At 41.1% G+C, this 71,900-nt stretch overlaps 2 protein-coding genes across 2 annotated transcripts in view; both read right to left on the reverse strand.

Moving 5' to 3' along the window:
• The window catches only part of LOC128064378 (myosin-1), a 23,937-nt gene extending 19,906 nt beyond the window's left edge, over positions 1-4,031 (reverse strand). Inside the window, exons 1-5 of the mRNA XM_052657039.1 lie at positions 4,001-4,031; positions 2,064-2,307; positions 1,821-1,964; positions 1,561-1,717; positions 432-459 (exon numbers count right to left, since the gene is read on the reverse strand). Of these exons, the coding sequence (XP_052512999.1) occupies positions 432-459; positions 1,561-1,717; positions 1,821-1,964; positions 2,064-2,267 (533 nt within the window). The 5' untranslated portion in view covers positions 2,268-2,307; positions 4,001-4,031. The remainder of the gene's footprint in view (positions 1-431; positions 460-1,560; positions 1,718-1,820; positions 1,965-2,063; positions 2,308-4,000) is intronic.
• Positions 4,032-6,868: 2,837 nt separating this feature from the next.
• Positions 6,869-31,780, reverse strand: LOC128064379 (myosin-2). Its single transcript, XM_052657040.1, has 39 exons — positions 31,596-31,780; positions 29,919-30,142; positions 29,687-29,830; positions 27,976-28,132; positions 27,192-27,219; positions 27,000-27,108; positions 26,820-26,912; positions 26,356-26,419; positions 26,140-26,238; positions 25,583-25,686; positions 24,478-24,616; positions 23,997-24,115; positions 23,759-23,908; positions 22,279-22,449; positions 21,844-22,153; positions 21,324-21,394; positions 20,409-20,496; positions 20,204-20,321; positions 19,480-19,603; positions 19,255-19,391; positions 17,578-17,833; positions 15,770-16,012; positions 15,482-15,658; positions 15,257-15,402; positions 15,085-15,175; positions 14,609-14,998; positions 13,370-13,496; positions 12,576-12,694; positions 12,246-12,442; positions 11,349-11,532; positions 11,101-11,266; positions 10,877-11,001; positions 10,402-10,710; positions 10,112-10,315; positions 9,471-9,596; positions 9,220-9,390; positions 9,032-9,136; positions 8,817-8,912; positions 6,869-7,153 (listed from the first exon to the last, which is right to left on the reverse strand). Exons 2-39 carry the CDS (start codon positions 30,120-30,122, stop codon positions 7,001-7,003), a joined length of 5,814 nt encoding a protein of 1,937 aa, XP_052513000.1. The 5' UTR covers positions 30,123-30,142; positions 31,596-31,780; the 3' UTR covers positions 6,869-7,000.
• Positions 31,781-71,900: the final 40,120 nt, after the last annotated feature.

The raw sequence follows: 71,900 nt of genomic DNA on the forward strand, positions 1-71,900 counted from the left end.
CTGAAGCAATGCATGCGTTCTTTTGCTTCCTTAGACTAAAGATACTCCCAAGTTAGGTCTTTGAAGGACTAGACATTCCTGCAGTAAGCCTTGAAAATGAACCACTGGTAATATTCACAAAGTGTCCAGCTTTTAGAAGGTATATATGCTTGCTGTCCAGTACTGGGTTCTGGCCATGCGTGGATATAGTGCTTTACATCTAATCCCTGGAAAGCTCTGGGACTTTTAAGGTTGGTCTAGCAAATGATATAATTTGGGACATTGCTATTTTACATTCGCATGCAATCCGAACCCTATAATAAACAATAACAATATTTAGTTCCTGGCTGATTTGCCATTGGTTTAATACGGGGACATGAACTAATTTATTCCTTTGATTAGTCATTTTCCCAGTGAAAATAAAATTGAAGTGTCAGAATAATAATACATACGTGATCAAGATAGACTGATTCTCCCGATCTAGAAGAAAAACAGTGGACAATCAGCTTATCTACCAGTTACTTACACAGAACTTCCTACAGGGGAGCACTGAGGGGATTGAGTGTAAGTGTCATGTCCAGGAGAATTTTTCAGTGTATTATTATAAAGGTACATGTGATGTTGTTATAACTCTCAAGCTGGGGAAGAGAAAAGTTAAAATGTGGTCACATTTTAAACTCCTTGAACTCCGCAGATAGTGTGTCCTGGTTTAAAGGAAAGAGCAATTCTTTCCAGAGGTACAGTTGTTAGTTGTTATCTCTAGGCTCCAATGGCCTGCTCTTCATGGACAAATGCATGTAACTGAGAAATGCACAGTACACTAAGGGTTCGGGCTATATTTCATAGTTCCAAATAGTGTTAATCAGGCCAAGATTGAGATTTAGTTTCCAAATAGATCAATCTCACACAGACACACAAACACACAAGCACACATCTATCTGTCTCAAGATCCCAGACTGCAATGCTAACTCTGATCAGATTTCCCAGAGTAGGCCATTGGGTCAAAGACAGATCAGAGAGGATGCCTTAATCAGAATAAAGTCCTCTGGAGAGGGGCCAGTAACAGCTTCCATTTGAATGCTGTAGTCCCCGAATACCATTTCATTCAGAGAGAGGCTGCTATCTCTGAAATGGGTTCTGATAACTTTAAAGACATAACAACATTTCTTAAACCATCTAATTCAAAATCAACAAGAAACTTGGGTGCTAAAATGATTGAACATATATTTTTCATTTCTCTTCAGATAATACTATTCAGCTCTAACTTAACCTTTTTTGTTACTTGAATATATAAAATGAATCATGTGTTTCTTAGCAAGGAGACTGTAAACAAATTAAACTTAATTGGGTCGAAGCAGCAGTGTGGTCTGGTAAAGTTGTGGAGGTGGAATCAGGAGAACCGAGGGTTTTTTCCCCACTTGACAGTGTGTGCATGCCTGTTCTTTCCTCACTTTTGGTGTGCAACTAGGGGGCTTGCATTTGGATTTGGTTATTTCTATGGGTCTTTTTATGTTTTAGCTTCCCCATTTTGTGATTATAGATGGTGAAATAATTTGTATGAAAAACAGTCAAGGCTCGTACCAGTCAGCATGAACTGATAGGCGTTGTCAGAGATGGAGAAGATGTGGGGCGGGGCCTCCTGGCGCTTTTTGCCCCTGTAGGCCGCCACCACCTCTGCATTGTACACCGGCAGCCACTTGTAGGGGTTGACGGTGACGCAGAAGAGGCCTGAGTAGGTCTGCACCATAAAAAAAGGAATATGATTGTTTCATGAGGACATTAATACTGGTTTTCGAAATGTTAACCGCCTGCATGAACAGGGGCCATGAGAACAAACTCACATAGATCATCCAGGCTGCGTAGCGCTCTTTGAGGTTGTACAGCACGCCGGGCTCGTGCAGGTGGGTCATCATGGCCATGTCCTCGATCTTGTCAAACTTGGGAGGGTTCATGGGGAAGACTTGGTCTTCTTTCACAGTTACTGTCTATCAAGTCAAACAGGAGGAGCCAGGTCAGTAAAGAAGTGTCGGCTCTCCTATCGGGCAGTGGGGCCCCATCGCATCCCCTCCAGACGCTCTACTCACCGCCCCAGCTTCGGTCTTGGCTGTCACCTTCCCCCCTTCCCTGCTCTGCACGGTCGCTTTCACGAAGGACTCCTTAGGGTCTGCCACGAAGACTGAGGTCTTGGCATCAAAAGGCTTATTCTGGGCCTCGATGCGCTCCTTTTCAGACTTTCGGAGGTAAGGAGCAGCCTCCCCAAAAACAGCCATTTCCTGGTCTGAACTCATGGCTGCAGGTTATTGATGGCAGCCCAATCAAAGACCCTGCCTGGCAGAGGAAGAAAACATCTTACAGAAATTCAGAAACTGGATCATTAGATTCATGTTTAAAAAAAACAAACAACAACCAACCTTATTCCTTGACAAGTTGAGCACTAGCATCTTGTTGGGTATGACTACCTCCCTGGCTTGGCTAGAGGTGAAATGTCAGCCTCTGTGTTCTGCACCATTGCTGACAGATACTTAATTTGGCAAGAGACTGTTGCTTCTGGCTCATCTTCTATACGATATTATAATTCCTTTCTCTGTTTCTTTTGCATAAAAGAAAGCCGCCTATCATCAGCTTATATAGACACAATGCTAAGACAACAGCAGGATTTCTCGAGCTCTTTCACCTGTAGTTCTTGTCTCCCAATCAGACTACAGGGGCCTTGGAGACCGGGACTATGTTCCTTTACAGCATCCTTCACACCGCTTAGAACACATGCTGGGTGTGGGTAAGCCCCAGAGTTGGCTTTATAAATTAAAAGATCAATACAACTATGTTGCTAAAGTTATATGAACTATTTAGTGCATGGTGAAAACCTTTTCATTATAGATTTGGAATTTACAAGGACCACCTAATAATAAAGGAAAGCATAAATGTGAGGAGCTTTGTTTTGCATTGTTCAGTTAAAAAGATCCTGTTTTTACATCCACTACTCTTGTTCCTGTGCCATAATTTTGAGAAATCAGCTTCTCCCCCTGTCTTTAGTATTTCTCAAAGCTATTAGTGATTACTTAAGTTTTCTTGCTTTATTGCTAGTATTCTCATAAAAATTTCAGGAAATTTTTTCTTTTCAAAATCTGTCTCTTCTCGCTTTTTCATTAATCCTGTCAATAAGGATCATATATAACCTATTTTATAATTTCTAAAAAGATATTTTATTGAGAAAAACTCAAAGCACTTGAGTAGTCTTCTCAATATTTTTCTATTCAGACCACAGTGGTTTGGATAGCACAATTAAAATCCTTTGTCTAGACTTTCCTGGCAGTGCAGTGGTTGGGACTTTGCCTTCCAGTGCAGGGTATGCAGGTTCGATCCCTGGTTGGGGAACTAAGATGCCAAATGCCTCGGGACCAAAAACCCAAAGCATGAAACCGAAGCAATATTGTAACAAATTCATTAAGACTTTAAAAATGGTCCACAGCAAAACATATCTTTAAAAAATCCTTTGTCCTACTAAAAATGCTCACAATCATTTTTTGTATCATATATATTTTAAATGTTCATTTTACAGAGTGTGAAACAGCATGCAGATTTCAACCACTTTTCCAAGTCAAAGATTCACTTCATTTTATTAATCCAGTAACACTGCATCTCAAGGGTTTTTTATATTATATACAGTGGTAAGAGCTGTAGTATAGGATAGGACATTTATATTTTCTCTGTAAATGAGCGATAATGGTGTGAAATGCTGTGTTGCATATTGTAATTGAATTATTTAAAAGATAATCTGCAGTGCTGGAAATAGAAAAGACAATGTACCTAGAAACTCCTGAAGCATTGTATTTATTGCAAAAGATACTGATTAATGAGAACCAGTTTCTAAATTCTCCCTCTGAGTTTTTCAGGGAAGCATGAACAGCCATGAAATCAAAATGATTTTATTTTGTAGCCCGTTCCCTCAACCACTCTCCAAACCACTGCAGAAGGCTTCCTACACCTTGTAAGGAATGAGAAAAACAAGCCAGTGCCTTACCTTGGAGATGTAACCTTGAAGTGGGTCAGAACTGTAAGAAAAAGAGCAAATGTCCTCTGATTAAATGTGAACAGTTCCCAACAGTAGCAAGAATGATTCTGAATTGAGAAGCAGGAAATGACTGGGAACACCAAAACATCTAATTAAAATTGCTGCGGAGTAAGTTGGTGCTTCGCTGGAAGGGCTCCCAGGGGCAGCAGGAGCCAGGATGTGTGGCATGCATGCGGGCAGCCAGGCATCCCTGCTGGCCCTGCAGCCAGAGCCCTGTCCTCACACACACTTACCTTGAAGCTTTATGAGGAAAGACAAGTCATACTCATCCCCAGGGTACTTTTATAGGGTCAAATATGGAAAACACGTCGCCTCCTCCTCTTTCTTAAATCATATTTGGCAAAACGTGTTTTTGGCAATGAAGGTCTCCAAGCATAATTCCCTTCATATTAAAGATGTTTGGATATAATTAGAAATATTTCCTCTCACATTGGGTTAAGTGTATAAATCAATCTCCTATAAATAAGTTGAGTTGTTGGCAACCTGAAAGTGACTGCCTTTGGAATAATGTAAGGTGTTGTTTCAGAGATAGCTATGAGCTGGATTCCCTGGACTTTGTTGCCTGCCGCTCTTGTATTTCACTGAATCGCCTGTGTGAGTCTTTTCAACTGCCTGCACAATTGCAGATATTATACTAGGGAGGAAAGTTTCTGCTCTTTACCAGAGCATCAGAAAAAGATAGTTTCTCCCAAGAAGCCATGTTTTTTTCTCCCAAATTATTGTACTTTTTCAAGGATGCTTGGAAATTTAATTTTAAAACTTTCTTCATGAAGAGCAGCCAAAGATACACAGCTCCTTTTGTTTCCTTCGGTTAGTCACTTCTGATTCATTGTCAAATCACTTTTGCCAAGCTGGCAAAATAACTTCCCTTCACTTTTATTTTTTAAATGCAAGTTGCTTGTGACTTCTGTTTTCCTCTGTGAAAGTCACCATAGAAAACACTAGAAGACAGGGCATTTCTCTGTCTAAATGTGTAACATCTGTGATTTCTCTATCAGTTATCCATGGTATATATTTCACACTTTGCTTACAAACAATACTGGTACATTATTTTCTATTTTGATTTTTAATTTTAAAAATTTGGCTTATCGTCTCCGTGGTCTTGCATCTCTTATGTCAGCATTGTTTATCCGGGACTGAGACAAAATTTGCTTAATGTACCCTGCTTGGCAACCACTCCTGTATTATTATACTGATATTTTGGTTGATTCAATGCAAAAAGGCTGCCTTATAAAAGCAGATATCTGGAGATACTGTTTGTAACAGTCACATGATTTTATTCCTGTAATGGACTATCTAACCCCTATTCCTTAGTTCACTAATAATGTAACTGAGATTCCAAGAACAGAAGAGAGTTCACAAATGACACAGCAGTGTAGACACTGGGCACCTGATTTGCAGTCCAGTGTGCTTGCTGGTAACTGAGTAGGTTAAAGCCTTCAGGAAGGGTCTTTGGAGATGTAAGTCTGAGAGGGGCTTCCCTAGCCTACCCTTCACCTGCTTTGTAACCACAGGTGCATCATTTTGCCTTTTTACATACTTTATCAGGAAAATGTTGAGTGTTTTCAGAAAGAGAACATTTTAATAATGCTCTCAATAGAATTCTGTGGGAATTTTAAGACAGCCTTTGGACTACTCTGGATAGAGTTTCCAATAAGTAGAAAATAGATGTTGGTTTTGGTCATTACTGCCAAGTTCTGAGGCACGCAAATATTTACAGGTGGTGTGGGAACACAGTGAAATGGGCCAGGGCAGTGAGAAGTGATTCCATACCCTTCCTGAGCCAGTGTGACAGTGTGAATCCAAATTACCTGTGCAATTACTTCCACAGATATGATTTAGTCAATTCTCTCGCAGGGCCAAGACTGATGTGCTTTTTATTCAGATGGGAAATCATCATTTAGTCTTTCCTTTACTTTATGCTGTCCAAGAAGGTTGTATTTTTGGCTATGCATCGCAATTAAATCTGGCTTTAAAAAAATCTTGATTCTCTTGGGAAACTCCTCTAAATAATTCAGGTTGCTACTATATCTAGCTTTTGTACCAAATTCTTATCATTCTGTGGGTTTAATATACATTTGAATAATTTATTTGGGATCATATTTTATTGATACTCGTAATCATTTATTTTGACTCTTTACATAATTATAGGAGGCCATAAAGTCTGGAAACAGGCTAATAAACAGCCTATTGATATTACATAATATAAAGAATAATATTTTGTCTCCAGGCTTTATGGCTTTCATAGAGAGAAAAGTCACATCTCACTGTTTCATATGGTTACCTATTATCCAGCACATATACTATGAATATATTGTGTACTGGTATTAATGATGAAAATCTTTCTGTGCTAATAATACCCATACTTGGAATTCATATTAGCTATGAATTCAAGGAGAATTAGCAGGGAAAATTCATGATATACTTCAAGAGGCACCCCTGTGTGAGAATATAACTAGGGCCATTCCTTGCATAGAAAGTTGCTTCAGCCATGTCTGACTCTTTGCGACTCCATGAACTGTAGCTTGCCAGGCTCCTCTGTCCATGGGATCCTCTAGGCATGAATACTGGAGTGGGTTGCCATTTCTTTCTCCAGGGGATCTTCCCAACTCAGGGACTGAACCCACTTCTCCTGCATTGCAGGAAGATTCTTTACTGCTGAGCCGCCAGGGAAGCCCCAAAGTATGACTATAGACCTAAAATAAAAGCAAGTGCGTAATTACTTCTTAGTGGCAGATCAAATGGGATTGTTTATAGCCTATGATTACTTCAGTTTTGATTTTGCTTCAGGAGAGAAAGAAAAGACCAGGCTAAGGGTACTGCTTATACAGTGCCCTATGCTCTTTATTTCCTTCGCAGTAGGGTAGGATAGATGATAATTACAGAGAAATGACCAAAGACTTCACATTTTGTGCCTCTCTTCAGTCATTCCATAGCATCAGGACACGATCACTCTTCACTGATGATTTTTGTGTGAACCTCCCGGCTCTTCACCCGCAGCTTGTTGACCTGGGACTCAGCAATGTCAGCCCTTTCCTCGGCTTCCTCCAGCTCATGCTGGAGCTTGCGGAATTTAGATAGATTTGTATTGGATTGTTCCTCCTGAGAATAAAAATGGAATTGTAAGGAACGCATACTGAGCATCTTTGTAGACTCTGTAGGCCTAAGGAAAGAAAGGACTTGGCATCTACGAAGTTAGAATACTCAACAGGAGACGTTATTATCCTACCACCTCCTGGACTTTGCTTATCATTGAAATTAAGATTTATCTGGGGCTTTACGTTTCATAAAGAATTGCAGCTCTACTTTTGCAACCAAAACAGGGTAACAAATATGTACCACAAGTAACCAAAACAGGGTAACAAATATGTACCACAAGTAAAGCAAGAAATAATATAAAAGCAGGAAAGAAGGCAAGGGTAAAATCATGCTTGTCAATGCTCGCTGGAAGATGATGACTGTTCGCTTGAGTTAGATATTCTTCATCACTAAGGATGCATTTCTTAATAGCTTCTTTAAGTGGAAATAAATGTTGGATTTTATCATATATTATTTTGGCACATTTCAAAACAATCACTTTTTCCCTCCTACTTTGTATGTAATGATTCTGTTGACAGACTCCTTAATATTAAGTAATCCTTACTTTGTAGGAATTAAATATATTTAATCACTGATGGACAATTCCCTTAATAAAGTACGGGTTTCAGTGACTTAGTAATTTATCTTCACTACAACCATACTCATGAATAAAACTGCCTTTAGTATCTTTCCCCACCCCTGTTCTCTTTTGGACAGGTTTTGGTATGAGGGTTATACGAGCTTCTTAAAATGATTTGGAAAGCTTTTCATCTTTTCCCATGCTCTGAAGTGGCTTACATAGCTCAGGGATTATCTGTTCCTTCAAAATTTGAAAGACCTATCTGGAATGAGTTCATTTTCAGAAGTAATTCTGAAATAACTTATTCAGCCAATTTAATAATTTATATTCTCTTATTTAAGATTTCAACCACCTTGATAGATACATATTTTGCATTTTTAAAAATAATCTTCTTCCTGATATGGTTTGTCCCCTTTCTCATTTGTAATGTTTTGAGTTTTTATTTTCATTCACTTTTTCTTTGATTATATAAGTATATTTATTTTTTATTAATTCCCAAGATATTACTGAGATTAGCTGTTGAAAATAAGATATACTAATTCATTCATTTCTATATTACCTTTAACAGTACCTCTTCATTATTTTACTATGATTTTTAACTTCTTTATTGGACTGTCAGTTTCTTCATTTATTTTTATTTTTGATTCATAATGAAAGCATATAAAGAAATGAATTGTCCTTCAAGGACAGCTCAGACTACATTCTAGGTTTATAAAAGTCTCATCTTCCTTGAAATTCTATTTACAGTTAAAAATTATTCAGTAATTGTGTTTTTATTTCAAGTTAATCCAAACATTTTTTAGGAAAGTCAGTTTTTTAACATTTAAATGCTTGGAAAATTTTGTTTATATTTTCTCATCACTTTACAACTTTATCACACTAGGGCTAGAGAATGTAGACTGTATTATTTCTGCTTTGAGATTTTTTGAGGTTTCTTTGTGGATAGAAGGTTAACTTTAAAAATTAAAAAAAGTACAAATATTTTTAAGAAGTACTTAGTCTCCTACAATGCAGATAGCTTATTTACTACAAGTAAATAGTAAATCTAATTATTTATGAGTTTTTCTTATCAGAGGACTTTCTTCCCTTTGTCTTAAGAGTACTTACAGCCTCCTCAGCTTGTCTCTTGTAAGATTTCACTTTCGCCTGAAGTTTATCTACCAAGTCCTGAAGTCTGAGAATATTTTTCCGATCTTCTTCCGTCTGAAAGATGATAAAAACCCCAGGGTCTTAGTTCAAAAGCACACTACTGTTGGATCATTACATGGGAGCATTTCCCATATATGCAAGGAGTGCTTAGCGGATAGAAACCGCCGCTGCACCTGGTAAGTGAGCTCCTTCACTCTCCTCTCGTGTTTGCGCAGGCCCTTGACAGCTTCCACATTGCGCTTCTGCTCACTCTCTACCTCGCCTTCCAGCTCACGCACCTGCAAGGGAGTAGGTGCTTAAGAACTTTGATCCACTAAGGCACTGGGAATAAATGGAAGTAGATAGATACTGGGAGCCCCACCCTGGCCTCCAGCTTCTGGATCTGCTTCTTCCCGCCCTTCAGGGCCAGCTGCTCAGCCTCGTCCAGACGGTTCTGCAGGTCCTTCACCGTCTGCTCCATGTTCTTCTTCATCCGCTCCAGGTGGGCGCTGGTGTCCTGCTCCTTCTTCAGCTCCTCAGCCATCATGGCTGCCTAATTAGCAGTAAAACAAAACTAGTTGAGACAGCCCATCAAGATTCTAGCTTGAGCACCCAGGGTGGCCCTCTGCTCACATCAGTGATGGCCTTCTTGGCTTTCTCTTCTGCGTTGCGAGCTTCCTGGAGAATGTCCTCCATCTCTCCCTGGATTTGCGTGATGTCTGTCTCTAGCTTCTTCTTGGTGTTTATTAGGCTGGTGTTCTGTTTGAAAGTAAGTTATATGCTCTTTTAATCGTGTTACTAAAGTACTTAGTGGTAGCCACTGTTTGAAAAAAATTTCAGACAAAAATTTGGAAGTCAAATGCCCTTGAATATTATTCTGTTATGTAATACAATTAGAATATTTAGCATCTTCGTACATTTCTTATAATTAGACCAAATATCTCTATAATTTTATAGCTGCCATTTACCAGTGAAACCACTCACAAGGATAAAATTATAACATGTTCAAGTATTTCCTTTACCACAATAAAAATGTCAATATTGATAGCCAGGGTCAGTAAAGATACTAACCCAAAAGAATATGACAAGTCTTAGAATATTTTAAGAAGTTAATAACTAATAATACATGCAAGATGAAATAGTGAAAGATTTCTCAATAATGCAGTGAAAATTTGGTAGAAGTATAAAACCTGACTGTTATATAAAAAATTCAAGTTTATCTTTTCTGTGACCTAGGCATTTACTGAAGGTGAGTTCTTTGTGCTGAGTCTCACCTGGGTGTGCAGGAGCTGGACGCGCTCACTGGCATCCAGGAGCTCCTGCTCTGCGATCTTCCTACTCCTCTCCGTCTGCTCCAGGGTGGCCCGCAGCTCCTCGATCTCAGCCTGCAGCAGGTTGGCTCTGCGCTCCACCATGGCCAGCTGCTCCTTCAGGTCCTCCTGGCCCCGCAGAGCATCATCCAGGTGGATCTGGGTATCCTGTGGAATGAACGATCATTGAGACACCTCGTTCTCAGGGCTGCAGTCACCCACCTGCACTGGGACCATCTCCTGAACCCATTTACCTTGAGGATGGCTTGGGTGTTCCTGTAGTTCTTCAGGGCCTCAGCAGCCATGCGGTTGGCGTGATTCAGCTGGATCTCCATTTCATTGAGGTCTCCTTCCATCTTCTTCTTGAGCCTGATGGCGTCATTCCTGCTCCTGATCTCAGCATCCAGCATGGTCTGCATGGACTCCACAACTCTAATGTGGTTCCTCTTCAGCTGGTCAATTTCCTCATCCTTTTCAGCAATTTTCCTGTCAATTTCAGACTTGACCTGGTTCAGCTCCAGCTGGATACGCAGGATCTTTCCCTCTTCGTGTTCAAGAGATGCCTTAACAACAGTGAGGGATGACATTAGCAGGGAATGGACACATTTGGCAGCTTTTATGCACACCTTTCCTTCCGCTAATTTTGTGCCATTTATTCTTCTGTTGAGTGTATGTGGCTAGTCCTAATTCTTTTCTGAATTTGTTTACAATGTACATTTTGACTCATACCTCTGCTTCCTCTAAAGCAGCCTGAATTTCAGACTTTTCTTGTTCCACTTGCTTCTTTATTTTCTCCAGTTCATGCATACGTTTCCCTCCTTCTGCGATCTGCTCCGTGAGGTCAGAGATCTCCTCTGTTTGGGTGAAAGACGGGAAGAGACTTGATCAGACAGAAAACACAAGAGAAAGATACCTCCAAGGCATGAAAACTATTCAAAGTGAAAGGGACTCACGCTGCAAGTTTTTGTTCTCTCGTTTCAAAGTTTCTAGCTGATCCAAGGACTCCTCATAGGCATTCTTCATCTTGAACAGCTCGGTGCCCAGAGAGCGGGCCTCCTTCTGAGACGCCTCGAGCTCGGCGTGGGTTTCCTCATACTTCTGTTTCCATTCTGCCAGGATCTGAAACACACACCAAAAGAAGTTACCTGGCTGGAAAGGATAGAGGACAGCGGTGGAGGCCAGAGGCTGCTGCAGAATTTACCTTGTCAAAGTTCCTTTGCTTTTTGTCCAGGGCTGCACAGGCAGCATTTGTCCTCTCCACGTCGAGCATGAGGTCCTCAACCTCATTCTGGAGCCTCTGCTTGGTCTTCTCAAGGGAGGCACATTTGGCGTTCACAGCTTCCACGTGCTCCTCAGCAGCCTGCAGACGCTGGGCCAGTTTCTTCCTGGAAGATTACGCATGGTTGTAGAGAGAAGGAAACCAAACCGAGAATTATGAACTGTTACCATGCTGAAAAGTGTGGGGAACTTCATATTAAAAATCTCCTTCATTCAAAAAAATATTGATGAGCTCCTTTTATGAACCAGATGCTGAGTACACAGCAGTGAAGAGGACAGAAAAGGTCCCTGCCTTATGAAGCTTCCAAACAAGTGAGAGAGAGAAACAATAAGCAAGTCAGAAAATGCATAACAACTTCTTGCAGATGTAAAGTGCAGTGAGGGAGGATAAAATGGAGTAAGGGGTGGGCAGCTATTCTTACATATTCAGGGAAGTCCTTTCCGAGGAGTTAATGTTTGAGTCAAGATCTAAAAGAAGTCAGAGAGAGCCAGAGGGAGATCTGGCAGGGGGAGATTGTTCCAGACACAAGAGGGGCTAACAAATTCCTGAAGCATCAATGAGCTTGGTGTGCTTGACAGCCAGCAATAAGGCTGATTATCTGTGTGCTTGTTATTCTTTGTGTTTTAACTACATTTTAGGCTCAGAGGTCGGTGATGGTGTTTGCTTTATTCATGTCCTGTTCTCAGGGGCTGATAATGCCTGGCAGTAGGAGCTAATTAGTGAATGTTTGTGAGTTAATTCACTGAATCTTCAACGGTTCCGTTTCTGTGATTTGATGTTCAACATTCTCTGCACATTCTCTCATATCTGAGCACATACTTGGCCTCCTCCAGCTCCTCCGTGCGCTGGATGGCATCCGTCTCATACTTGGTCCTCCACTGGGCCACCTCACTGTTGGCCTTGGACAGTGCCCTCTGCAGCTCAGCCTTGGATTCCTGCTCCTCCTCGTACTGTTCACGCAGCAGGTCGCAGTCATGGCGGGCTGACTGCAGGCCGTGGGCCAGGGCATTCTTGGCCTGCGAAGAGAGTTATATGTTCATTTTACTGAATACTTAGTGTTTAATTCTTAAGCTTCAAAACCCTGTAAAAGTTGGTATAATGGACTCCAATTAGGGTCAGGTTAGGGGGAAATGAGTCTTATCCAGTTACCTTTATCTCCTCTTCAAGTTGCCTCTTTAATTCCTCAATCTGTTGAGTAAATGCTTGTTTGCCCCTTGATAACTGAGACACCAGAGCTTCCTTCTCGTCTAGCTGACGTGAAAATTCACCTGATAGGCAAATGATATGGCACCACTTGTTAAAGCGAAGAAAAGGTTTTGCAAGCCCATATGAGAAATAAGTTGAAAATCTCAACACCCCCTTTTCAGTTGAGTGCTCGGTGGTTGAATTCTCTATTGACATTGTCATGCTTGATGTCAAATTTCTGATTTTTATGGTGAAAATAACCTAAATGAATAAACACAGCTTAACTTCTCTTTGTCCTCTCCATTACTGATTCTTTCAGGGTTACATTATTGTGCAAAACCTGTTAATAACTGTCAAAGAAGGGAGTTGAACTTTTTAATTCCACATTGGCCCTGTTTCATAAGACTTTTGAGAGACTGGGTTATCCACTGCCCTATGCAGGAATTTGGTTCATTCTGGTTTAGCTAAAAGGAAGCATGATCTAAAACAGAAGCCCTGGACCCATGATGGAAAGACCCTTGACCCCAAGCATCCTCTCCATGCGGCCAAATCCTCAAGGCCTAGTGGAGCAGAGCTTGGCCCAGTCCTATGGAAGTCTTCACCTCAGCATCGTCCCTAAGTAACCTTGCACGTGGGGGAGAGTCTGAGCTGTCCGGTGAATCACGTGTCCTTGGTTGCTGTTATTAGGCTCTCACATATCAGTTGTTTTAGACCACATCATCTCCACTTTTAGGCCTCATGAAGGAGGAGAGAGTTACCAGATTCAGTCTGCAAGCGTCCCCTCTGGGCCGTCAGGTCATTGATCAGCCGCTGCTGCTCTTCCTCCTTGGATTTCAGCTCACTCACTTGGTCCTCCAGAGTTCGGCACATCTTCTCTAGGTTTCCCTGTGAGAGGAAAGTTGGAAGAAGCAAGTGCAGACATTTTAATAACATTTCCCTACAGCTACCGTTTCTTCTAAAATAGAAAAAATTTATTTTGACATATAAAATAAATTCTCTTGTATGTAATATATAGGAATTTTTTCTGTATCTTTTGTAATACGATTGCTGTCCTAAGGTGAAGACACACATTGGGAGTTTTAAAAAGCTAATTGTGAAGCTTCATTTATTATTCTAGGCATTCCTTGTATTATCGCTCTTCACAGATATTTTCTTAAAACAAATTTAGTGTTTGGGCAACCCTGTATCCAGTAAGTCTATCAGCACTATTTTTCCAATAGCATTTGCCCACTTCATGCCTCTGTGTCCCGTTTTGGTAATTCTCACAATATTCAAGCTTTTCTTCATTATTATATTTGTTTCAGTGATCTGTGATCTTTGATGTTGGCACGGTGACTCATTGATGGTTCAGATGATGGTTAGCATTTTTTTTTAGAGCAAGAAAGCATTTTTAAATGAAGGGATGCATGTTTTTTAGGCATAATGCTGTTGCACACTTAATAGACTACAGTATAGTGTAAACATCATTTTTATATGCATTGGGAAACCAGGGAATTTGAGTGACTTGCTTCATTTTGATATTTGCTTCATTGTGGTGGCCTGGAACCAAACCTGCAATATCTCTGAGGTCTGCCCATGATAAAAAAAAATTAAAGATCATGTACTAAAGATTTTGTGAAAAATGTAGTGACATATTTTCAAAAAGCATTTATAAATACTTCACTGCCTACTTATGTACAGTGAAATTGCATGTTGGATAGTTGAGAATTTTGGAGACCTGTGTTCCCCAGTTGGAGTGCTAGAGAACACGGACAGCCTGGTTCACGGTGGATGTTGTCGTATGTTAATAGTGTGGTGGGGTTAATATGCTCAGCTTCTTTGAATTTTAGTTTCTTCTTATGATTGAGTGGAAATAATTTAAGTACTGCTATCTTTCTTGTTTACCTCCTGGATTACTGCAAAGAACAAATCACCTATGTGTAAAGGCCCTATGCAGACTGTGACATGCACATAATGGGTCATTGCTGCTAATAACAGTTTCTCAGACTCTGCAGTACCTTGGCTTTCGAGATTGTTTCCACATTGCTAGCAAGGTCATCTATCTCCATCTTCATCTCGCTCTTCTCTTTCTCCAGCTTCTGCTTGACCCTCTGCAGGTTGTCAAGCTGCTCCCCCAGCTCGGCCACACTGTCCGCGTGCTTCTTGCGAAGAGCGGCCGCCGTGGCCTCGTGCTGCAGGGTGGCCTCCTCCAGGTCCCTGCGCATCTTCTGGAACTCGGCCTCCCGCTTCTTGTTCATCTCAATCTGGGCGGAAGTGGCCCCGCCGGCTTCTTCCAGCCGCTCGCTGATCTCCTCCAGTTCCCGGGAGAGGTCTGAGCGCTGCTTCTCTGCTTTGGCGCGCGAGGCCCGCTCGGCCTCGATCTCCTCCTCCAGCTCCTCGATGCGGGCCTGGAGGTGGGGAGAAGCTTAATGTTAGCTTCTTTATGCTCATAACTGTGGCTCTGTGAGCCAGACTGAGAGAAATAGGAACTTACTTGCAACTCTTTGATCTTCTTCTGCAGTTGAATGCCAAGTGCTTGCTCATCTTCAATCTTGCTTTGCAAATTGCTGATTTCAAACTCCTTCCTTTTTGAAAAGTAGTAATGGATAAGTTGAGTCCATAGTCAATATTGGAAGCAAGTCCATAAATCATCCTTTCATACTTACTTTTTGAGCTTTTCATCAAGTTGTTGTTTTTCATTTTCAATGTCCATTATGGACTCTTGGGCCAACTTGAGATCACCCTCCAGTTTCCTCTTGGCTCTCTCTAGGTCCATGCGAAGTTTCTTTTCTTGCTCCAAGGACCCCTCAAGCTAAATACAAATAATGCTGAGTCAAAAGAATTGCTTAGCTGCCTTTCAAAGAAAATTTCCTTGACAGCCCTAGACTTACGTCATCCACTTGCTGCTCTAGCTTGGTCTTAGCTTTGGTCAGAGTGTTGACTTTGTCCTCTTCTGCCTGCAGGTCATCCAGCGTCTGCTGGTGGGCCTCCTGTAGGGCTTTCTTCTCCTTGGTCAGCTTGGCGATGGTTTCATCCAGACCTGCCATCTCTTCTGTGAGGTTTTTCACCTTAGGAAGTAAAAACACTTTGCATTACATGTTACATTTTGGTGGCTTCTGTTTTTTGCTTGTATTGCCTAGTAATGATAAAAACGTAAACTTTCCTTGTATGTTTCATACCTTGTTCTCTGTGGCGTGTTTCTCCTTCTCAACCTTGGCCAGTGTCAGCTCAAGGTCGTCTATGTCTTTCTTCAGTTCTGAACATTCGTCCTCCAGTTTCCTCTTCTTGGCCGTCAGCTCAGCATTGATCTCTTCCTCATCCTCTGCTCTCTCAGTCACCTCCTTGATCTTAGCCTCCAGCTGGATTTTGGTTTTGATCAGCTGGTCACATCTTTCCTCTGCATCAGCCAAGCCCTCAGCTTCCTTGAGTTGAAAGCAAAATCAAAATTGGGAAGTAAGAATGAAGTATTATACAATGATAACAGTATAAATCTCCCCCATTAATTCTTTGGATTAAACTTTTATGAAGCACCTGCCATGTGTGATTGCCAGATACTCCACATTTTGGGAAAAACAAAATGTATCAGGCATTGTTCTATTCATTTAGAAGAATATATTCTACAGTAGGTTAGAAAGCTTAACCCCAACAAGCTATCATTAATTCAGAAAGCCATTAGTGACATAAAAGATCAGAGAAGTTGTTTCAGATATGATTTAATGAATGGAGTGGCATTTGAGTTGGGCTTTGAGAGATGGGTAGGACTTGGTTTTGTAGAAATGAACTTATTGGGGGAAGGATCAGGAGAAGGGAAAGCATTCTAGCAGAAGTTTCCAGATGTAGCCACTACTAGCAAATTATTTCCCTTTGTAGTCTTGGAGGATGATCTTGGTTATGATGCTTTAAATTCTAATTGAGGCATTAAGTAATCTAATTCCTAGCAACCTATGTTTCTACTTAAGAGGGTTGGGGGTGGATGGAAACGAGAGAGTAATTGATAGATACATTCATCAGTGAGCCTTCATATCAGTCTTTGGATACATAAAAGAATAAAATGTGCCGCACATAGACAGGTAGTGAGCATGGTAATGTAGGACAGTATCTAAGTGATGCTCTAGGGACAACAGAAGAGAATTCAGGATAGCTTTGAAGGGAATGGGGACAGAAAAACAGCTCTTTTCACTTCTGTAATCTAAAGGAAGCAGTTATTACACCACCCCAACTCGACAGAAGAGACCAATCTTAATCAGCAGGAAAAAATATATGATTTTGTGATGAGTAAATTATACCAAACCAATTCAGTTCACTTCAAATGAAAGACAGTCTCATAAATTACATTTCAGAGTTGATGAAAGCAGTTGTAAAATGATTGGTTCAGGCATCGCAATGAGCAGGCTGGATGGAGGGAGAGAACTGGGGGAGACAGAGCAAGTTAGGCGCTGGTGCAGCAACCCAAGTGTCATATGATGCGGCACTGACTGTGGAGATGGATTGGAAAGAGCAAGTCTCAGTTTTAGAGATCAATAACAAACAGTAATTCAGTAAAAACTGATGTAGAATACTGTCCTGTGTCAGCTGTGCACACTGTGATTTAAGATTCATAAACATCTAGAAGTTCAAGGAAGTTTCAGAGAAAACAAATCACTTTCTCCATGCTGTTCTCCCCTTTTGTATTTGGGCTGGTTTCATGGTAAAATCCCTTTCAAAGACTAGCTTCAAAGGAAAAAGAAGTCATTAACGCTGTAGTGTGATGAAACTGTACAGAACAGAAGACAGTGGCCAGTTCTAGCTCATTGCCTTGGTTCTGGTTTGGAGGCATTTACTGGGTGATGAAGGAATATGGACTTTATTAACACCATCAGAGCACTTTAACCTTCTCCCGCCAGTGCATGTTTCTGACGCTGACTACCCAGCTCACTGCTGCTAGTGACTAGAGTTGTATGCTTGCATCCTGATTAGCAGCAGTACATAGGATGATACCACCACTTACAGCCTGAACTTGGAGCTGCAGGTCATTTTTTTCTTTCAATAATGACACCATCTTTTCTTCCAGTTCCTTCCTTTTTGCCTCTGACTTGGCCAGTTCATCCTTCATTTTCTGGAACTCTTCCTTCATGGTGGCCATCTCCTTCTCCGTCTCTGCACTCTTCAGCAGGGGCTTGATCTTGAAGAACAGTTTCATCCAGGGCCAGTGCTTGACATTCATGAAGGCTCGGATGTTGTACTGGATGCAGAAGACGGACTCCCTGAAATTTAACCAATGCAAATTAGATGCTGTGTGTATGATGGAATGGGATGAAATCTTGGCACTGAGAGTTGGATGTTCTGCCCTCCACCATGTTCCTCACTATGTTCAAAAACACAAACGAAAGAAATTGTATTTGGGGATGGTGGTCAAGGACTCAGCAGTCCTTCATCGCTCTTCATTGGTGGTTCTCAAACTTTGGTGTATATAAGAATCAGCTAAGACCTTGTTAAAATACTGATTCCTGGGCTATTTCCCTAGAGATTCAGATTCAGTAGATATGGATGGGGCCAAAAATGTGCATTTTTAACAAGTTTGTAAGAGATGCTGATGATACAGGTCCAAGGACCGCCCTTTGAGAAGTACTGCTCTGCTTCAGTGCTTTGCAAACTTTCCTATGTGAACACCACTGAGAGCAGTGAAGGGGGAAACGGACCCCTGCCAGGTGTGAGGCACAGGATAAAGAGGCTCATTAAAAACTCAGTTTTTTTGAAAAATCTCTGGTTTTATATTTTAATGTTGTATGATTTTTGCATTCTATTCTTTAATATCATCACATTTGCTTTAATATGAATTATTTTTTAAAATTGCCTTCATATATAGGCAATTGGCCAAATATATATACATATATATAGGGGGGTTATGACCAAACTTATTTTTAATGAAATAGAATATAGTAGAAAATATTAGCAGAACTACAGGTGATAGAAAAGCTGTTTCACGTAAATTATGTATTTACACACATAGGTATGCATGCAGATACAAATATCAGTGTAAAATACCTTTCTCCCTGTGGATCCTATTCATATGTGTCCTACAGTTTGAGACATCTGACCTGTAGCCTTAGAGCTCTGTCACTGCATCAGATTAGATCACTAAAAAGTGAGATACCTTGGTGAAATTGTATTAACTTATTGAAAAAGTTCTTTCACCTATTTTGCCCTTAATACTTTAAATCATAATAATTCAATAATATAAGTGATCAGAAAAAGAAGTTGTTTCTGCAATTTATGTAAAACTGCTGTTGAAAATAAACGTGTGCTCTGCAGTTCAATATCTTATTTAATTACCTACCCAGTAAATTCATATTAGAACCAAGTGCTGGGGCAACATTTTGCCTCTGCTTGCTCAATGGTCTATTTTCTCGTTAGATGAGACTTACACATTTCTCTCTCTCTTTTTCATTATGCTTCTCTCTTTAAAATTTTTTTTCTTTTTCTTTTTCACCCGAGCGTTCAGTTTATTCCCTGGTGATTGCTACCTTAAGCACTTTGGTATATGTGTATCTCCAGTTCAGCATCAGCCTCTTATTCATCCCTCTTACTCTGGTGGCCTTATGATATCTGAGTCTTAATTGTAAGCCACCTCAAATGTGTTTCTGAAGAAAGAAAGTATGACTAAGTAAGCAATATGTTTGTATACCTCCTCTCCACCATCCTCTGGTACTCCACTCTTGCCAAGAACCCTCTGCACCTGGCCTGGGTTCGGGTAATCAGCTGGGCCAGCTTTTCATCTCGCATCTCTTCTAGGAGCCCCAGAAGACCAGCTTTGAAAAAGACCTGTGTATAGCCAGAGTTGCAGATCAGAAACTTTACACAGACTCCAAAGGGACAGACATAGTGCCAGGTGGGCCTTAGAGACTATTACCTTGGTGTGACCAAATTTATACTGGGTGTGGTCAATGTCAATGGATGCAAGGAGCTTCTCAGAAGCCTTCTTGCTGTCGATGTATTGTCCTTCAGGGATCGCACTTGCATTTAATACCTTGTATCTGATAAAGTAAATATAGTTTTCTAAAACTTGGTTTATTGATGCGACTAGAAGTAGCTAACACTAAATGATTGATTTTAAAAAGTCAGAGCTTTAAAACAATTATTTTCTTCACACGAAGGACATTGTATACATAGATGGCCAATCTAGTATTTTACCTTTCTGCGCAGTTGCAACTTTCCATTCTGCTTCATCAGACCCTGTTCTCAGGAAGGGATCCTATAATCTGGTTCACATTAATGTGTAGATGACCAATAAATGCATTTGCTATTGGTAGTGCTTAATCTCTACTGTGGCTTTGGAAGGATTAAATGAAATAACCCAAATATATTAAGTACTCAGATATGATGTTCCCTGAAGTTATAGCAGACATCTGTGAGCTAAGCTGGGAGCATGGTAAATCCAGTGAAAAGTCCACAGAGTACCCACCATGTGGTGTATCTTTATTTTAAAGGTGCTTTGAGGCTTATAACTTTTTACACTTTTTGTGGCAAGTTAAAAATAACAAATAGAGGCATGGTTTTTTTTACTAAATTGCTTTGCTTGCACTAAGTATACCTATACTGAATTCCAGGATACCGCATGATTAGGAGAGGCTGACCTCTGTTTGAAGTCCGCATACAGGATTCTGCTGGGAAAGCCCTTCCTGCAGATGCGGATGCCCTCCAGCACGCCGTTACACCTCAGCTGGTGCAGGACCAGCTCGTGCTCCATGGCCCCTACAAATACATGTTCATGTCATTGCAGAGTTTTGTAAAGGGAGGTATGGCAGTCATGCTTTGTTCTTCATCTCTGGAACGTCTTACCAGGGGTTTTCGTTTCATTGGGGATGATGCACCGCACAAAGTGAGGATGGGTACTCCTGAGGTTGGTCATCAGTTTGTTCAGATTTTCCTGTAAAATCAGGAAACCCTGTTATCTGAGTTTTAGACATGCTTATGGAACCTTGGCAATGTCTATAAAATCAGTGTCCATGACTGAGTTGAATGACCCTTGTGGACCGTTTTCAGTTAAGGTAGCACCTTGGTAAGCTTCTCCTGAGAGGCAGTTTCCTCCTTAGTACCTCTTGTTCCACTCAAGTTGGCAGGAGTTACACATAGAAAGCAGTCTTGACAGCTGAATCTTTTCCGTATCCAAGCACTATCGTCCTCTCAGTCCTGGCCCCTGGCCACCCACAAGCCTTCACAAAGCCATTGGCTTCCCATCCTAGACTCACCCTTTCTTCTGCTAAACTCTGTGGTTCTCCAGTAAGGAAACATGCCTGCACTGCATTTGGTCTACTTCTCATAAATATAGCTTCCCCTTTTCAACTCTGTCAGCTTTGGGGGCACAAAGATTATCTGTAAGGGGAACCTACCAGTTACAATTGAGAATTGACTAGATTAAGAGCAAGGATACCATATTAGGTTCCTTAAAGACTAACTGTCAGATTTTCATTAGAGCTACTGAGGACTTAGTCTTTTTGAGTATGTACCATTGCTTATTTCCACAACTCAATTAGATTATGGCTAGCAGAGCATTGTTTTATAACATATAAAATATTTTTTACTATTTGGCTTAGCATAAAAGATGACCTAATAATTTCCAAGTAATTTAAAGCTCTTCTCTCCAAAACTCGATTAACAGAAATCATTAGCTAAGGTCAATCCCTAAATGACTTGTGCTTTTAAAAACAAATTCACAAAGTAACAAGAGAGTGTCAAAACCAATTTCCTCCTTACCCTGAAAAGTGCAGACACCGTCTGGAAAGAAGAGCCCTTCTTCTTACCACCTTTCTTAGTTCCACTCCCCTCTGGAGAAAAAGATAGGAAAAGATGTTATTCAGATATAATTTTAAATTGACAGGGCTATATGTTGCCCATTTGTTGATTTTTGTGTTCAGATGGAGCATTTTTTTTCAATGCAGCTGGCCTCTCTGTTTGAGCCTGAATGAATCTTATATATCAGTTAAGTTCATATCCATTTTCCAGTGATACTCAATAAGCAGCAGATATGGAGGAAGAAGCAGGAGAGAATGATAGAAGCCAAGCCTTTTCATTGCTTAAGATGTTGAAAGTTCCTTTCTAGCTCTTGGCAGCAGGGCCTTCACCAGTGCTAGAATGAATGTCATGATGCAGCCTGCTTCCTCAGAACTTGGAGGCACAATGGATTTGGCCATAACACTTCAGCCTGGGCTGGGATACCACTAACACCATGCTTTGTAATATCAGGAGAAAACATTGGGGTTTTTTTGAGCATTACCTGATTCAGCAGTTGGAGTCCCAGAGAAAAGGAGAGCTAGAGTTTTCAATGAAGACTTCTGGTACAGCCCAACCACGGTATCGTTCAGGGGGTCCTTGTTCTTCTCCAGCCAGCCAGTAATGTTGTAGTCCACGACACCCGCATAGTGGATCAGGGAGAAGTGGGCCTCGGCTCTGCCCTTGATCACCTTGGGCTTCTGGAAGTTGGCAGACTTGCCCAGGTGCTGGTCATACAGCTTGTTCTTGAAGGAGGTGTCCGTGGCCTTGGGGAACATGCACTCCTCTTCCAGGATGGAGAAGATGCCCATAGGCTGGAAGCAGCCCGCGACACAACGTTACAACTCTATGTAAGCATTTTTCTCTGTCTATAGGCTTAAACAAGATGTATGAATAATTTAGTCATCATGAAACATAGTTTCTGAAACCTGAAACAGACCTTCTCGATGAGCTCGATGCAGGCGGCCAGGTCCATCCCGAAGTCGATGAACGTCCACTCGATGCCTTCTCTCTTGTACTCCTCCTGCTCCAGCACGAACATGTGGTGGTTGAAAAACTGTTGCAGTTTCTCGTTGGTGAAGTTGATGCACAGCTGCTCAAAGCTGTTGAACTAAATAAACAGATGGGTTTACTTTTCTCTCAGCATAGTGGAGATTTTAAAATATAGGACTTTTTAATTAAAACATGTATATCGAATAGCCTTTAGATTATAGATACCAAAATCCTTGGGGACCTATGAAATCTATGGTTTCTCTGCTGTCATTTTATCCAAAATCTTAAATCATTAGTAATTCTTTTTTCTTGTACTTGCTTAAATTGACTCAGGTGTTTTTCTGAGTTCCTGCTTAATCATTCTGTACTTATCTCCTTTATCTTTGGCATTTTCTATTCACTCACTTAGCAGCTAATTTGCAACCTATTAGAAGCTGACTGGAAGGTTCTCTCTGTTGTGTGGAAGCAATCATAGTCAACATTGCGAGGGAGCAATAATCACCACCTTTATATTTTAATGTGAGATAAAAAAATCAAGTATTTAATATCATATACAATATGTTAACACACACTCATTTTTTTGGAAAAGAAAAGCCAAAATGTTAACATTAAGTAGATAAATATAGTGGAATCCCTGGTAGCTCTGCTGTAAAGAATCTGCCTACAATGTGGGAGTCCTGGGTTCGATCTCTGCGTTAGGAAAATCCCCCAGAGAAGGGAAAGGCTACCCACTCCACTATTCTGGACTGGAGAATTCCATGGACTATAATCCATGAGGTCTCAAAGAGTCAGACACGACTGAGTGACTTTCACATATAGTGGAATCAGTGTGGAATTCTTTTCTTTGATTTTCAATGATTTCTGCCATGCCTAAGTGTTGTGTCTATAATTAGAAGAAGATAAGCTTCTTTAAAATTATAAGGAAGAAAAAATGTATTTTATAATCAAACGTGAGTTTTTATCCCATATCACATTGAGAAATTAAGAGTTCCTTGCATTGAATTTATTAATGCTGTCTCTAAATTACTGACCCTTTCTCAGCTCTTATCATCTGCCTATATGTTTCTGAATGGTTTCTCTACCATATATTGAGAGCATATTATACATTGCACAGATTTATTTAGATGTTTTTATATTAACTTCACTTTGCATTGTGGGGTTTTTAGATTTCTCATTATACCAACCTAATTCCTGACTCCCTTTAGATCATGTAGTGAGTTAAAGCATTCTCATTAAGTGGATTATTTCTCATAGTAGTGGAATTGCCACTACAATAAATAATTAGTAGCTGCCCAGTCACTCTCTTCTAAATTTTAGCATAACTTTTTGACAGTGGTAATAAAAGGTTGTAATGTTCACAAATTTCTTCTTACTAAGTATCCATTGCTTTATTGTAAAAATCCCTTATGAACTGATTACCAACTCACATCAAAGATCTCAAAGCCAGCGATGTCCAAGACCCCGATGAAGTACTGCCTGGGCTGCTTGGTGTCCAGCTGCTGGTTGATGCGGGCGACCATCCACAGGAACATCTTCTCGTAGACGGCTTTGGCCAGAGCGCCCACTGCATTGGTCACCTTGAAAGAGAAAGGAGTATTTCTTGAGGTTAATAGAGGGCTGTAAAATGCCTGCATCCCTCGTGGTGAGTTTGAATTATGTACCTACCTGCTCTACAGTCTGGCCTTTGGTGACATACTCATTGCCAACTTTGACCCTGGGGTAGCAAAGAGCTTTGAGTAGGTCAGCAGAGTTCAGACCCTGGAGGTAGGCAGCCTTGTCAGCCACTGAAAGGAAGAAAGGATAGAATGATGTTATTGCCCAAAGCAGTCCACTTCCTTAAAAAAAATAAATAAATAAGCTACAGGCATTTTGTGCAATGTTTTAAGAATATCTTTTGAGTATTCTTACCTTCTCCAACCCCCACCCCAACTAAATTCAAGACCTTGATTATGGGTAGTGTTCCCTAAAGAACTTCAAAATTGTAGCAACATGTGGCTAATAGCCATGCCACATATATCTTATCTAGGTATACTTTCAGATGCAATTCTCGGAAATGACTTTGTCTTCTCAGGAGAGCTCAAGGGTAGCAAGTTAAGAACGTGATTTTCAAGCAGACGTGAAGTCAGGTGGGTGACTGAGTTGGTACCTTCAGTGCCATCTGGCTCTGCTTGCTCCTCACGCTGCTTTTGCTTGAATTTCAGGTTCCCATAATGCATCACAGCCCCCGTGAGCTTGTAGATGGAGACCTTCTCGTCATTAGTAAAGCCCAAAATATCAATAGCACTCTGCCAATACAACCAGTAGAATAACTGTCAAGTTAGGATCCACATGTGTACTATCAATATTTCACATTTGGATTCCTGATTGTTTTGGTCAAACCGAGGAAACTACCAGTACTGATGCAGAGCAAGGAGCTCCTTAGATTCGGTATCTAGGGAGCTGGTCAGTCAGAGGCCAGCACAGAGCATGGGAATCACAGGTGCATACCTTCTGAAGATGCCAAAAGTAAATTTAAAATAGAGAACACGGATAGTTATTTAACTTGTTGTTTTGAGAGGTGGAATAGATTCTTGTAAGACAACATTAAGTCATCCAAATGATTGTTTCTAAATTCTTAGAGTAAGTGGAAATATAGAACGAGAGAATAATGACTCTGCATTTAACTCATTTTCTGGACTCAAAGGAAAATTGTTTAACTTGAATCAAACTGCCAGTTTCAAAATGACTGATAGACAAGAAAAGGAAAAATAAGCAATCATAGCAGGGCACTAAAGGGGTAGGGGAATCATTCAATAAAAGAGCACTTATTAACTGTTACGAGCTTCCCAGGTGGCTCAGCGATAGAGAATCCACCTGCCAGTGCAGAACCCATAGGTTTTATCGCTGGCTTGGGAAGATCCCCTGGAGGAGGAAATGGCAACCTGCTCCAGTATTCTTGCCAGGATAATCCCATGGAGAGAGGAACCTGGCAGGCTACAGTCTGTGGGGTCGCAAAAGTGTTGAAATGACTGAGCAACTGAGCACACGCACAGATTTTAAAAAATGGTTTAGGGAAATTCAGAAAGGATAGATCATTAAGACTTAAGGGAAAGTGAGATGTTGTAGGAGCACACACCAGTCTTTTCAGCTGACTCCAGGTCATGCCCATCTTTGAAGTTTCTTTTGTGATATCTACTAGAAACTGATGTTTATCTAGAGGGACCATCACTCCATCCAAAATAATCATTCTAATTTTCTTGTGTTTTACTTACATCTGTGGCTATCAGTTCTTCCTGATCATCAATACTGGCCACACTGATCTCCCCTTGACTGACGAATGGGTAGTCGTATGGGTTGGTGGTAATCAGAAGCATCTCTAAGTAAGTGGAAGAAAGCAAAAGTAAGCAGAAATATCCTCTTCATTAAAACGAGAGATTACAAGACAAATTCTAAGGCACTAGAATGGAAACAGCCATGATATATTATTGCTCAGTAAAAAAGGTAGATGATGGAAGAGCATGTAACTCTGATTCTAGCTATTGTATGTATGTATATATTTAAAGATATTTGTACAGAAAATGACTAGAATTATATTCATCCAAGTGTTCATAGTGGTTATTTCATAGTGATAAGATTTGGAGGTGTTTTCAGTTTTCTTTTTGAACTTTTATGAAGAGCACACATAAATTTTTATCAAACTTATAAAGCGATTTTCAAAATAAAGATAATGTATACAGTTAACAAAATTCCCTCGTGGAATACCAAGTTGACCAGGCATCGATAGGTGTAGGTGAGATAAATTTTGTAAAGAAATGATAACATTTCTTACCAATTAGTTCTGGTTTCCTGTTTGATGTGATCTGGTAAAAAATATGATAGCTCCTTTCAGCCTTAAGCTGGAAAGTAACTCTAGACTTCTCTAACAGATCTGAAAAGAAATTAATAACAAACAAGAAAAATTCATATGGAATGCAAATTTTATTTCTGTTCAGTGTTGTAGGTCATAAGAAATAGAAATGATGGTAAAGACTATCCAGGCACTTACATGTTTCAATATCAGCAGAGGCCAGTTTTCCTGTAGTGCCAAAGTGGATTCTAATGAATTTACCCTTGAAAGAAAAGTTAATATTACTACTTTGTTACTGAATCATACCAAATCTTTGAGAAACTCAAAACACTAACATTGGCACTAAGTGCTAAAGTTTTAATAGTAAATCAATTCAGACACTATTGGTATCAGGTTTAGAAAAAGATGTATCTCCTATTTTATAGATAAAATAACTTTAATTTAAAAATCTGTGAAGAATTGTAGGTAATGGAAGATAAGAACTCAGATATAGGGTCACATTTCTTTTTAGACAAGGCTTGGATCCATGTTATTACGTGCTTAGAAGAAAAGGAAAGAACCATGGTATAATGGGAATGAAAAAGACTCAGAGAATGTATTCACAAACATCCCATAAATCTTGACCAGTGAGTAGTGTCCATGGTAATGTCCAAGAGACTTACAAAGCGAGAGGAGTTGTCATTCCTCACAGTCTTGGCGTTGCCAAAGGCCTCCAGCAGGGGATTGGCACTGATGATCTGATCCTCCAGAGTCCCCTGCAGAGAAACACAAGAGCAGTGCTCACATGTAGGGCCTCTTGAGCACCCTTTCTGTCATGATTCTGACATGTCCATCAGGCCCACCTGCATTTTGCCAGATTCCTCCTTCTTCTTCTCCCCAGTGACTGCAATTGTTGCAAAGTACTGGATGACACGCTTCGTGTTCACAGTCTTTCCTGCCCCGGATTCTCCGCTGTCAAATAAAAACCAAGTCAGTAGAGGTCCCAAAGCCAGCAGCTATGGCAGTCGTCAAAACAAAGCATCAAATCTACTTACGTGATCAGGATTGACTGATTCTCACGGTCTATAAAAGAGAAATTATAGGCAGTCAATACCATTCTAAAATATATTTGTAAATGGTAAATTAATACAATGGTATGAACCTAGTATTTCTCAGCAATCCTGAGGGCTTGGTGGTCCCCAGGCCCAGCACCTTTCCCAGCTCCCCTCTCTCCTGCTCCCTGAGGCTCCCCCATCACATCAGCTTACAGACCACCGCTGAAACAGAACACGGCAAGGAAGCAGCAGACTTTCTCTTTTTATACTCCACACTAAGTGCACACCAAGTGGGCTTGGGTTTTCAGGTGGATTTAAATGACAAGTTAGTAGCATGTTTATTGTAAGTACAAGAAGTAATGAAAAAAAAGGCATTAGAGATATTTTTAATGTGGGAGAAGGAGTCAGTATAGTGAAGGTGGTAGCTTTGGAAGTAATCCTGGTCTTAGTCACATTTTCAGGGAAAACTAAAGGCTCATTTTGATATTCTACTCTCTCTGAAGAGGAAATCTCTCAGTCCTTTCCCCAAGGTGCTGTTGTGCCTTAGAATGGTCTAGCTGAGACAGCATTCCAGGAAGAAGATTCATAGTATGACCGCTCTAATTCCAGATACACCTTATAATCTGGAGTATGTTTTGGTTGGTTCTGGGCAAAGGGCGATGGCATTAGGGGACCACCTCAAAGAGTGTGTTGAGATGAGTAGAGTCTCTTTCTCCTATGGTTAGTCTCTCTCTGCTAGAGTCTCATCTCCTAAAAAGATGCACATGGCAAACATCCCACTCACCAGTCAGCATGAACTGATAGGCGTTGTCAGAGATGGAGAAGATGTGGGGCGGGGCCTCCTGGCGCTTTTTGCCTCGGTAGGCCGTCACCACCTCTGCATTGTACACCGGCAGCCACTTGTAGGGGTTGACGGTGACACAGAAGAGGCCTGAGTAGGTCTGTGCAAGTGAATAAGAAAGAATAACTAACCAGACACCTTTCCTGTTATTTGCGCAGCTCAATTATTTAATGAATTTTAACAGAAAAAGAACACTCTAAGGAAGTGGTCTACACATCTTCAAGGCATCAGCATGGAAACTAGTTGAAAGGTTCAACAAGATAACAAAATCTTGAGGGTGAGGAATACAGTTTAGATTCTTATTCCTCTTGGGATTTGTCACAGTGATTTTTCACATAGTAGGAGCTCCAAAATTGTGGGTTTTTTAAAAAATATAATGTTTAATATATTCTTACTATAGTTTAGAAAATAGTATATTTCTTTTAAGATAGTTCAAATTCATGAAAATGAATTTATGATCTATGAAAATGAATTTATGGTACTTAGGTACTAAGTAGTCAACAGTATGAAATAATTAGGTGAACTATGGAAAATCTTCTTAAGATAGTATGATCCAGACATTTAAAAAGGCAAACATGAAGGTATGCAGCAATACTGGGGAAATATTTGTAAACTACTCCTGAATTGTGAAACAGAACAGAGAATGATGGGAATGCATTACAATTACAACAGCTGGATTTCCAATATTTTTGACATCTGGTCTAGGATAACTGCCAACCAAACAGAATGGATTCTGACACTAATCACAGGTATACTTGTATAAGTGTAGTCCAGCTGAATAGCACCAGTGACTACACCATTCAGAAATGATGAGAATTCCCTGATGGTCCCATGGTTAGGTCTTTGAACTCCCAATGCAGGGGGCATGAGTTCAATCCCTGGTTGGGGAACTAAGGTCCTGTAAGCTGTGTGGTGGGGCCAAAGCAGCAACCACAAAACCTTACAGAAATGTCAACCTAACGTAGTAAATTCAATTAGTATTACTGAGTTTGTGTTAAGGGAAAAGTTTCTGCAAGGCCCTAAGAATGAAATATAAATGTTATTTTTCTTTGAACATATGATACTGTTCTTTGAGGAACTCCCAGTCTGTGTGGGAGATGGACATGTAAATGATTTATTCTGAAAAAGCATTCTCAGCATTATTGCCGGGCAGAAACACCAGGACACAACGTTGAACTCTGCCTGGGGAAGCTGGCAAAATTTCAAGGAAGTGCTCCACACAGAAGGGACCAGAACACAGAGATACAAATTGCTGTTACTTTGGAGGATTGAAAATTGGTCTTTAAAAACATTATTTCTAAGTGTTGAAACATAAGTTTGTATTTTTCCTCTGGATGATTCTGCAGCAGGAATGGGGATGAGAGGAGACGCAGGCATGTAGTTGAGATGTAAACAGTAGCTGCTACCATGTTTGTTCAGGGGATCTGTGGCAAACCCAGTCCATGTGGACAGTGGCTTTGCCTGGCTTTGGATGGGAAGACAAAGGATTATGTGCCAGCTATTGGGTTGGGCCTTACAGTAGCAATCGTGAACCTCTTAATTAGTTCCACTACTAGTGAAAGTGCAGTGAATCACTGTCTGTGACCCATTTGTAGTACATTGAGCTGACAGGGTCCAGTGATCAAAACCACTTTGGGGTTTGGGGAGCACTCACGTAGATCATCCAGGCTGCATAGCGCTCTTTGAGGTTGTACAGCACAGCGGGCTCGTGCAGGTGGGTCATCATGGCCATGTCCTCGATCTTGTCGAATTTGGGAGGGTTCATGGGGAAGACTTGATCCTCTTTCACTGTCAGAGTCTGGTAAACAGGAAGGATAACTGTTTATGTCAACCAAGTGGCCAAACAAAATAATCAGTAGCATGTGGTCAGCTCCTGGACTACTCACCGCTCCTCCTTCGGTCTTCACCGTCACTTTCCCACCTTCTTTGCTCTGGATAGTCCCTTTGACAAAAGATTCCTTGGGCTCGGCCACAAAGACAGATGTCTTGGCATCAAAAGGCTTATTCTGGGCTTCAATGCGCTCCTTTTCGGACTTTCGGAGGTAAGGAGCAGCCTCCCCAAAGACTGCCATTTCTTGGTCTGAACTCATGGCTGCTGAACTCAGAGGTCCTAAAGGCGATGAAGCATTTCTTAGTAGAGATTCTGAACTGTCATCTATACGCATAAATCTCTACCTTGATGATATTTCACGGGCCCAGTTGGAAGTTTCACCAGGCAGAGGCACTGTACTCTACGCTGTAGTTACTGAAGCAAACATAATAACGAGAAATCACAAGGACTCAAAGGCATCTGGGGTCACTGTGTACCCAGCAGTGGACTCGGGGCTACCTTCTTTCATCCTTCAAGACTGATGTTCTAATAAGAGAGCTGAGGGGTAGCCTCACAAGCTGCTAAGGAGCTTGTGACCTTGGGTTGCCCTTGATCTGTGCCTCAGCATCTCCATCTTTAGGGATCACAGTATTGCCTTTTGTAATTCACAGCCCATGAGACAGAATGAAGACAGTTTGAGAAAAAAGTTAAAATTTGAGTAAGAAAGCAATTTGAACAAGTTCAGGCTATGACTAAGATGGAAAATGTCATTTATTATGGTGTAAGAGAATTCCATTTCTTGCCGTATAATATGAGAACTTTATTTCCTCCTTTAGGTGTTCAGCTGGAAGTGCTCATGTTCAGTGGATTTGGCAGGAGGTCAGATTATAATTTTGTTTATCTTTTTTTTTTTTTTTTTTTGAGTTAGGTGCTTAGTAGAATTTCTCTAGCATAATTTCTTTGCATATTAAATCCAGTTAATCAGCTTAACCCACTTAAACTAATTGAGGATAAAAGCCACAAAAAACATTATCCTCATTCTTCTCCACTGAAGGCTCACTTTCCTGTTCCACATATCCTTCCGAAGGACACAGGCTCAGGCTGCTCCATTGAGTGTTGTCTGAGGATCACCGGCGGCATCAGTAGAATGAAAGGCTTGGCAGATGATGCTACTTCAGTCATTACATGATCGAGTTACTTGAAACTCACTTTAATCATCTACCCACCAGTCTCTCTCTTTAGAAATGCAGTGTGTAGTAGTGGGCAGACTAATACCTTCATTATTTATGTAACAAAAATTTCAGTGTTCTGGTTTCGTGTAACACTTAGCATTGGTAACTTTTTAAAACTCTTCACAGAAGGAAAAGCAGCCCACTTTCCTAGGTTGTTCTTTTCTCACTTGTTAGATATCATGTTTGCTAAATGAATTCTAAAAGCAGGACACATTTTTACAAATTTGAGATATTTAACCAGGGAATCTTAGTGCAGATGTTTTGTCCCCCTATGGAAACAATATTCTTCTCACAACCTTTTCCTTGCTAAAATGTCATCCCACCAATGCCAAGAGTCCTAAGACTATGTGCATTGTTCTAAAAGGCAAGTCCTCTGCCCCCTTCTCCCTCTCCTGCATCTTTCCTGAAATACAGTTGTTGGGTATTTACTGAGACGAGCACTTTCTCAAAGGTTGCCAAGTGACACACATCCATCCCAGAGGCTCTTGCCCTCTCCAGGGACTGGTTAGTCCAAATCTTACCTTGTTAGCAAGTGAGAAGATGCAGCCTGGAAGTGAGACGGTTCTACAGAAGAAAAGGGAAAAGCACTTGATTAATTAACCAAAAATAAAACAAAGCCAACCAGACAGCCCCATTCGCTACGTCGCTGGCTGTTGTTAACAGAGGGCCACGGAAGCCGTGGGTATAAAGCCTGCAGAAGGAGCAGCACCCCAGGCGGCAGCTGCAGCCGACACGGGCTGGTGCGGCGAGCGTCCCTCTGGAGAGTCTGGTCCTTGTTCCCACTTACCTTGGAGCTTTTTAAAGCAGGACGAGTCAGCCTCATTCCAAGGGCTCTTTTATATGGATAGCTATGGAAACAATGCAGCTGCCTCTTCTTTCTTAAGTCAAAAGGAATTGTTTGGCAAAAAAGTCTTGGCAATCTTGTGTCCCCGCATAATTCTCATTCATGTTAAGAATGGTTGGATATAATTAGAAATATTTTTCTTATTGAGTATGTGGATAAATCTCTTATGGATAATTTGAGAAGATGATCTGAAAGGAAGGTTCAGACTGGTGGATAAAGGCAGTGGCCAGGCAGCCAGAATACCTGGCTTCTCTCTTAAATTCCTCCTGGCCTTGCTGGGCATGCCTTTCGGGCTTGTTGCATCACTTTTCATATTTGACAGATTAAATGGTAGAAATAAATTACAAATATTTATTTTAGTTTTGCGAGGGTTAATTTTCACCTGTTGATCCTTTCCTTCCAGCCCTGTAAAATTAAGCTCCATGCCCTCAACGATTTAAAAAGAAAGTCCTCTTTTCCAGTCTTCTTGTTTGGGGTGCACCGTTCCTCTCTTGCTGCTTTGCTTTGGCCCAAGCTGGTCCTTACATAGCACACTGTTTGCTGTCCACCTACTCACTTGACCTGCCTGCAGAAAAAGAGAAAAACTGAATATTTCAAAGGGCTTTTCAGGCGCACACCCCAGTGTTTTTCATGTCAACACACTGGGGAAAAAATAACGTTTGGGTATTGTGCTAGAAAAACGTGGGTGTGATTTGGTGATGTATTAATATATACAGGCCATGGTGAGAACATGTTTTTATACTTCTTTATGTGATATAAATAGAATAAATATACACAGCAAACTTCCAAATAATTTTGAAAAATCCTTTAAGGAGAAATTTCAGCTTGATGCCATGAATCAAACTTATTTCTATCTGACTTTGTACTTGAAGCCATGACATGTTTCCTCATCAAAAATAGTAAACGAGAGCATGGAGTATGTGCATTCCTGATAATTACCACTGTAACTTTGCCCATGAAGGCCAAGCTGACATAAAACTGTGTGTGTGTGTGTGTGTGTGTGTGTGTGTGTGTGTGCGCGCGTGCACACATATATATGTATATTTTTTAACAACTGTTGAAATTGTAAAAATTTGTAGCTCTTTTTCCTTGATTGACAAATATAGTGCTGAAATTTGAAGGATAATGAGAATAAATTTTGAATCCACTTGAACTCTTTTTCATGTCAAGTATTTCAAAAGGTGATGCAGCCCTAATCTTCACGTGTTAGAGGACTCATCCTGTAGCGGGATGGTCATCACTGAAAGGGTACCTCGGCCACAGATACAGAGAAGTACCTGAGAGAGTCAAAGTCCGGAATTTGGAGCTACCAGTTGGAACTGTCTCCACCAGAAAAATCCCTTGGCCTTCCAGCACCCCTGTACTGGCTGGCAGCTCTGGCTGTATGCCCTGTTCCAGGCATCCTGGAACAGCAGCCCTTCCAGAAACTCCAGGGGTCTCCTGCCCACAGCTGGCAGCATCACACTCTCAGCTGGCTCTTAAGTACATGCCCTTCTTGGTTCCACTCAGCACATGGCGAATGCTGTCACTGTGCTTGCCTGCTTTGAGGGTTGCAGGGTACAATATCCATTCAACTTTAAGTCAGCCCAGGCTGCCCTCTGAGGAACCCCTGGCTAATGTCTCACAGCCTGAGACCACCTCCCAAGACTCTGGCCTCTCTGCCCATCAGCCACGCTGCGACTGCTGGAATCGATATTTCATGGCACATCAGTAGCCTTTTTGATGCTGAGACTCACTGGTTGACAGCTCTGCAAGGGGAACTGTGGTTCTATTTCCCCATACTAAGCAACCATTTTTTACTGCCCAAACCAATATTTTGACATGTCGTGTTCTGTTTTGACTGCCCACGGGCATTTCCTCTATGCTTTATTAAATACTTCCTGTCTTATGTTCTTTACAAAGCATCCTTCGCTTTTAAGTCCTCTCATGGTTATATATTCTGCTTCCTCAGTCTGTAAACTCCTTTGGCGAATATTGTATTTGCTGACAGAAGTGTCTAAAATATATATTTTAGTGTAAAAAAGAAAGTGCAAAGCCTCATTTCCAATGGATGAGAAATGCTTCTAACTGTCCCTTGTGGGACTGTGTGGCTCATGATTTGTCCCTGGTAGATGTTCTCTGAGAACTAGGGCTTAAGGAATATGTCTACCAGGATAATCTGCTTTTCCAGTCTACAAACAAGTCAAAACATACATTCTCTTCTGGAGTTTTTCTTGATTTCAACAACATTTTGGCCACTGCTCTAACAAGTCAGGTGACTTTCCATTGCTTACCCCTTGAGGTATGTGTCACATTTGGATCCAGTGACAACTCAGGAATAGGGGAATTCAAGAGTGAATACTGGCCTGTGCATTTAAAGGTGATCCGAAGGCACTGATTGTCTTCAGAAGTCACAATCTAGCTGGGAAACCAAAAAAAATAAAAGCTTAATGAAGCGGCTTGGGTCACCTTCTGAACAATGCAATGGCAGTTTTAAAAATACAGCATACAAGTTATTTGCAGGGAAGGAGCCATATTTTAGCCATCTATTTGATTTTTATCAACACCTGCTGCTGCTGCTAAGTTGTTTCAGTTGTGTCCGACTCTGTGCGACCCCATAGACGGCAGCCCACCAGGCTTCCCCATCCCTGGGATTCTCCAGGCAAGAACACTGGAGTGGGTTGCCATTTCCTTCTCCAATGCATGAAAGTGAAAAGTGAAAGTGAAGTCGCTCAGTCGTGTCCGACTCATAGCGACCCCATGGACTGCAGCCTACCAGGCTCCTCCATCCATGGGATTTCCCAGGCAAGAGTACTGGAGTGGGGTGCCATTGCCTTCTCCATTATCAACACCTAGAATGGTGCAAATGTATAGATAGTGACCCCCCAATTCCAGCTTACAAATTCGTGACATTCCAGATTTCTTTAATCATTGTTGTTCCCAATAGCAAACTGGAATCTGGATTTGCTATGAATACACACAAGCTGGGAATCCCTGGACAGTTACTAAGCCTCCCCAGTAGACTCCATTTCCTGATCTATAGAATGGATAATGACATGATACCTCATCCAGATGTTTGAAGAATAAATAATACAGTACCTAAAACTTTAGAACAGTGTCTGGCAACATTATTAATTCAAAGGATATTAACAATTGTGAGTTCTCTGGCCCCCATCTGTTGTTACCTCTTATTGTAAACTCTCTGTTGCAGTGAAGTAGTTTTCTTTTCTGATTCATGTCTGAGACAAGACATGCTGGTTTCATTGATTATTTCACTAAACATTTTCAGAACATTCCTCTATGTCAGGCTCTTAGGTAAGCTCCCCACTGCCGCTGTGGAATGTCCTACTCTCTTTTGTTATCATTCATATGTCTCATGTATATCGAAATCCAGCCCAGGACTTATCCAGACATTTGTTCCAGTTATCCTACCTGGTAGAGGGAGGGTAGTTTGGCCTGGAAAGAGACAAACTGGTATAAGAGACAACCTATTACATGAAGATAGTTGTGTAGAAATGGAAATCCAGGCTAGAGAATTGGTGGTAGAAGTGAAAAGAAAGGATGTTGAAGACACTGGTTCACTGGTACTTTCCCAGGAGAATGGAAATTAACATTTGATAGCAAGGTCGAAGGGAGAATGAGGTTTCACGCTATACCTTTCATACTTTTTGAATTTTGTGCTGGGTGTGTGTTTAAAAGAAAAAATTGATGATTGGTTAAAAGAGGACGCCTCTAAAAAGCATAGCAAGAGAATGAGTGTAAGAGAATGTAGCAAGAGAATGACATCTGGCCACAGAATTAAAAAGAAGAGAGACAGAAGAGTCGAGATCCTAGGAAGTTCCCAGTGGCCACTTCTCTTTTCCGTAGACGAGACTGATTGAACCACATGTTGAAAACTATCGGTGTTGATGTTGTTTTCTAGGAATGTTCAGACTTTCTGGTTCAGATTGATTCCTTTGCACTAGCAACCCACATCTATAAAGTCCCATCATAAAAATCTCTACTTCCAAATATGTAGTCACAGAATTCCCTGAGCATTTGCTTTATAAAGAAAAAAGAAAATGGCTAGAACTACCACTAGAGTGGTAATAATAATTGAAAGTTATTCAGAGAGATGGTGAGAGTCATTCAAAAGCCATTTATAATTTGGTTTTGTCATGTATTACGTGACATGTATTATGTAATACAGGTACTATGTAATACATATATTATGTAATACATGTCACGTATTACATTGTGCATTATGTCATGTATTACATGTATCCTTTTTAGCAGCTGCAGATTGGGCTTTGAAATAAAGCCTTCGTTAGTCCTACTTGAAAACAGGTGTGGGAGAGGGAAAGTTTGTATCTGTGAGCACTGGTGGGTAGAATTGCTCAGGAAGTTGCTGGAACGGTGCTGTGCTAAAATGCAGGAATCCAAAGTCTTGCTGTACATGAAGCAGCCTGTTAAGCACTTAGGAGAGAGGAAGATGGGCTGTGTCTGGTGCCCAACACCCAGCAGTCCCACCAACACAGAGCATGGAATCTGTGTGTGGATAAGGGAGCTTGGTAAGCATCCTTGGAGAAATTTGGGAGAAGAATAACTAACTCCCTTAAGACCAAACCAATGTTTGTTTCCCTAATTACAAAAGTAATATAGGTATATGGATATTCTGGAATTGGGAAAAAGAATAGCAAAAGAATGAAAGTCAAGATAATTTATTTCTCAATGTTAGATGTGGAGAAAAATGCATTCACTTCTGTACATCTTAACATTCACTTACCAACTTGCATCAGGTTAATTTGATTATGCAGTTAAGAGGTATAATAAGTATGTTTTGGTCTATATTATTCTCCTGCTTATCAAATAGTAGACATCAATTCATGTTCGTTAAATGATTAAAAATAACATCATTTTGATAATGCCACCTATGTACTAGCATTTTATAGCCTGTAAATATCTTGTGGGCATTATCTTAGTTTTGTATTCTGAAGCTCTGGAGTGTAGGTGGAGAAAATACACTCTACCCATTTTATATTTGAATTAACCATGATTCAGAGGATGTGTCAAATGGCTGTCTGTGCAGAGCAGAGCTCAACTGAAGAGTCTCTGCTCCACTCTCCTCTGCTTATAATGCTTAATATATGTAACTCCATTTGCTGTTCATTTCAGAATTGCTCTAACTCCTCTACATAGACTGTTAAGATGTACGTTAGTCAAATGCTAGCCTTCACCAGTCGTCATACAAAGCTTCTGGGGAGATAGGATGATTATGCCCATACGAATTTACCACAAGCTATTCTGGAATGCAGACAGTTTGAAGTGTGCACCCCGAGAGGAGATGCAGTGAAATAATTCTCACCCTCAACCCTTTGCTACTGTGTGCTCTCAGTCACCTCCAAGTTAGTGACTGCCTGTAACTGAACACACATGTCTCACGTGCAAAGATGGGATCTAGTGGAAGGAGGAGGGAAGGCGTCATAGAAGTGACGTCTGAGCTGGTCCAGGAAGGAGTGGGTAGGACTTGACAGGTAGAGACCCAGGAAGAAAGAAATTCTGTAGGCAAGAATGGAAACAGAAAGTTCAAAGCAGGGAAGAGGGGGAGCTTGGAGTCTGTCTGAGGATGAGGGGAGCTGTCTTGTCTGATGTGAGTCAAACAGCTGTGTAAGGGAGATGTCTAGGGAGGCAAAATGAGATCAGATGTGTCAGAGGCTGTTTCTGTGACTAACCCATTAAGAACAAAATGTCTTTTCTCCAAACTGCAACTGAGGCTGATCATAGCACCTGCTGCGGGAGCTTTCTGCCTTGATCCCCAGACCACTGACCAACCCCCAACCCAGTTTCCTTAGTTTTCATCCAGTTCTGCACTGTGTTTATTTTCCCATCCCCCACATCCTCACTCACCATGGTAGCCTTTCACTGCTGCTGCTGCTGCTGCTAAGTCGCTTCAGTTGTGTCCGACTCTGTGCGACCCCATAGACGGCAGCCCGCCAGGCTCCTCCGTCACTGGGATCCTCCAAGCAAGAACACTGGAGTGGGTTGCCATTTCCTTCTCCAAGCCTTTCACTGCTGGGGCCTTATTCTGCCCTTGATCTGCCTTGAGCTCTTCCTCCATGGACTGTCCTTGCCCACACTGTCAGGACATCTAACTTTTCACCCTCTCCCCTGACTATGGCCCTTCCTCACACTGATGTCTCTTGAAGCTTGAAACAATTGTGACTTCTGCTCTGCTCCTATGTTGCCCTCCCAAACCCACTCATAGCCTGTTACCACAAGGGGCCTTGAAGGCTATACAGAAGAGTTTGACATGAATAAAATAGATATTTAGCCTTGATGGGGTATTAACCAAAACAACAGTCCATGAATTCAGAATGCGATACCATTGAACACTAAAATCTTCTCACACGTGGTTTAAAATAAAATCTACCCAATGTTTCTCTGAGAAAATTTTATTTGATTGTGATGGGGTTTTTTTAAAGTCAATTTTTAGGAATGGAAAAAGTATTAAATTAAGTCTTTCTTTGCCTTTGTACCAGTTGCAATGAAAAAAGCTCAATCAAAATAATTTTTGTTCTGTCCTACCAGGATCATTCCCTTTAGAAAAAAAATCCCCCCAAAAAGTAAATTTAGAAAAGAGTATGAGTTTGGAATGAGAATGGAGTTCTCATGGTCAAAAGAAAAAAGATTTTTGCTCTTTCTATGAACTTGATATTTCATGGAGAACTGGCTTCCTCAAAACTGCTGCTTTTTCTTTGCTTTTGGCTTGTCCCAGTTGAGCAACTGGTCCAGTGGACAGGTGTTGATGAAAACAGGGCTGAGCTCCAAGTCTGAGGAGTATTTTTAGGTCTTGAGGAGGCAGGTTTCTTTATGTGAAGGAAAGGATGATAATGTCATCCAAAGCACTGGTCCTGTGGAGAAGCTGGCTCTTGGCAGGGCTCAGGGAGAACACTTCAGGAGAAGTGCGGCCAGGGGCCAGGCGTCCAGAGACCAAACATGGTAGAGACCCAGTTGCTCTGATGGCCTGTCCGAAAACCCGGACGGCAGACTTTTGAGTGAATTTCCTCATTCTTTGTCCCTTTTATACGCTATCAGTGAACACAGGCACTAGCTGTGTTTTGATTGTCCCATGGGAGACTCGAGCCTCATGTTCTGTATCCTTTCCCCCTTGAGCAATAAGAATAACCATTGAAACCCCCAAGTCATGTCATATTGTCATGGTATGCTAGCTGGCCAATCTTGAGCAGTCCTCAAAGTAAAAGTTCTGTGAAGAAATGATGGATGGAAGATGGAGGCCTGTGTGTGCACACATGTGGGTACAGTGTGTGCCTAGTGTCCCAACCTCAGACTCATTGCAGGATAGCTGGGTGTTTAGATAGGCCCCTCCCCTGAGGTCCCATAGAGCAAAGGATTCTAAGTTAGCATTCAGGGAAATCAATAACTTAGGTGAAATAAGGTAATCAAAGTCCAAGAAACTGTCTTCAAGTGAACCTGTAATGTTTGTTCAGCTCCTCGGGTCCCATGGGCAAAGGCTTATGAACAAAAATTCTTTATCTGTAGATTGCCTTAAATGGTCTCTTGTATTCTGGGAAGCTTTTCCAAAGATATCAGCTTTACTCAAAATGCGTCCTTAGGACTCTCAGTCCAGCGTGACTAATGATTTAGTGGCCACCTAAACTTGGGACACACTGCCCTCCACATCCTTCTCCTGAAGAGTGACTGGGCACACTGGCATGATAAAGGGTCTGAGCATAAATGTGATTTCATTGTTCTAAAGTTTTCATATGTCTACTTAGCATGGGACATTTTTTTCTTTCCTACTTTGTACTTGCACCATATTGCTAAATGCAGAAAGTATTATAAACACAACGTGTGTGGTGTTCAGTCACTAAGTCATATCTGAGTCTTTGAGACCCCATGGACACCAGGCTCCTCTGTCCTTGGGATTTCTCAGGCAGGAACACTGGAGTGGCTTGCCATTTCCTCCTCTAGGGGATCTTCCTGACCCAGGGATCGAACCCACATCTCATGTGTCTGCTGCATTGGCAGGCGGATTCTTTACCACTAGCACAACCTATAGCTGTTTCTGAACTTGATTTTTCTTTGTATACGTCATTAATTATATCAGAGGTAATCAAAGAGGGGTCTATGTGGACGGACTGCTGTATATGTGTTTTCGTAAGCTCTCCATAGAATTCTTGTCTATACCAAAATTTGAGAAGCCCCAACGCAACTATTCAGTCAGAACTGAGACCAACAATTACGTCTTAAGGACAAAGAGTCCACCAAACTTATGGACTCTGTCCTTGGTTTTTAAGCCCCCACCCAACCCTCCACCAGTCCAGCCTTAGTTCACTTTTATCCCCAGCTCTGCACCCTGCCCTCTGTCTTCTGTGCTTCCTCTGCTCTCATGACCACCCAGCCTTGCTAATAATGCCCTCTTCACCGGTTTTTGTGCCATAGACCCCTCCCCAGAGTAATTTTAAAATGCATACAATGAAGCATGTGAGATTTCAAGAGAAACTTACACTAAAGTTATACTGAAATACAGTTATCAAAATGTTTTAAAAGGTATATTGACTTGAGAAAGAAGAACGGAACTGAAAGAATCAACTTGCCTGACTTCAGGCTCTACTACAAAGCCACAGTCATCAAGACAGTATGGTACTGGCACAAAGACAGAAATGTAGATCAATGGAACAAAATAGAAAGCCCAGAGATAAATCCACACACATATGGACACCTTATCTTTGACAAAGGAGGCAAGAATATACAATGGAGTAAAGACAATCTCTTTAACAAGTGGTGCTGGGAAAACTGGTCAACCACTTGTAAAAGAATGAAACTAGATCACTTTCTAACACCGCACATGAAAATAAACTCAAAATGGATTAAAGATCTAAATATAAGACCAGAAACTATAAAACTCCTTGAGGAGAACATAGGCAAAACACTCTCCGACATAAATCACAGCAGGATCCTCTATGATCCACCTCCCAGAATTCTGGAAATAAAAGCAAAAATAAACAAATGGGATCTAATTAAAATTAAAAGCTTCTGCACAACAAAAGAAAATATAAGCAAGGTGAAAAGACAGCCTTCTGAATGGGAGAAAACAATAGCAAATGAAACAACTGACAAACAACTAATCTCAAAAATATACAAGCAACTTATGCAACTCAATTCCAGAAAAATAAATGACCCAATCAAAAAATGGGCCAAAGAACTAAATAGACATTTCTCCAAAGAAGACATACGGATGGCTAACAAACACATGAAAAGATGCTCAACATCGCTCATTATTAGAGAAATGCAAATCAAAACCACAATGAGGTACCACTTCACACCAGTCAGAATGTCTGCAATCCAAAAATCTGCAAGCAATAAATGCTGGAGAGGGTGTGGAGAAAAGGGAACCGTCCTACACTGTTGGTGGGAATGCAAACTAGTACAACCACGATGGAAAACAGTGTGGAGATTCCTTAAAAAATTGCAAAGAGAACTGCCATATGACCCAGCAATCCCACTGCTGGGCATACACACCGAGGAAACCAGAATTGAAAGAGACACATGTACCCCAATGTTCATCGCAGCACTGTTTATAACAGCCAGGACATGGAAACAACCTAGATGTCCATCAGCAGATGAATGGATAAGAAAGCTGTGGTACATATACACAATGGAGTATTACTCAGCCATTAAAAAGAACACATTTGAATCAGTTCTGATGAGATGGATGAAACTGGAGCCGATTATACAGAGTGAAGTAAGCCAGAAAGAAAAACACCAATACAGTATACTAACACATATATATGGAATTTAGAAAGATGGCAGTGATGACCCTGTATGCAAGACAGCAAAAAAGACACAGATGTGCATAGCGGACTTTTGGACTCAGAGGGAGAGGGAGAGGGTGGGATGATTTGGGAGAATGGCATTGAAACATGTATACTATCATGCAAGAATCGAATCACCAGTCTATGTCCAATGCAGGATACAGCATGCTTGGGGCTGGTGCACTGGGATGACCCAGAGGGATGTTGTGGGGAGGGAAGTGGGAGAGGGGTTCATGTTTGGGAACGCATGTACACCCGTAGTGGATTCATGTCAGTGTATGGCAAAACCAATACAGTATTGTAAAGTAAAATAAAGTAAAAATAGACAGTTAAAAAAAAAGGTATATTGATTAGAAAAAGCCATACTTGCCTTTCCTATAAGAACTAGAGACAGACCTATGACTGTTATAATTTCGCAGAGGTAATGTCTAGAAACAATATTTGACATATCTGTAGTTACCTGAGATATGACATGAAAATGCCTGTAGTTGCTTTTGGTGACAAAGTCACAGGTGCTGCTACTAGTCCTGGGGTTTGTCACCAAATGGACTCAGTTAATTTTACTGTGGACTGTGTCAGTCGCTCAGTCTTATCTGACTCTTTGTGACCCCATGGACTGTAACCCACCAGGCTTCTCTGTCCATGGAACTCTCCAGGCAAAAATATTGGAGTGGGTTGCCATTCCCTTCTCCAGAGGAACTTCCCAACCCAGGGATTGAACACACTGGTCTCCTGCCTCGCGAGAAGATTCTTTACCATTTGAGCTACAGAGAAGTTCTCTGATTGTTGAAGATGAGGTAAGAGGGTGATGTTTTAGGAATCTCAATCAACCTTCTGGCTCCAGCCTTCCTGAGGTTTCTGTGCCAGTGGCCAGCAATTTTCTTCTGGTAGGAGTTTGGTTTCTGTAGAAACAACCCTAGGATATGCTAGGGATATTATCTGTAGCCCTTGAAGCACCAGGAATCCTTGACTTTGTTTTATAGCTAAATTATTATTATTCTCTTTTACTTGACTGCTTTCCTTTGTGTTTCAATTTTCTCACTTCTCTGATTAAATTTGCTCTTTGGAACTCAGAAGGCCTGGGAGGCTAAAACTTTTCTACTGATACAAATAAGAGGCAGGGGACTCAGGGTGGGGTTTGCCCCATGAAGGCTCTATAGGGTCCTGCTCAGGTTCAAACTCTTTGGGGTTTTCTGATCTTCCTGACTAGTGAGTGTGATATGAGCTCTTGTACCCAACAGAATGAAGGACAGTCCTTCTGCATTCCACCTTCAGATGTAGGTAGAATAAACTAGAGCTAACAGGGTATAATTTCCAGAAAACCGTAACTTACATTCGAACAAAAGGCTGCCAGAGCATATATTTTGCTCTTTAAATAGCGTGTCACTGATATATTGATTCTACTGTGTGCAGATCATTGTTTAAGACCTTCAGGGAAATCTGAGAAATATTCCTACCCTCCAACAGCTCACAACCCAGGAGAGAAGGTGAAGCAGGAATACAGCTCGAATCCCTCCTCATCCTCTTTCGTGCTTCCCAGGGCCTTCGCCAGTTGATTTTTTTACATATCTTTTCATTTCATTGTGGGTTTACTGTCTTTCTGCATTACAAGGCAGAGCATTCTTTTCGCAGTTGAGCACTACCGTGGTTTTCTGTCTCTTGTTTTTCTTTTTCTTGTAAAAATCGTTGTTGTTGCTGTTTGTTCACTCAGTCGAGTCTGACTCTTGGCAACCCAATGGGCTGCTGCACACCAGGCATCCCTGTCCATCACCAACTTCCAGAGCTTGCTCAAGCTCATGTCCATTGAGTCTGTGATGCCATCCAACCATCTTGTCCTCTGTCGTCCCCTTCTCATCCCCTCTTCCATCTTTCCCTGCATCAGGGTCTTTTCTAATGAGTCTGTTCTTCACATCAGGTGGCCAAAGTATGGAAGCTTCAGCTTCAGCCTCAGTCCTTCCAATGAATATTCAGGACTGATTTCCTTTAGGATGGACTGGTTTGATCTCCTTGCAGTCCAAGGGACTCTCAAGAGTCTTCTTCAACACATGAAAATGCAAATCAGTAAACATTTACTAACCCTGGATCTGGGCTAAAAGAGTCTTCTTATTCCTTGAAAACTACTTTTTACTGGGAAACTGGGCCTTGGATGGCAAAGGGAACAAAAAGCCTTGCTGGCCAGGGAGGATCTGGCTGTCACTTAGCACAAACGTCCTTCTCTTATGACAGCCTCTCGCAGACTTGACAAGCCTGTCTCCAGGCTTCCAAGGCTCTTCTCTCAGGCCTCTTTCCTCCTACCACTACATGCCAAAGTTAGCTGAAGTTGAGGTTTTCGTTTGTTTGTTTGTTTGTCTGTTTTAACAATAAATAATACATTGCTCTATGTAGTGAAATCTTTTTAAAGTGAAGTATGCAGGGTAAAAGTGAACCTCCTCCTCCCCTCTCTCCCAGGTTAGCAGTTAGAGCCAGCCCTCCAGATCAGTTGGGATGCAGCTACAATATAAAGACATCTTTCTGTGCAATATACCTATTCCGTAGCATGAATGTGCGTCATGTAGCTTCTGATGGACATTTATTTGTCTTTCTCACTCTCTCCTTTTGCTGGTACAAAGGATGATCCGGTGGCTGTTCTTACACACACACACAGATTTCTGAAGAAAACTTACAATCTTGCACAATTAACGAATCTTTAATGTAGCTAAGTTTTATTTTAATACGTTAATGTGATATAACCGTACTTTGAAAGAAATAGATATCCTTTGTTCCCAACCATTTATTTAATAGATCCTCTTGTTCCTATTGGTCTAAGACGTAAACTGTATCCTGAACTAAATCTGCATGTATACCTGCTTCTGACTCTTCCAGTGATTTGCCTTTCTATAGATTTCTTTGTCTAAACCAACCATACTTTCCATGTCATACAGTTAGGATAATGTTATAGAATGTTTTCAAAATTTGGTGGGGCAGGTCTTCAAACACTGTTCTCAAAATATTTTCATTATCTTTGCTCATTTTCTTTTCCTTATGGCTGAGCTTTAGTGTTAGTTTGTCAAGTTCCTCTTAAAAATTACATTGGAAATTTTTTTAAGAAATTAACATAGAGTAGAATTAACTTTGGGGGAAATGTACAGTTCTGTGAATACTGACTTGTGCACATTTGTGTAGGCACCACCCCAGCCGGGATATGCAACACTTCATCAACCCTGTTACGGTCAGACCTTCCTCCAGCCGTAGCTCCTATCATCCACTGTCTGTTCTCTGCCACTATAATTTTGTCTTTTTGAGGATCTTATATGCATGGAATCGAATAGGAGATGCAGCCCTCTGAGACAGATCTCTCAGTCAGCATGGTGCCTTTGAGATTCACCCAAGTTCTTGAGTTTGTTTCTTGCATTGTAAAGTAATATCTCATGGCATGAATGATTCCAGTTTATTCATTCTTCTCTGCTGAAGGACACTCGAGATGTTTGCAGTTCGGGGCCACTCTGAAGAGAGAGTCATCTTAAACACTCTTGTACAGACTTTCATGTGAACGTAAATCTCCATTTTTCTTGGCTAAATACTAAGATGTGGGATTTCTGGGTTGCATGCTGAGTTTCTGTTTAATTGTACAGACTGCCAAACTCTTGCGGAGCAGCAGTCCGGTTTTGCATTCCCCCCAGCCATGTTTGAGAGTACGGGTCCCTCCGTTATCCTCACCAGCCCTTGGGGTCGTGAGTGCTTTGTATTCTGTCATTCTGATCAGTGTGTTTGTATTCTGTCATTCTGATCAGTGTGCGTGGGGTCTCATCATGGTTTTAGTTTGCATTTGCCTGAAGGTTGATGATGCTGAACATCGTTTCATGTCCTTATTTGCCATTCTCACATCCTCTTTGGTGCAAGTGTCTGTTCACATCTTTTGCTCATTTTAAAAATGGGCTATTTGTTTCCCCATTATTGAGTTTTGAGGGTTCTTTATATATTCTGGGTGTAAATCCTTTGTTGGTAAGGGTGGCTTCATGGGAGTGTGACCCGTGTGGTCAACAGACCTATGCTCAAAGGAGCCCCATTTAATGTTCTGCTGTTGCAGCTGAAATTCTTAATAAGTCTTCAACAAGGGGTCCCACATTTTCAATTGGTACTGGGCCTCATAAATTATGTAGCTCATCTTATTTATTGATATGAGATTTGCAGATATTTTCCCCGTCAGTAGCTTGTCTTTTTTTTTTTTCTCTTAACAGTGTCTTCCTCAGAGGAAAAGTTTCACATTTTGGTAAAGTCCAGTTTATGTTTTTGTGTGTCTGTGTGTGTGTGCTTTTGGTGTCATGACCAAGATCCCTTTGATCACAAAGAGTTTCTCTTGTTATCTTAAAAGTGCTTTACAGTTTTATGTTTCACATTAAGATATATGGTCTGCTTTCAGTTAATTTTTGTGTAGTATACATGATTAGGTTTTACATTGAAACTTTGATTGGCAATGTATTTAATTTCTAGATTCATTTAGGAAGCACTGACATCTTTACAATGTAGTATTTTTATATCTAAGAATATGATCATGTTTTTTAAATGATTCAAGTCCTTTACGTCTGTAAAACTTTATAGTTTTATTCACATATATCGTGCTTGTTTTTAGTAGTTTTTTTCCAAAATATTTTGGAGTTTTTGTTGCTATTTGAGTGAGATTCGTTTTCCATTATGTTGATCAATTCCTTTATAGTTGATGGATATAGTTGAAAAGAAAGCTGTTGTTTTTGTGCTTTGATCTTGTGTCACGACTTGCTGATTGTTTTCTTTAGGCAGGTTTCCAACAATCCCTTCCCTCCCACTTCCTGTCTTTCCCTTCTGTCAGCTAGGAGTGGGAATGGGGTGGGGTGTCGGTCCTGTGAATTCTGCTGAAATGACAGATGCTGGCCAGCGCTGAGGGTCAGGAACTGACCCCATTTGCTGTGAGGTACTTAATGCCATTGTTCTCAGCTCTGGGGTTTAAGAGCTAATTGCATCAGATAAACACTAAACACATTTTATCAGTCCATATTTTATTCAGCTCAAGTAACAGACTAGTTGAGCGACATTTACTTTTTAAGATATGTTTAGTTTTTCTCACATAGCAAGAAATCTGAAGGTAGGCTGTTGCTGGTGTTGGTTCAGCGCTTCAGTAATACCACTAGGAATCCAAACTCTTTTAGACTTAAAAAAAAAAAAACTTTTTACATTGAAATAATTTTATATTCACAGGAAAATCACAAAGAAATTACAAAGAGTTCTCATATACCCTTCCCCGAGTTTCTCCTAACATTATTGTCTCCTATAAAGAACATTTGTCAAAAGCAAAAAGTTGGTACATTGTTATTAACTAAACCACAGTTTTTTGGAATTTCATCAGTTTTCTACTAATGTGTTTGTCCTATTCCACAATCCAATCCAGGTATCACATTGCATTTAGATTTCATGTCTGCTTAGGATTCTTGTGTGTCTCTAAGCCTGCACTTGTTTTTCACGACTTTGACACTTTTTAAAGATTACTAGCCAGTTTGTAGATGGTTCTTCAATGTGGTTTGGCTAATGTTTCTGATACTTAGCCTGGGATTGTGGGTTTGAGGGAAGAATGCCCCAGAGATGGAGTGCCCCTCTCATTGCATCATATTGGGGACTTCATGACCTCAACATAATTGATCCCCTGTGATGTTAGCCCTGTGACTGTCAACTGGTGGTGCTAAAACTTGATTGCAGAAGTAGTGTCTGCCAAATCTTTCAGTCTTTTTATTATGGAGAATTTGAAACATACACAGAAGTAGAGAAGATGCTTGTATGTCTAACTTCAACAGTTATCTATCTATAATTGATCTTGTTTCATCTATACTTACACTCACTTTCCCAGCAGCCCCCACTGAACTATTTTGAAGCAAGTTGTAGATATCATAGTTCAGTTCAGTTCAGTCACTCAGTTGTGTCCAACTCTTTGTGACCCCATGAATTGCAGCACACCAGGCCTCCCTGTCCATCGCCAACTCCCGGAGTTCACTCAAACTCATGTCCATCGAGTCGGTGATGCCATCCAGCCATCTCATCCTCTGTCATCCCCTTCTCCTCCTGCCACCAATCCCTCCCAGCATCAGGGTCTTTTCCAATGAGTCAATTCTTCACATAAGGTGGCCAAAGTATTGGAGTTTCAGCTTTAGCATCAGTCCTTCCAATGAACACCCAGGACTGATCTCCTTTAGGACAGACTGGTTGGATCTTCTTGCTGTCCAAGGGACTCTCAAGAGTCTTCTCCAACACCACAGTTTAAAAGCATCAATTCTGTAGCACTCAGCTTTCTTCACAGTCCAACTCTCACATCCATACATGACCACAGGAAAAACCATAGCCTTGACTAGATGGACCTTTGTTGGCAAGGTAATGTCTCTGCTTTTGCATATGCTATCTAGGTTGGTCATAACTTTCCTTCCAAGGAGTAAGTGTCTTTTAATTTCATGGCTGCAATCACCATCTGCAGTGATTTTGGAGCCCCCAAAAATAAAGTCTGACACTGTTTCCACTGTTTCCCTATCTATTTCCCATGAAGTGATGGGACCAGATGCCATGATCTTCGTTTTCTGAATGTTGAGCTTTAAGCCAACTTTTTCACTCTCCACTTTCACTTTCATCCAGAGGCTTTTTAGTTCCTCTTCACTTTCTTCCATAAGGGTCGTGTCATCTGCATATCTGCGGTGATTGATATTGCTCCCAGCAGTCTTGATTCCAGCCTGTGCTTCCTCCAGCCCAGCATTTCTCATGATGTACTCTGCATATAAGTTAAATAAGCAGGGTGACAATATACAGCCTTGACGTACTCCTTTTCCTGTTTGGAACCAGTCCGTTGTTCCATGTCCAGTTCTAACTGTTACTTCCTGACCTGCATATAGGTTTCTCAAGAGGCATGTCAGGTGGTCTGGTATTCCCATCTCTTTAAGAATTTTCCACAGTTTATTGTGATCTTCAGTATGGATCACTATAAGGACCTCAAGAAAAATAGCCTCAATATCACAGGGCTTCCCTGATGGTAGGGGCTTCCCAGATGGTAAAGAATCTGCCTGCAATGCAGGAAACCTGGGTTCGATCCCCGGGTCGATATAATTACCATTTCTTAAAAACTTTATAATCTTGAAGCTGTTTCTGTTTTCCCGCTCTGCCCTCCTTGGCATGTGATTCTTTATCATGCTATTTAACAGTTGCAAGAAAGCTGCTCTATCTTCAGCCATCACATCGAAGTTCAAGGCAGGACCCCACTAGGCAGAGTAGCAGGAAATCATCTTTCCCAGCCCCCTCCTCCCTCCCTTACACCCACAGACCTCACAGTGAGGTCTCGCCTTTCATCAGCCAGAACTATGTTGGTGGCTGCCACAACTAACAAGGGAAGTTGGAAAACTGAGTGTTTGGCTTTCCAACCTCTGTAATAGAGAATTATATGGATTAATAAGGTGGGGGATAGTTGTTAATAAGCCAACATATAGTATCTTTCACACTAGTTTTGGGAAGAGAAAAGTTTCACTTGGCACCTCTCTCCATTCTGTGAGACTAATCATTAGAACTGGACGAGGACAGAGTGGAGTTGGCAGCAGGAGTAGCTGAGCTGCTGAGCTGTGGCAGTGATCACGTGTTACTGCTCTTGGCCTGATGAGGCCTTCAGGCCGGAGCATGAATGAGCATATTAGTGGAGGAGCTCCGGGTGTGGATGCTAGAGCCACATAGGGCTGCAGCCTGGCAGTCACTGCAATTTGTCTTCAAACTACTCAGGACATGGGTGTTAAAGAATGTCATTCCATAGGTCATAAAATTGAGGCTTTTCATTACTGAGTAGGCTAAGTAGGGAGTCTGAGAAAAGTCTAATTTTGATAACTTTAGTAAGAACTTTGCAAAATAAAAAAATTAGAAAGAAGATACCAATTTTCAATGATTCTGAGATGTACCGTTAGTTTATATACTTCTAGCAACAAAAATATGCTACCAATAAACCATGATGTGCCATTGAGTAAAAGGCATATCCTGACTTCAGAAATGTTAAAACGTGTGGAAACATGTCTTAGTATTGATAAAATATGGTGTTTTAATTATGTTAGACAAGTAAATTTCAGGTTTTATATATCACAGCATTTAGACTTTGTAGAAACTGAGGCATAATCAGATCAATGGAATTTCCCCTGTACTACCACCAAGGTTAACATATAACACTTTTCCACCATCTCAGGAAGTTTCTTTGTGTGCCTTCTCAGTCAGAGCCAACCACAAAGGTCACCACTTGCTAATTTTTCCACCACAAAACTGTTTTGTTTGTTTGGGGACTTCATATAAATGTAATCCTTCCGTTTGTTCTCTTTTGTGTCTGGCTCCATAATTCAGCATAATGTTTTTGAGATTTATTGACCTATATAAAAGTATAATCATTGTTTATAAAGTATAATTTATTTTTCTATTGATGGACATTTGGACTGTCTACATTTTTTCATTTTACTATTGTAGTAATAGCGTCTGTGAGCATATGTGAGCAAGTCTCTGTACAGACTTGAGTTTTTATTTCTTTGGGATAAATACCCAGAGTGGAATTACTAGATCATAGGGTGGTGCAGGCTTAACTTCATAGTAAGACCCCAAACAGCGTTTCAGAGTGGTTTGACTGGTTTATACTCTCAGCTACAAAGCATAAGAGCTCCAATTTCTCCATATCCCCCAAACATTAGAAATTGATAGTCTTTTAATAAAGTTTTAACTAAGTAGTAGATATAAAGAAATATCTCATTGTGGTTTTAATTTGCATGTCTCAGATGGCTAATGAAGTTGAATGTATTATCATGTGCTTTTTGACCACTTGGATATCCTCTCTTGGGGAATTTCTATTTGAAATCTTGTATCTATTTTTAAAAATTGAGTGATTTGGTTTTTTCTTACTCAATTGTAGGAATTCTTAATTCTTAAAGATTTTCAGGGCAGACAGAACACTTGTGTCCACCCTACCTCTTCCTTCCTGCTCTCCCAGTTATGTGTAGACTTTGTCAGGGTGTCCATTTCACATTAAATCTGATATCATCATCTTTACCTTCTTTTTGATAAAATTGATGATTACTAGTCTAATTCATAGTCATTTGCTATCTAGGTAAAGCCTTTTTGTTATGACTCCCCAAAATTGGGAGAGCAAATGACTCTAAATGAGAATCAAGTCTATTAGCGGAACATATGATTTCCAAATCTTTGTTTCCAACAAAATTAAGAAAAAACTCTAACTTACTTACTAATTGATCATTAAAAAAGTTTTTTGCATACCACTTTATGATTTTAGCTATATGACCTGTGAAGCTAATAGTAAAATATTAATTTCTTTGATAGAATTCCTTTTCTTCTGTTTATTTATATGAGTGGAGTTTCAGCACTTACATCTATACAAAGAAAAACAATAGCAAAAGAATTAATTCTGGAAAACTTTTCTCAAAATTAGTAACATCTATCCATGGATTTATGAACTAATTAAAATATAAAAACAGCCACATCCATCTCATTAAAAAATCTTTTCAGTACAACTTTACTATTTATGTTTGGTCATTACTTATCAAAGCATCATATATTTAGATTTTTTAATTAAATTTTTACTTACAAAAATTGTAATAACAGCAATGCAGAAAAACCTTATGAACTTTATGATTACAAAAAAGTTAATCTCAAATAATAGACATATTTTATTGCATAAAGGAATGATGGCTCACTTAATAGTAAAAAAGAACATTCATTACATTGTGATCAAATTCTGGGGAAGAAATATAATAGAAATACAATTTTAAGTAATAAAAAAAGAACAATGAAAACTTTGGCCTGTTATAGAAGAGCTTGTTCACATATTTTAGATTTTGGAAACCAGACGCCATGGTATTTAGATTCTGTTGTAGCCACATAAAAGAGTGAATTAAGTTTTATTTAAAAATGTCAAAGGTTACACAAGATTATTTCTTTTCCAGCCATTTAAAACTGATAATGAAGGATTTTGGATGTCAACCTAAAAATATGGGAGGGGACTCAGTTTTTCAAAATTCTTAGTGGTACATGAAGGATAACAACAAATTGATCATGGCTTCAGTTTTGGCTCAGGCCACATGCCCCCTCCATCCCTGGAGGTAAGGGTGGGGGGAATCAGTTCTCTGGAACTGTCTAGATATACAAAGAGAAAGCTGAGAATATTGGGAAGGACCAAAAGAGGTTGGCCAATTCAGAGGCAAGCAATCAACAGTGTAAGAGGTGAGACCACTGAAAGGTCAGTAGAGTCCAGGTAAGCATTTCCCCCATCCTCAGTAGGAGTGTATGTGCTTGTTTGAAGGCAGAAGGGAAGAAGCACTAGTTAAACGGGGTCTAGGGGTCCAGTGGTGATGTCCTGGGGGAGGAGAGGAGGGGAACAGAGAGAGACAGTGGGTGTGTGACTTTGTAAAGAGGTTGTGGCAATTGACTGACACCCCGGAACTTGAACTGCCTGGCAGATGGACGGGCACAGCTGGTTACGGCTGAGTAGAGTCTCCTGGGGATTCCTGTGGTAACAGAGCAGCTTTTTTCTGCAAGGTCTACTCCCAAGCCACAAGAGAGCAAAACACTCTTGAATAAATGGATACTGTTCAAACAGAGGGTCCAAACTTCCGGTTGTAAAATGAATAAGTTCTGGGGATCTAATGTTTAGCATAGTGACTATAGTTAATAATTTTGTATCATACACTTGAAAATTGCTAAGTAAGTAGATCCTGTATGTTCTCACCACAGAAAAGAAATGGTAATTATGTGACATGATGTAGAGGTGAGCTTAGGTTATGGAGGGAATCATTTTAAAATACATAAGTGTATCAGGCGAATACATTGTATACCTTGAACTTACACAATGCTATATGCCAGTTGTATCTCAGTAAAGCTGGGGGGAAGAAAGGGATATTGTTTTTGTTGTTTGTTAGGCTGCTGCTGCTGCTAAGTCACTTCAGTCACGTCCAACTGTGCGACCCCATAGACGGCAGCTCACCAGGCTCCTCTGTCCCCAGGATTCTCCAGGCAAGAACACTGGAGTGGGCTGCCATTTCCTTCTCCAATGCATGAAAGGGCAAAGTAAAAGTGAAGTCGCTCAGTCGTGTCCAACTCTCAGCGACCCCATGGACTGCAGCCTACCAGGCTCCTCTGTCCATGGGATTTTCCAGGCAAGAGTACCGGAGTGGGGTGCCATTATTAGGCATACCCCAACAAATAAAAATGCACTTCCAGGGCATAAGACTGGGTCCCTGAACTTATTACTCTTTCTTGGTTTCAGGCAACAATCATTGCATTAGTTTGACCAGCAAAGCTCTTGGTAAATCATATCCCCTTGGTAAACCATATCATAACTGTCTATATCTCCTGTACCTTTATGTGAAGATAGCATGTTTAGTTTTTAAAACTCTTTCTTGAAGTATAATATAAACACAAAAAGGTAAATGTATCATAAGATTATTGCTTGATGAATTTTTATAAACCGAATCCATCAGGTAGCCAACATCCAGATAAAAAGAGAACATCACCTGCACCTCACAGCCCCTTCTCCATGTTAATCTGATAGTGTTTAAATTTAGCTTAGACCTGAAGCTAGGAAAAAAAAAAAATTAAAATATATAGTTTGCCTTTGAAAGAACATGACAGTGGGTTTAGAGTAAACTGTTAACTTAGTTCTCTGAGTATTTCACTGCTGGAAAACTGATTTCAGAAACACTTTGGGCCTAAAAACCACATCTTTAAGCAAAAATCTGAATTGCTCATAGAAATGATTTTCTTCGTTTGATACATCAGCAGAATCTGTCAAATGAACTGGTAGATTGGAGAGAAGTAGAAGATGTGAGTTTTTATTAAGCAACAATGAATGAACAGAGAAGCAAAATATTAGCCAAAAAAGTGGGAAGAGTCTGAGTGAACTCCAGGATTTGGTGATGGACAGGGAGACCTGGCGTGCTGCGATTCATGGGGTCGCAAAGAGTTGGACACGACTGAGCGACTGAACTGAACTCAGACCTAATTTGATCTAGGATCCTGCTTTATAAATGTGCTCTGTGAGTGAAGTGTACCTAGTAGCTTTGTAAGGTGTTTTATTTTGTAAAGGTGGTTATTGTTTGGAGAAGCCCCCCTTTTTTTTCACCTTGTTTTATACTATAATAATGTCAATAGTATCTAGTCACAGTATCTAGTTTTATATTTTTATAGAGTATCAATACATTCATTTTCATTTCTCTGATTCTTTCCTTTTTTATTTTATATCTCTACAGATCTGATGTCTATCCTCATTTGTCCTAATTAGCTTGCCTATGCTTATGCCAGTGGAGGGTGAGGCATATGAGAGTGGGTATGGTGCCTGTGTTTTATAAAACATTGGTGTAGAGCCCCCATTTTCTTTTTTCCTGGAGTAAGATAGAAAAAGCAGTTGAGGGTTGGAATGGGAAAGGGCAGGATGGGAAGGGAAGAGATCGGAGTCTGAAAAGTCCTGGGAGTTGTTTCTGCTGAAGTTGTTGGTTAAACCAGGGGACCAGATAGCCAAGCAGAGGTAGACAGGACACTTTCCCCGTGTCCTGGCCTCCCTAGCCCCACCTGGCTCTGCAGGGTCTGAGGGCTAGGAGGCAGCTGCCATTGGTTGGTGCCTTCCAGTTCCCTTTCCTCTAACAATGCCCTGGCTCCTGGGGCTGGGCTAGGTCTTTTATATATACACTTATTCATCAGTGCACACCCTCAGCCTGGCACATCTAGCTATTAGGAAAATAGCATTGACAGTTGTTTGCTTCAACAGTAGCCAGAGAAGTCAGGTGAGTGTCAACATTTTTTTGGTAGTTAGAACATTTAACATGAGGGTGAGAAAAGTCAAAGTGTTAGTTGCTCAGTTGTATCCAACGCTTCACAATCCTATGGACTGTAGCCTGCCAGGCTCCTCTGTCCTTGGGATTCTCCAGGCAACAGTCCTGGAGTGAGTAGCCATTCCCTTCTCCAGGGGATCTTCCTGACCCAGGGATCAAAGCCAGGTCTCCCACATTGTAGGCAAGTTCTTTACCATCTGAGCCACCAGGGAAGCCTCTTAATAATTTTTTAAGTGTACAATAAATACAGTACTGTTAGCTCCAGATACGATGTTGTACTACAGATCTCTAGAACTTTTTCATCTTGCATGACCAAAATGTCACACTTGTTGACAAGCAACTCAGCATTTCCCCCTCCTCACAGCCCCTGGAAACCACCATTTTGCTTTCTGCTTCTATGAGTCTGACTATTGTAGGTTTCGCATATAAGAAGAATCATGTAATATTTATCCTTTTATGACTTATTTCACTTAGCTTGCTGTCATCAAGGTTCATCTATGTTGTGACAAATGGCAGGATTGCTTTCTTTTTCAAGGCAAATATCCTACTGTGTGTATAGTATAAAACACATTTTCTTTATCCATTTATCCATTGATGCACATCTAGGTTGTTTGTACATCTTGGCTATTGTGAATAATATTGCAGTGAACAGGTGAGTATAAATACCTCTTTGAGGTCCTGACTTCAATTCTTTTGAACAGATACCCAGAAATGGGATCACTGGATCATATGGTAGTTCTATTTTTAATTTTTTGAGGAACCTCCACACCATTTTCCATAGCAGCTGCACCATTTGTGAATATATGATATGTTATCTTAAGTTACTTAAGTAACTGTCTCATTGCAGTATGGTTACCATCTGTACGATTACCACTTCTCAAGAAATACCTATGCCAGTAGTTGTAACTTTCTAGGCATTTAACTTTTGATAAGAAAGGAACTTGAATATCAGAAAGGAACTTGGAAATTGGGGAGATCTTACTCTTTGATTTTTAAAAAAATATATATGATTTTTTTTCTATCAAAGGTAGTTACCACTAGCTTTTCCTTTTCCTTCCCAATTCAATACTTTAAGTTTATTACTTTTGGGCTTCATTTAAATGTCCACTTAAACTAATTCAAATATAATACATGGCCCTTGACACTCTGCTACTTTCTGTCAAAATGGACTATCGAAAATGCAGCCTTTCAAGGGGAAAGGTTTCTGCCCACAGAGTGGGATTGTATCAGCACTCTGTGAAACAACAGTGACTCAGAAGCTCAGAACTGTAGGCTACTGACATGTTGAGGTCAAGAAAGTTACAAATGTGTTCCTGTTAATGGAAAAGTGTGAGGGTGTCTGGTGATTGGAGATCAAGTAAAATATGGAGGGAGGAGTTAAGACAGTGGGCTGAGAAACTGGAAGGAGGAGGCTGCGGGAGTTGAGGACCAGTATAAGTTTTGGAGGACACTGGTGATGGGAGAGCAGGGCTCAGAGAGTGGAGAGGGGAGGAGAAGGAAGCAGACAGGATGAAATTAGAAAGAGTGAAATAGGATGAGAGGTGGCCCCTGGAATATGAGAGAAGAGGACATCATGATACTGTAGAAGGAGGGATGGAAGGGGAGCAGAGAAACCAAGGATGGCAGGACAGGTAGATGGGGGGAGGGACAGTGAAATAGTCTCCAGCACACCCACCAGCATCCCATCTGCCTGTAGAACTATGGCCTTGAAATAGCTCCCATGGAATGCTAGAATATCTAGAAAGGTAATTGGATACAGAGCATCTGTCAGTTTACTGAGCTTCGGGAAAGGCAAGAGCTTGGTTTCCTGACTTGTGAATAAACGTTTGCTCCACTAAGAAAAATTCAGGGACTCTACCTCATCAAAAGCAAAGTGAGTCCTTTTTTTTTGATCAGCTTAAAAAAATATTTTCATTTGTCAAAGTTTCCAGAAGTAGTACAGAAGAATATTGGTGTTGTGTATTTTGCTAGCAACTAGTAATAATTGTATCAGGCAACAATCTTAATAGAAATGAACATGTCTTAAGCAGAGATTTCTTCTTTATTAATCAGTCCATCAAAATAAAAGGGTTTAGCCAATGAATTAAAATCTCCCAGCTGAAATGTCCTCGCTGTTACTGTCCTGAAAGAATGAAATAGGCTCACATGCAGGAGAAATGCCTCCATTTAAGAAATGAAATGTGTCTGCTAGTAATGAAAGAATACTGCCTTCCCTGTGTCTTCTGAGGCTTTATGCTGCCCAGGCACGTCCAGAGCCTAGAGTGCTAAGTAGAGTGTTGCCCTTGGGCGGCTCATGATCAACTCGATGAAACTCGACGACTTGTGTTGAAAGACACGCCACCTTCATCTGGAACTCGTAAATTTGAGCTGGGGACACATTTGTCACATAGCGACCTTGAAATAAACAGGGTGGCTACTCACCCAGAAAAAAGTTTTCATATGCTGAGGGGCTGCATTAGACGATCTTTCTGGTCTCGAAACAATTCTAGTCCTCTGTAGCCCATTCTTCTGCCTTTTAAATATGCCTATGGTGTGGGGTTCTCAACTTGTGTTGCTGGTGGTATACACTGAGGCAGTGTCTCTAAGAGGGCAACTTGGGAGTATCTACCAACACTTGAAATGCACAAGTCCTTTGGCCAAGCAGTTCTGCTTCTAGAAATTTAAATTTTACCCTTAGTCATACTGGTGCATCAGTATATACGCTGAAGACTTGTGGTAGCAGTGTTTGTAACAGGAAAGAAAAAAAACAAGATGGAAAAGGCCTGTATACCCATCACTGGGAGACTGAATGACTATGTCATGAATATGCATTCAGTGAAATACTACTAATCCATCTAATCAGTATTAGAAGAAGTATGAGATAAATTTACATGTGTTCTTACCTCTGTTAAGGTGTATATTTTTGTCTTTTCCCTTCCCAACACTTACAACAGTACCCAGAACATAAATAGGTACTTGTAATTATTTTAAGTGACCAAAAGAATGATGAATGGGTTTTTTAAATGAGTTTAAAAATACCCGTTATAAATGCCCAAAGAGCACTCTGTAGTTCCCAGGGCATTTCATAATCGCATCCTTGGTCTTTTCCAGTAGTAACTGTAGGAGGTATAAATATTTTACACTACTCTATCCTTGAAGAGTAGTTTGTTTTGTTTAGTAGTGATTAGGCTTCATCCCAAATTCCAGTGACATCCCCTGGTGCTGTAGACTGTGAAAGAACCGCTGAAGAGCCACACAAACACTGTTCACCATTCAGAGCACTCCACAGACAAGATGCTGATGGCCACCGGTGGCTGTAACTATGCTTGAAAACTGAATAGAAAAGAGATTGCCAGCTGTTTCATTTAAAAACATTTTCCTTGATTCCATGTTAGTTTTAACACAAACTCAGCAAAGTTCACTCCTTAAATGAGATAAAATATTTCAAAAGAATGTGTGTTTGCAATGAGCATGATGAAGTTTCCTGTCAAAGAGCTTTAAGTGTTAAAAAGAACCATCAGGCCCCAACTGGAGTCACTCAAGCAAAGTCCCACCAAGACTGAATACCTAACCTCACTGCAGTTTCAGCCAGGAGTAGAATTTTAACCTAGGCAGACCGGAATTTCCTAGTCAACACTAGTGAGCTAGTCTGCTGGAGAAGACCCCCTGCCCTCCCATAAGGGCACATGGCCTTGCCTGAGATAATCCGCTCCTTTAATCTCTCTGTCTGTCCTTCCTTCTGCCTATAAAAGCTTTCCATTTTGCACAACCCCTAGAGCACTTTTCTCTTTGTTAGGCAGGATGCTCCCTTATCAGGACTCTTGAATAAAGCCAATGGGATCTTTAAATTTACTTGGTGGAATTTTGTTTTTTACTAAAGATACATACTTAGTGAAAAGAAAATAAAAATTGTTCTTTTCTTGAATAATGATGTAAGAAACTTTTAAGTCCTACCATGAACCTATTTGTTACTGTACTTTGAAAGGTTGGAAAGCATGATTTCCTTCCCTTTTGCTATTTCATTTCTTTACCTCATGTTTATTTTTATTTTTCCACGCTGTGCATTTCAACAAAACACTTGGGGATATACTCTCACAGGAATTTGAAATGTATAGGGCCACACTCCCAAGTCCTTTGTAGAAGAAACCATAAAGCCAAATAAATATAGCCACACCTGATACATGTTACAGGAAATGGAGCTGCCACTCATTTTCCCTTGCGTGTTTGTGAGACTATTTCAGGACTTATTTCAAAAGAACTGCTGAAAATGTAGAAACCTAGCATCATCATAAAACTTGCTGAGATGGTGGGTGCTGGATTTACAAATACACTCCCTCAGCACCCTCGTTGCACTGGATAAGCCAAGTCTTGGCAGCCTGTCATGGCCACTGAAGTTGGTATGACGCTTGTATAGTCTGACTTAGAAACTTCGAAGAGTATAGCTTTGGATTGGCAGCTCTAGGACCTCAAGGACCATGACATTGCCCTCCACACCTTCTTATTTGGGGAGACAGAATTGAAGGAGATGAACGATGTCACTGCTTACCGTGAGCTAGATCCGGCTTGCATCTCTACCCCTTTCTAATGGATTAACTGAGGAATGTGAAGAAATGTGTTGGAAATTTGGACTCCTCGTATAAGTGGAGCCTAAGGCTCCTTTGTCAGTTTATTCTATGGCAGCAGTTCTCCCCACTTCCCCACCCCCACTTTTTAATGCCTTTGCAATATCCAACAGATTTTAGCTTTTCCCCTCATATTCCTTTCCTGCCCCAGGATCCTGTGCAGCACGCCGCATTTCATTGAGTTCTTCATGACCCTTTAGGCTCTTCTTGGCTGTGACAGTTTCTCAGACGCCACTTGCTTTTGATGACCTTGACAGTTTTGAGGAGCACTGCTCTGGTGTTTTACAGGATGGTCCTCTAGGGTCTGATGTTTTCTCATGATCAGGTGGGTTTGGGGTTGGGGATTAATAGGTAGAATGCCATTTTCTGATAACACTGACTTTGACTACATATTGGTGGTATTGGCCAGGTTCTCTGCTCTGAACTCTTCTTTCCCTTGCCTGTACTGTGTTCTTTGGAAGGAAGTCACTGCGAGCAGCCCAAACCCAAGGAATGGGGACTTATGTTCCTCCTTGTTGAGGGCGGAGTATCTACATAAATTACTCGGAATTTTTCTGCTTGGGAAATTTGCCTCTTCTCCCTCTTTATTAATTTGATCAATCATTTGTTTATATCAGTATAGATTCATAGATATTTTATACTTGGAGTTATAATTCAATTCTTTTTTCTTTTTTTTGCTCACATTATTCCACATTTAGCCATTGGGAGCTCTTTTGGTTGGCTCGGTGTCCCTCTGACATAATTCCCATTAATTATTGTGTGTTGGGGAGGGGGGTATTGGTTTTATCACTTCCTTACTTTCTAGCACCATGAGATGCTCCAGGCTCATTCTATATTTCCCTCCCAATTCTTCATTAAGCTATTTCTCCAATAAATCCTCTTTCCTTTTATTGGAGAATGCTATTGGAAACAAGTATCTAGGTTTAATGTGTGTTTGTTGCTCCTGGGGTCTTTTAGGCCTTAACAGCTGACAGCAAAGAAATACATGTGTCTCTACTAATCTGTGTACATACACATTTCTGTATGTAACTATCTATTAAGCTAAACATGAGTTCATCCTGATGGGCTTTAATCTATTACCACAGGGTTCATTCCAGCCTCCTTCCTTTGCTTATATGAAAACTCTCAGTCCAACAGGAGACGCTTGGCTCCCAATATTGGCCATTTACTTCATTGTTCAGCTTCAGTATACATGTATAGAAGCATCGGAATTATCACCCTGTACCCCCATGAAACAATTGTATCAACTAGAGCACCATGCTCATGCTGAGTTCCTTTTGCTTTGGGTCTTGTAGACTCTATTTCCAAATTACTTAGGTCAGCACTTTTAAGCCTGACTCCCTTCAGTGAAGTGGTTTCATACATTTGTAATATAGTTACAGTCTGTTAGAGTCTGCCTTCCTTACTGGGATCCCCTGACTGCCTAATTCCCCCCACTCCCCTGCCCTGCAAATTGCTTACATCAAAGCTCACTCTTCATGCTATGAATTCTATGGGTTCTGACAAATGCGTAGTGTCCAACAAACAGAGGATCATGAAGAATAGTTTCAGTGCATGTCGGACAGAGAAAGAAAATACTCTATGATATCACCTATATGTGGAATCTAATAACCACAGCAAACTCGTAATACGAGAAAAGAGAAGCAGACTCGTGGATATGGAGAACAAACTAGTGGTTACCAGTGAGGAGGCAGCCTGGCACAGGGTGGCAGAGTGGGGGGCACAAACTGTTGGGTATAAAACAGGCTTCTAAGGATGTATTATGCGGCACAGGAAATGGAGCCAATGTTTTGTAGTAACCGTAAATAAAAACAAAAACTTCCGAAGTAAAACCTTAAAAGTATATAACAGACACTGTAAAATGAAACAGTTGTTTCACTGGCCTAAATATCCCCTGTGATTCACCTGTTCATGACACCCCCTTTCCCTGAGCTCCTTGCAGCTGCTGATCTTTTTACTGTTTCTACAGTTTTGCCTTTGATAGAATTCCATATACGTAATTGGAATCACACAGGGTGTATAGTCTTTTTAAAGTTTGGGGGTTTTTTTCCCCCACATAGTCACATGCATATAAGTTTCCTTCATGTCTTTGTGGTTTGGTAGCTCTTTTTGTTTTTATCATTCAGTATTCACACCGCACAGTTTGTTGAAAGACAATTTGACTGCTTCCAGTTTTTGATGATTTCATACCGTTGTTAATACACATTTACATGTAGGCTTTTGTGTGGAGATAAGTTTTCACATCAATTAGGTAAATCAATTTCATTTTGACATGAAACTCACAGAGAAATGTGAATTATTTTAATTTAACAATGATAGGAAAAGAGAAGCCACTTTCCAATGGTTTATGACTCTTTTTCTTTCTAAGTTCTTAAAATGGCCATGTGATCAACATTTATCCTGTTCTTCTAACCACCATCACCTTGAGTTTTAACTAAACACAGTTGTACTAAGACATTCCACAAGTGGTTAGGACTGAGTAGTTTTGATAGTATCTATTTGAGTATGAGTACCTCAGTTATAATTGATGTAATGATGGACAAATTTAGTTCTTTCCTAGCTACCCCACCCCCTAAGCAAAATCTGCCTGATGCAAGAAGCCTCAAATGAGAAAATTCTCCAATGGAAATGCAATAACCTATTCTGGGTTCCAGTTAAAGGGGTGAGAGGGTCTGAGTTCTGCCGACATTTCAAGCTCAACTTTGTCCGTGTTCCCTCTCCCTGTAGTTGCCTGGGTAGTGTTTTCATCATACTAACTCCCAGGGTTTTCTCTCATAATAGGCTCCCTGTTGTGACTGAGGAGAGAGGGTTACAGTTCTTAAACCCTCACTGAACTCTGATGTTTGCTTGATGCTGCATTCTGGAGAGGTGAGACCTCTCCATGCTCAAAGCCAGGAGCCACGGGCAACAGGATGCCAAGAGTTCAAGAAGAGAGTCATCATAAGGGAACCCAAAGATGAGTACTTCCAAACTGGGGGGGAGGGGCTACATCGTTATCTTCTGGGACTCCTGCTCACTGGTACAGCTGGTGGTCCACTGTGGTAATGGGAGAAGCTGTTGTGGGGAGTGGCCTGTGCAGTGGTGAGCTGGGTTGTAGCCTATATAAGCCTTCTCCTTCAGTGTACTTGAGACGTCCCTCGCCTGTGCTCAGGATAGTCAGGTGTCACGTTGCAAGAAAAGTTTCCCAAAATTCTGGGTGTCAGACTGATGTATATACTACCTTGGGACCCTACAGAGGTGTAAGGAAAAGCTGGAGTTTCTTTCAGTTCTACTATGAAATCTCTCATTCCATATCTCTATCAGTTTATGATTTGTATTCCACATTTATAAGCACACAGTTTGCTAAATTGCCTTCTTTTTAATATATACTGGTGTTTCAAAGCCTCTTTAGCAATTCATTTCATGCACATATTTGGCAACGTCAACATCCTTGTTCTGTAAGAAATTGTGGCTGGTCCTATCTACAGATTAAATAAAATATTGTTTAAATATCTAAAAACAGATCACTTCTAACTTACCAACAGTGACACCACTGAAATCTTCAAATAATTGTTAGTAATATGAAGCATATCATACATATAAAGGCATGTACAAGGTATATCCATAGTTTAAATAAAAATAAGTTCTCTTCACTTTGAAGTTGTGGCCTTTCATGATATAGAAAGACCCCATGCATGTCACCTTGGGGTCTGCAGAGGTTTTCTGACTTCCAGCAGCCGGATTGGAACCTGGTTCTACTGATTCTTGATCCAGTGGGCTTTCACTGTTCAGCTATACAATGCTATTATATCTTCTTTTTCTCTTTCAGTTTTACTGAGATAGAGTTGACATGCACAGCAGAGTGAATTGACTTACATAGGCCCTGAAATGGTTACCATAGTAAGTTTAGTGAACGTCCATCATCTCATATAGATACAAAAAAAAGAAAGAGAACAAACTTTTTCTTTGTGATGAGAACTCTTACATTTACTCTGCTGACAACTGTCATATATAACACACTGCAGCGTTGATCATTTTTATCACATTGGGTATCTCATCCCTCCTACTTACCCATTTTATAACTGCAACTTGTGTCTTTTGACTGCCTTCATCCAACTCCCTCTCCCCCTGCCTCGGTAACCACAAGACTGATCTCTTTTTCTATGGATAGTCTGTCTTAAAAAGCATATATCTGACATTAATTCTGAACAAGAACCATCTTTCACGTCAACGTAGGTACCTAATGATTATTATCTACAACCATTCCCTATTACTTTTCACTTGATATAAAAGTTCACTTGTTCTAGACTCTCAGAGGAGCAAAGACCCAAAAGTTTTGATCTCATTGCATAATGAAGGAAGTGAGTGAATAGAAATAGTTTCTAAATTCTAGAAACGATGACCACATGGCAGATAGTGACAGATTCTAACAAAGTGCTACTTAGAATCCTCTGTACTCTGGTGCTACTCAAAAGTGGTCCACAAACCAGTAGCATCCACATCACCTGGAAGCTTGTTGGACATGCTGTGGCCCTGCTGAATCAGAATCTGCATTTAGCAAGACCCCCAGGTGATCCTCATGTACCATAAAACATGCTTCCTAGTCCAGTGTCCAGGATGCATAGTCAGACATTCACCTAATTCACATTTAGGGCACAGAAGATGATTCCCCAAATTCTAGAGTCTCATGAGGAAGTAAGAATGGGGTTTTATTAGAATGACTTTATCTCCTAACATGTTGTTTCTTATATACACACATTAATGTACACCTTAGAGTGAGTAGTCAGTCTCTATGTCTTTGTCACCCTTCTACTTGGCCACCTGAAGCCATCCTGAGATACATACCTAGGAGTAGGAGCCAGTCTTGTCTCTGCAGGGCTCAGGACTAGAGAGAGAGCCTATGAAATTGCAGCTTACATCAAATAAGCTGGAGTCAGCTTCATTCAGTGTCATTGTTAAATGACAGTTTTGAGGATGTGGAGATAAAATGAGGAAATCTGTTGAGTCAGCAGGGCAAGTCTCAAAAATGAAATGCTCTACAGTGTGACTGAGAGTATGCATCTCTAAAATTAATTCTCATGTCTGAATTTCTGGTTGTCACTCATACATCAAACTCTGAGCTATACGTCATGAGTTTCATGGGTTGTTAGCAGATTGACTTGAAGTAACACTTGAAATACATTTCAACATCTTAAACTTTGATCTCCCTATTCCAGGGTTTCTCAAGCTCTGCCCTGTTGATGTGTTCATTCTTTGCTGTGGGGGAGACCTGTCTGTGCATAGTATGGCTAGTAGCATCTCTGGCCTTTCTTCTATGAGACACCAATAGCATCTCCCCTCCTGAGATGTGGCACAACCCAAAATGTCCCCAAGGGGGAGCAAAATTGCCCCCAGCTGAGAACCACCATCATGCGAGAAAGTGAATATTCACGAGAAAGGTAATGTCTGCTCCTTGGGAATTCTGCCGAGGTCCTGACCACAATATATACCAGTGAAGCTTCTGCCTGGTGCCTCTGCAGCCATTAGAACCTGGAGATCCTGGGAGACAGCTGTAAACCAGGTAGGGCACTGTTTGGATAAGCACAACCGTCAATTCTCAAGAGCAGAATGGTGACTCTTTCGGAAAGAGCTTCACAGCCGTGGTGACCCTCGGTCTTGGCTTCCTTGACCATAACCCTGGACTCCTGGTGACCCTATAGTTTCTTAGTCAGTGCAGGCTTCTCTAGCAAAACAACAAGTGTTGCATTAGAATTGAATCCAATCATTATTCTAAAATTGTCCCCAATTCTTAGATTCTACATCCAGTGCAAATATCCTCTTTGAAAAAGCTTTAGGGATGGCTGGTAATAGCAACAGCCCCTAAATGACCTCTGAGACTTTGCCCTTCTTAAGACAGATCTGCCTTGGTCACTGCGATTCACATCAGTGCTGACTCAGGGGGTGTTTCTTCTCTTGTCTTCTCCCCAGCCGTGATGGTCTTCTTAGATGTTTGCTGGGTCGCAAAGATCACCCCTCTAAGTCCTTTTGCTCCTCTTGAGACCCCTCCGGTTCTTCCACATCCACAGTTACTCCCTACTTCATTTACCTGCCTGCTGCTTTTGCTCCCTGCCTGCTATTTGCCCAAGACTCATCTCGGTTTTCATTTGTCCAACTTCTCTCCTTTGAGATCCCACTCCCACCCCTTCCCAAGATGCTTGTGTGAAAGGACACTCTGAGACCATCACTGACCTGTCCTCCCATCATGGGGAGAGCCTTCTGTGCCCCCGCTGTGAATATTGACGTTGTCGACCTCTTTCCGGAGCTCTGTGCGTCGAAGGTGGGGACCGCTCCCGACTGCGTCTTTTCAGCCTCACCGCTCTTATCCATCTGACTCAATTGTGGCTTTTATCATTTGTGTGAAAGTAGGGGGAAATTATATCACTCTAATGGATAGTTTGTACAATTGACTCTCAATTTTTGATGATTCTACATTTGCTAGTTTGCCTGGTTGCTAAAATTAATTGGTACCCCAATCCCAAAATAAGTACTCAGGAACTTTTTTGGTCATTTGTGGATAATGCTTAGGGTGGTGAAAACTTTAAGTCACCAAACTGGGACATTCTCAGCTGAGGAAGAGCAGGGTGACACTCTGCCTTCTCACTGAAAGTATCTTCTCAGGGTCTATTTGGTGTCACCTTTTTTTGGTAACTTTTTTTTTTTTTTGCATTTCTATGACTGTGTTGGTGATCTTGCTGTTTAAAATGGCCCCCAAGCATAATAATAGCATCCTGTTTCATGTTCCAAAGCATAAAAATGCTATGATGTGCCTTATGGAGAAAATCATGTGTTAGATAAGCTTCTTTCAGTCATCAGTGATAGTGTTACTAACTGTGGTTTCAAGGTTAATGGATCAACAATATATATTAGACAAAGTGTCTTTAAGCAGAAACACAAAAAATGTTACTTATTGATTGATTGATGAAAATATTGTGACTGAAAGTTAGCAGGAACAGAACCTTGTATTCCCCCAGGGAGCAATCAGTTAGTATTCACTAATTTAGTGTTCACAGCAGCAGTTTCATAGCACATGACGACCATGCATAACAAGACTCACGTGTATATCGGTGTGTATATGTGTGTATGAGTGCTCACTTGAAGGATATGCAGACACTAGTAGTGCTGATTGCTTCAGGGACAAAACCAGGCAGCTGGGGAACAGCAGGGAGGAGACTTTTTACTATAATACCTTTGTGTTTTGTGCCATATAATTAATACCCATCAACAAACTAAATTAAAACAGTTTAAAAGCAAATAACAAAATGAAGACAATACAGTTTAATCATTTTCTCTTCCGTTTTAGGGAAGCAAAGCAGCTCCCACCAAAACTCCAGTCACTCAGACTCCCTCCCTGGTCTTCTAGGCCCTGCAGAAGCCACCCCCATGCCTGCCTCCCCAGCTGTGCTTCTCACCGCCCCCTCCGTGAGCGTCTCAGGCCATCCACCTGGTCTGCTCGTTGCTCAGTACTTTGGCGACTTTGCCATCACTCACTCCATACTTGCCATCAGAAACACTTTTGCCCCCTCTCACTAGCAACACCTTGCTTTTCCTTCAAAGCCTTTGGCAATTTTCCTGATCACCCCAGCCAAGGAAGTCTTTCTCTTTTCCTTGTTGGAACCCCTTAGAGAAGTCCATGGCCCAGAGTTTTCCCTAGTTTGGTGATTTTAAAGTCTGGTCCCCAGACCAGCAGCATTAGCATCACCTGGAACATCTTAGAACTGCAACTTCTAGGGCCCCACCCCAGACTCACTGAGGCAGAAACTCTGGGGTGGGGCTCAGCAATCGTGTTTTAAACCCTCCAAATGATTCTGATGTATATAGTAAGGTGTGAGAACCACTATTCTTGAAAATTCACTGAAAAGAAACACAAATAAACAAAGGAAAGTCAGTAAACAAATGAAAAAGCATTCAACCTCACAATTAGGGAGGTAGAAATGAAACCAACAAGGAGATATACTTTTTATCTTTCAGATTAATAAAAATTTTAAAGATTGATTAAAATCTCATGTAGCAGTAGGAGCCAGGAAACAGATACTTGCATATCCCACTAGAAGCATAAACCAATATAACGTATTTGGGAGAGGGGGTTGGTAGTTGAATTTAAAATTTAAAATATGCACTTCTCATGACCAAGCAATCCCTCTTCTCAGCCTCTCTGCTAGAGAAACACTTGAATCAGTGCATAGATAGACACACAAAGACATTCATAGTACTGCTGTTGGCAGTGGGAGGAAGCTGGAAAAAGCCTAAACATTTCCATAGAGAAGTGCCTGAGCACCCAGCACAGACGCTGAGGAGTATTATGCAGCAGGTGGAAAGGATGGAGAGGCTGTATATGTACACGTGTGGGACTTACCCTGAGACACTGCAGAACGCAAAAGCAAGTTGCAGAAATATATATAAAATATGGCCCCATTCAAGTTAGAAAAGACATACCCAAATTCTCTAAATTTTCTGAGTGTGTAATTATGAAAGTGCATAGAAAAGTAGAACAATTATTACCTCTGTAGGGGGCAAAAGTAAGGAGGACAGATCTGGAACGGAATTTTAAAAATACTTCCAATTTAGCTATTATTTTAAAATGTCTTAGAAGATTTGTGTATGCAAGTATTTCTTGACCAATAAACAATTTTCAATAGCAAAAAAATACCTTTGGAAATAATATACTAATCGGATTGTTCTTAATCATTTTTTGGTCATGACTTCTGAGATTTTAATGAAGATTTCCCCCCTACATTCCACAAAGTTATAGAAGTTTTAGTTTCATTTCAGGGAATTTCTAGATACCCCAAAGCCCACCCCTAGAGCTCTCAGGCTTTCTGGACCCTGGGCTGAGAGTTTCTGGCATGCGTGAGGATCCTTCTTTGCTTTTTGCTCTGGGCTCCATGACCCTCTTTGGCATCCGTGTCCCAGAGGAGTCATAACGTCTGAAAGCTATTTTTATGAGTGTCAGCAACTCTTCTTCGACAGATTAAATTTCCCCAGAAGGTAGATTTTCGCTGACATCTTAATACTTGGAAAGGAGTGGGTGATCCTTGAGGAGTGAGTGAATATAGCATATGGGCTGCCGAGCCACAAACAGAAGCTGATCTGTGTCAAGGAAGCTTCAAGCACCCTGCATTTGATCTTGGAATTCATCAGGTTCTTTTTTTAAGTCCTGCCGCGTCATTCTCCCATCACATGCACACAGACCCTTTTACAGTGTTTTCCACTTGGCTGTAAAAATAGATTTTTGTTTTTGCTTTTATGTTTTTAAAGAAGAAAAGGTGAAGAAAAGGGCTGACCGTTAGCCCTTTGGCTGACCACCATTTTCAGCCCTAAAATTTTAATCGATTTTCTCTCCACTGTTTCAAAATGGTTGCCAAAGGAAGGCTTTTATTTGCCCCTTTTTAGTGTCCTTTAAACTGTGTTAAGTGACGGAGTCAGTTCTCAGAAAAATAAGCTCCCCGGTAACCTACTTCTTGTTCTGTCCAACAGTTGCCAGTAAATTTCTGGTCCTTATGTGCTGAGTCTGATCCTAAATGTGCTATGCATACCTTTGCCGTGCATGCCTTGCACACAGGCTCCCTGGGGAAGCACTTGGAACCTTCTCTCTGTGCCCTGCCCCAGGCCCCTCACCGTGACAGGTTTAGGGGAGCCCTGGAGAAGCTGGCTGTGGCTGGCTTTATGCATCCTTTCCCTAGCTTCTTTTTGATTTACTTGTATCCTGAGTAGGAAACGAGAGGTCTACACACTGTATAGTATTTTGCAGGAAATGTGAATGGGCATTCCTTTAAAACAACAAAACAACTGTGCACTCTGTTCATTAGGAATGCAGCTGAATATCCTTGAGTGCGTTTTCCTCTTGGGGAATATTTTCTGCAGGTGGTATGGAAGCCTCTCCATGGGCTGCACTGACCTATCTTCTCTCAGGCTGACTGCTTGCTTCCATGAACTCTTGGGTCCACCCACACTTTATAAACCCCTTCCTGCTTCTGAGTTTCTGCTTGTGCCCTTCTGACCCTCCCTCATATGGCCTCTGAAACGGTTTTATTCATCATGACTCAGATTCCCTTCTGAGTTTTTCAGAGAGTATTTGCAGATGAACCCAGATGACCATCCTCATTCTCCCTTGAGTGTTTACAGAACTTCCGTCTTCCACTCACAGAGGACTTCTCTGTGGAACATTTGTTGTAGCTGCTACTCAACAAATGTGCATTGTTTGGTAAGATGCTCAGGAGGGTTTCCGTGAGGAAAAAGCATTTGAGTTGAAATCTGTGTCATCAAAGGTACCAGCCATGCAAGAATCAGAGAAAGAGTGTTAAGTCCAAGAACAGTAGGTGCAGAGGCCTTCAGGCAGGAAGGAGCTTAGTATGTGGGTGATCGAAGGTTTCCTTTTTGAAAAGACTTTTTATACAAGGACTGTATCCCCTTACAGCCTCGAGCATGTAGTAAGGCTGCTAGACTGTCATCTCCATGAGGGTAGATTCCATCTCTGTCTCACTTTTCAGACCAGGACAGCGATTGGTTCATACCAGACACTCTGATGGAGGGATGGATAGCTGCTCATTGAGTAACTGAATGACTTCTCTCTGGCCTGATGACAGTTTTGCATCAAAGCCAGAATGGACCAAAGGACTCCTTCCCTTCCTAAATGTGGGTCCGTGCTGAGCCAGCCCCTTTAGCTCTCTGTCTAAGTGGTTCAGCTCACCATGCATTCAGTAAATAAGAGCAGGGCACTTACTTCCTTTTTGGAGGGACATTGTCCACATGAGTGAGATCTCATCTACCAAATGTTTGGGACTTTTGGAAGCTGCTCAATAAATTCAGACAATTCCTACAGCATGGCTCAGCCAGCAGGCAGCCAGAAGTCGTCGTATGTGAGGTTTCACCCCAACAGTGTGGGAATCCACTGTGACGGTCCCTGCACTCACCGCTGTAGGCTTCCAAAGCCTGGCACCTCTTTTAAGCTTTTGGAATGTGGACAAAGCATTCCATCATGTTAGTGGGGCACGCTCTTCCATGCTGCTCGGCTTATTGTTGTGGTCATTCCAGGGCTTCCGTCTGGCCTTTGTCTTGCATTCTCTCGTGGAGAAGCCTCTGCTACGATCACTCAGAGTAATCCCTAGTGGAGTGGTGCTTTTAGTGAATTGAGGAGGCCATCCATTCACAGAAGCAGCTCTGTAGTAAAGTCAGTTTTCAGGAGCATCAGGTCTAATAAAGAATTATAATCAAGAGCTTTGTTAAAGAATGAGCCTCCCTACTAATACCTTCCCTCTCAGACAACAGTAACAAGCACAACAGTTAAAACTCCCAGCCTGTGTCAGCATTTGGGATAAGCATCAGGCATATAAACTACTCTAGGGCATCTTTGAAATGGCTAAGTGCAATTCATCCTTTCGGTGCTCTACTTTTCAGTATTGTTTCAGGGTTATAAAATAGTAGAAGTAGTGGAAGTAGCGGTCACTTGTTCAGATAGGGGAGTGGGTGAAGCACTTAGATGTACTTTCTCCAGTGATATCAAGACATGCCAGCTCACCCCACCAAGGGGTCAAATGTTCTCTAAGCAGCAAAAGGAAGTGCTGGTGGAGTGATAGTTTTTAGAAAGAATTCTCAGCCCATTCCTATTTGCAAACCCGTCCTATTGCTACTATCACCTCCAGTGGCAGTCCAGACTTGAGTGCAAGTGCAGAGACCATATAGGCACCTAGCCTGTCCTGTGGTTCACGAGCCAAGCTAAGCTCGTGGCTCAGCTTTGCTTTTGCGCAGCAACAAATGACCTGGGCTGTTTTTCAGCACACAGCCTCATTGTTTTCACTATTCAGCTTGAAATGTCAGGTCCAGCACTGACCTGGTGCAGTGGAGTCACACACTGCATGTGTGCTGCTGGTGTGGTTTATTCACTAAGTCATGTCCAACCCTTGCAACCCTGTGGATTGTAGCCTGCCAGGCTCCTCTGTCCATGGGATTTCCTGTACTAATGTATAACTGGTAAGGGTGGGAAGAAGAGACAGGATGCAACGGCAGGGTCCACGCCTCCTGGCTTAGCCTGTTTTACCATCTCCCGATTACTGTCTCAGAGGGCATTGCCTGAGATGCAGTTTGGGCTTAGACACATGGTAACACTGGATCTAATCATATAACCCTTTTTGCAAATTGAATTGGGCGGTCAGTTTGGCAGCTGAATTCCCCCCAGTGTTCCCTGGTGCACAAGTCACAGCTCCAAAGCATTGTCCAGCCTCTAACATTAGAGGCCTCTACCTCCCAGGACTCACAGTCCAGATGCTGCAAGGCGAGACCACCAGTGTGCCCAGGGTAACCATGCTCTGGGGTCTCTCTAAGTAGAGCCCAGTTTGGAATGAACTGGAAAGACCCTCTTAGCAGCAGCAGGGCACATCATGAGAGACTATTATTTGTCCCATAGTTATAACAAAACTTGTTTCTAGCTGGTTTCTATTTATTTCCAGAAGAAGCAATTTTCCTTCTTTCTCAAGAGGTCTCAGGAAGGAATGTTTGACTCTTAATAGTCAAGAGATAAGGAAAGTCTCCTTGAATCCTTCTGGATGAAAATCTTCCCATTAGACCCTTATGCATCATCAAACAAACTCAGTTTTAAGGACATACCTTCCACCTGTTGGGACTAGTTTTCATAAAAATAAAATTCATGACTAGGAGACTGAGGGTTTACTCAATGAACTATTTTAGTTTTTGCCTTTAGTTCTTTTGGGATTTGCATCATGTTAATATGACTCTA

This window comes from Budorcas taxicolor, chromosome 19 (genome assembly GCF_023091745.1).
Source record: "Budorcas taxicolor isolate Tak-1 chromosome 19, Takin1.1, whole genome shotgun sequence".
Lineage (NCBI taxonomy): Eukaryota > Metazoa > Chordata > Mammalia > Artiodactyla > Bovidae > Budorcas > Budorcas taxicolor.

Bases quoted from the DNA above. Each gene is read 5' to 3' on its own strand.
- LOC128064379 (XM_052657040.1), bottom strand. From the start codon at position 30,122: ATGAGTTCAGACCAAGAAATGGCAGTCTTTGGGGAGGCTGCTCCTTAC. The intron at 25,687-26,139 runs GTAAGAAATGTT...CCACTTACTTAG, and splicing joins CAGGAAACCAGAACTAATTG to AGATGCTTCTGATTACCACC. The intron at 11,267-11,348 runs GTAAATTCTGCA...TGTGTGTTTCAG, and splicing joins AGCAAAGGAACTTTGACAAG to ATCCTGGCAGAATGGAAACA.